This window comes from Porites lutea, chromosome 13 (genome assembly GCF_958299795.1).
Source record: "Porites lutea chromosome 13, jaPorLute2.1, whole genome shotgun sequence".
Lineage (NCBI taxonomy): Eukaryota > Metazoa > Cnidaria > Anthozoa > Scleractinia > Poritidae > Porites > Porites lutea.
This window is the reverse complement of record NC_133213.1, coordinates 7,481,840-7,549,339: the sequence shown is the minus strand read 5'-3', so window position 1 is coordinate 7,549,339 and position 67,500 is coordinate 7,481,840. Positions and strand designations below refer to the sequence as shown.

Sequence of the window (67,500 nt, the reverse complement as noted above, 5' to 3'; positions counted from 1 at the left end):
TTCTTTTTATTGACTGTGTGTCTTGGTTTGTTGTATTTGCTCAGGGGGTACGCTTGACGTCACTGTTCATGAAATTGACGACGACGGTAGCATAAAAGAGATTTACCAGGTGACAGGAGGTCCTTATGGGGGAATAAAAGTAAACGAGCAGTTTGAAAGTCTCTTGAATGAGTTGTTCGGCGTAGAAAAGCTCAAGCAATACCGAGAGCAGTTCCCCAGTGATTGGTTGTCTTTGATGAGCGAGTTTGAAGGGAAAAAGCGTGGAAAACGTATCTTGGACAGTAGCTTGATGACAAATATCCGACTCCCGCGCAGTTTTGTGTCATTGGTAACTCAGTCCCGAAGTTCTGCAATGGAGCGTTATGGGAGTAAGGAAATAAAGTTGAAAAACAACGAATACCTTTCTCTCAGTTCAGGAATAATGAAGAAATTGTTCACTCCTGTAGTGGATCGAATTAAAGAACATCTCAAATCTTTACTAGGAAAGCCACAGCTCGCAAAAGTGCTAACCATGATCCTTGTTGGAGGTTTCGCCGATTCTGCATTCTTACAAGAAGAAATCAAAAAAGAATTTTCAAGAAATTGCACAGTCCTTATTCCTCACAACGCCAACGCTGTAGTTGTTCAGGGTGCCGTGACGTTTGGCAAAAAGCCGGCAAAGATAGCGCAGAGAGTAATGAGTACAACTTACGGTGCTGATTGCACAAAAGATTTCATCGAGGGCTTTCACCCAGAGGAGAAAAAGTTTCTCGTCGATGGCATTGAAAAGTGCCGTGGTGCATTTAGATGCTTTGTGAAGGAGAATAAAGTCGTTAAAGTTGGCGAAAGAATAACGAAAAAGTACCACCCATTAAGACCGGACAGGAACACGTTGTCTTTTGGTTTTTACGCCACTAGCGATCCTCATACTCAGTTCATTACTGATCCTGGTGTAACTAAGATTGGAAAACTGAAAGTTAAGTCCCCTGATACATGGAGAGGCAAAGATAGAGTTATCGAGGTCAGTATGTACTTTGGTGGAACGGAGATAACCGCCACAGCCTGGGATGTTTCGAGTGGTAACAAAGTGCAAACAACGTTGGACTTTTTATGTCGATCGTAAAGACCAATATAATTCACAGAGGCCAATATAATTCAGAAATATACAGTGAGGAATGAGGTAAAATTTAGACTTAGGGTCTCGCAGACCCTCGTGAAACTCGGTGTTACCCCTGTTCAGACCTGGGAAGCACCTCACTAAAAATTAATTTGAGTATCTTAAAAACCGTTCAAGCTATGGCCACCAAACTTTTCAACTCTTTTATAAAATTTATGTGGGAACATTTTATCTTGGCGTGACGTTTACGTTAACATTGACGTTACCATGGCAACCGAGTTTTGAAAGCTATGTTTTACAAAATCTGTTTTTTTCTGTGAAAAAGGTTTCATTTGTATTCTTACTAGTTGAATTATTATATCACACTTAATTTAGCATTATTTTACCAAATGTATCATAACTGTTAATGAAATCCAGGCTTTTGAAGGGACTAAAATGAAGACATGACAGATGCTGCGTTCAATTTTCAACAGTGTTCATTTAATTTCTCTCGGAATTCATAACATTTTATTTTTTTTGTGCTCCCGAAGAATCCTTTTATTCACAGATTAAACATTCTATCACGATTACCTCGATTTATACGGGTTTCAAGTAACATAGGATACATTTAGAATATTGTAGAATGTTGAAAATGGAAAGCATTGGCGTTTGAAGGCAATGGACTATCGGATTTCTTTTAAAGTAAACGTGATCTCACCTTAAGTATACCAGTTTCATTACCTGTTAAATAATTGAGTAAATGAAATCATTAAATTGCGACGTTCACACCTCCACAAAATGGAGCTTAAGCAACTACGACGACGACGACGACGACGACGACGACAACGACAGCGTCAAAAAATATGAGCAAAACAAGTGCTCTGCACGTGCATCACGGTTTTAAGTACATTTCTTTAACGTCCACTGCACGACCACGGCGTGAAACCTCCCGATGTATCGTTTTATGGAGAACGTGGACATACGACGACAGATTTTACATCTCTATTTTTAAATGGATAAAGCCCTCCATGGAACTCCCGGAAAAGCCGCCTACATTTGACGAATTGAGCGGTTTCAAATAGACGCTATAAAGTTTGAAAGGACTCAGATTCATTTTTAGTGATGTTTTCACTGCCGTTGTCGTCGTTGTTGCGTAAGCTCCCTATTAACGTCATTTACTTGACGTGTTATAGTCACCTTTTAAAAAAGTTGTCGAACCTTCAGCTTTAAGGTGGCTGAACACAGTTTTGCGGGCGGTCAGCGGTAATTCGCGTGACGGCGACTGTTTTAACTTAGACAAACAAACATGGCGGCGAAAAAGCAATGGTAAACAGAAGACGATTTCTCAAAATCTACTCATTAAAATTTTGTGATATTTGGAGGAATTTTTACTTTTTCTGTATTTTAGATAATGAGAACTTTAAAATAGAAGTTGAACAGACGATTTTTGTGACACATTTAATAATTACAGTACAATTATATTATTGATTATCTAAAAACCCCTCTGTTAAAATTTAGTCAAGTAAGTTTCAAATGGTAATGATTAATTATAGTTAGCTATATGTAAGTTTATAGGAAAATCTAATGAGTGAGTTTTTTGTAAACTGAGCAAAAGTGAAATTTTAAGGTTGTATTCAATCGTTTATGTTGCCATGGAAACTACGAAAATGTCAACTTTTACCTGTCAATCAAAATCTTTCATCAGTGTATTTTTCACTTGCCAAGTTTCAGCTTGTGAGCTGCAACCCTTCTCTTGCCATGATTTTGCAAATGACATATACTCACAAACTGCCAAAACTGTGTTCAGCCACCTTAAACACTAGTCTTAAGGGGGTGGGGCTAATCCAAAACAACCAAAATTTTACCAGTAGAAACAGTTTGGCTGGAACGGTTGTGTTAAATCCACGAATGAAAGAATAATTGACCAAACATGTAACCAGTGGAAACGGCATTTACTTGTAAGAGCGTTTCCAAAAAATAGGCTCCCCTTTCAAATAAGACCGTTCGTACAGAGAAGTCCAAAAATTGATAAGCGCCGCGCAATACTCTGCTTTCTTTGATCGAAATATAGCACCGAATTTCCCAGCAACGCTGCAGCGCCTTTTATTTTTGGTTGCTTTTCAAATTTCAATGCTGATTATCATTGCTGGTGCCTGGAGGGAAATATAAACCTTAAAAAGCGTACCACAGGAATTCGCAAATAGTAAGTTTAAATAAGCGCTCAACTGACAATGAAACTGCAATCCTTTTCAAGAACCGCTCTTAAACCACCCTTGGAGACCCTGGGACCTGGGTGGATTGGCATGCAAAAATGGCGCGACGAAAGTTTTCAAGCACGGGCGGGTGTAGGAGCTAGCTCGTCAAGATGGTCTCCAGTAGCAAATCAGAACACTAGATTCGCCCTATCGTTCCTGCTCGCGGAGTCAGCCATATCAAAGTTCAACCTTTTTTTTTTTTTTCATTTTAAAGTAACCCCAAGGTGTAGCAGTACCTTCAATATTCAATTACCTTCAATAGGTTTAATTTTTTTTTTGCAGAGTCAAAAAACAAGCCATCTACGGAGAATAAGATTTGATAAGATTTTTTTCCATAAGTGACTGATTTTATAATTCATTTAATACCATATGATACTCTTCAAAAGAACTGAAAAACTCAAAGCAAAACACCTTTCAAACATCAGTATACTTCATGCGCTTAGAGCAAGTATGGCTAAATATTATTAGCAATAATTACAATCAGCATTTGAAAGGTTGAAAAACAAAATAAAAATTAACAAGGGTTGCAGGGTTGCAATATAATGCAGTGCTCTTTCAATTACTAAAATGGGTCGAACTATTGTATTTACTCGAAAGAGCGCCTCATTAAGTTAACGACTTTATTTGCGGACGGTTCTCACTCGAATAACTGCGTATTTTATCGAGTTTGAGGCCTTATTACAATTGTGGTTAATCCCCTGTGTTACATGAAGATTTTAATGCATTTGTGGTCAATTTTTATTCTATTTGAGGAATTCGTTTATTGTCAATTTTTAAATTAGTAGCCTCGAACCGTCCGTGAATGGACTACTTTAGCGATCACATTAGCGACCTCTTTAGCGCAGACAGAACGACATTGTCTGAATTTTATCCTTTCGATTGGAGGCTGTACAAGTTTCCTTTATCAATTCATTTTTCTTTTCAACGTCAGCAAACAATATACACCTGGTGAAAACCCTAATCATATACCTCGTACCGAATACCTTTTAAATTTCGGCCACCTGCAAGCACTGTGAGGCCAAAAAATTGTTGCAAGAAGTTTCCAACTTACATTCTTGCAGATTACATTCAGTGCTCCTATAGCCTGGGCGCAAGGACACAAAAATGGTATTGTTTTCCCTCTAAAGTGTCAAGTGAAATACGTGTCAGTTCTGAGTTCTGACTTTGTATTGTAAGGATGGAGTGGGCAACTTGTTTCAGCCGACGTTTTGTCCTACATTTTAGATAAATCGACTTTGAATTCCGAGAAAAAAAGAACTTTATAACATGTTTAAACTGTCAATGTGAATTTCGTACTTATATTGTCATGATAAATATAAGGGAAGGCAAAAATCTAATCTACTAATAAAACAGTTAATATAGACTGGGAAAAAATTGAGTTCTGCAAATCGTGGATTAATTTCTACGTTTTGTTGTGCTTGTTTTTTTTTTTCTTTTTTTTGTTGTTATTTATTAAATTTTTTAAGGGGGATAGATATCCATTATCCATTTTGATAGTCTTCCTAGCTGGTTAAAATTCACAGCTGTGAAATTATAACATAAATGGTCATTTAATTGCTTTACAATTTTTTAGCCTGACAGTCCTCCATTATTAGAGTTACAGAACAAAATTTGACCGAAGTTTAAAGAAATTATAGCCTAGAAAGCTACGAAATTTGTTCTGAAATATTTCGGCTGAATCGCTCAGCTTCGTGTTGCATACATGGTTGCACAAAAATCATGTATTGCAGATGTTCGGTATATATTTTTCACGTTTACAGTATAACATTTCTTTAAACACGGGACGAAATAATGGATTTACCGAGCGTCAAAGGCACAGTCAAACGAGCGATTAATTAAGACCACCTTTGTACACCGTTGACGCGCGACAAATAGGGACCTTAAAATCCGAAGACGGCGACGGCAACGAGAACGACAAAAAAGCAACAGGTTTAATAACCAAAACAACAATTTTGCATGACGCATGACGCATGACGCATGACGCTTTTTGTACATTTATTTGCCGTCACTGCACGAATACGACGTAAAAATGCCTAAATTCAAGCTTTACAGAGAAAGCACAAAAGCGACGACGACAAAATTTCCTCTCTCTTTCTGTACGTGGATATGGTTCTTAGGAATTCAACTTTAAGAAGGTTCACCTACATTTAACAATTTTGAAAGTTACTTGATGGCGTAACCTCGATTAAGATTGAAAGAATTAACGCGAATTCAGCGACGTTTTCGCTGCCGTCGCCGTCCTCGGATCTTAAGGTCCCTAATATCGGTCTTTGACGACGGCTTCCGGCGGGTCTTCAGGCGATAAGGACCGTTTATGTCACGCCTTCAAGCCTCACCTTTGACGCGCGTCAAAGGTTTTATTTGATAAGCATTTGTACTCCTATCAAAGGCGTCGTCAGATATGTCTGATTTTCAAGTAAGAGGCTCGCTAAACGTACAATGTCGTCAATTGTGTCCGCCTGAGACTCAGGTCAAAGGTGCGGCAAAGGTGTCGTGAAATGTGTCTGAGGTTCAGGTCAAAAGTTTAATTTGACAAAGGTGTTTCCAAATATGTGTAGTTCTCAAAGGCTTGATACAGGAGTGGTCACGCCACCATTCAGGTAATGTAAATTGGAAAAACCACAACAACCTGCATTTGCTGAATTTATCTTGTTTGTTTAAACTTGGGTGAAACATCCAAGACATTCAAAAGTCCCGTCTGTTTTATCTGTTGAATTGAAACTTGCGTTATGCTAAACAATCCTTCCTCTTTGAGGCAGTAGCCTGCGAGCAAGCTCTCCTGAGCGCTCTAACGACGACGGGGCAAATTCGAGGCAAAAAAAGTCTCAAGTAAGATCAGTCAGCTTGTTTAACCCATTGATTATATTGAAACCAGACCTCTCGGTCGGGGGTCTGTATCTGATTTTGATTTCAGCTACGCAGCTGAGGCCAAAAGCAGACTACGTTCTGTTGGTTACAAGAGACCTGAGCGTCGATCGTTATAAAAGTACATGTATACAGTCAAGAAACACAGGTGAACATTAAAGCGGTCCCAGTTTGTTCCAAAATACAGGTTTGAAGCGGATCAACGAAAAACCCTCGAATTTCACGACTTGAAATATTTGTATCTGATGTATAGCGTTTCCATGGTAACCACTGTTTAAATAATATGTTTAAAGCTTATTCCGACATCTCTAGGAGAAAGATATATTTTACTGACCATAGAAAACTAACGAAATAATCTAGAAGAGTATGGGAATTCGCTCTTACAGATAATTCTCTCTTTGGTTTTAATCATGTCACACAATTCCGCAGCGTAGCTAATCGAACGTTCGTTATATCGAACTTAATCGAACTCCAATCGTTCGTTTGACTTCGATTAGCAACGACGATGTCGACGGCAACAAGAAAGGCAAAAAAGCAATAGGTTTAGATTTTAGCAAAGCAACAACTTTGCACGTGCATCACCCTTTTTTGTACATTTCTTAGCCGTCTTTGCACGCGCCCGCTTTGTGAAGTAGGTAAACACAACACAAAAATTTTCTTTTCCTTTTTCTAAACTTAGATACCGTCCTTTGGGAATCACCCAGAAATTTCGCCAACATTTGAAAAATTAAATGAAATCGATGAAGTTTGAAACAGTGCGAATTCAGTTTTTAAGTGACGTTTTCGGTTTGTTGTCATCCACAAATTTTGCTACCATGGCAACGTCACGTACGACTTGGTACCCGACTTCTCCTCTTTTTGTCACGTGCAGTCACGGAACAGATTGTCACGCAGAGTCACCGGTGGCTGGTAAAGTCACTGTTTAATGGCTAAAATTGACCCAATTTGACCTTTTTACCTCACTATTTGATTGGAAAAGCAATTTTGCAATGTGGACACATACAAGAATTACGAAAAACGAGCCTTTACGATTCAACTATCTACTTTTTGGAAGTGCTTTTTTAATACACAAATTCTGGGACACAAATACCGCGGGCCTACCATGACAATTCCGTGGGTGCACGCTAAGAAACTGAGCTAGCGCGGTAAAATTTAGGCAAATTCAACAAATCTCCTCTCCTGACGGTAAAATACACCGATGAAATGCACAGATGAAAAGTGGAAGTTGAAGAAAATACTAAGCTGTCGTTTTGAAGGAAAAAAGACAAAAAATCAAGCGACAAATTTGCCCTGGATGAATGAATCACTGTTTTCCTCGCGGCTAGAATCTGCGGAAGGAAAATCGAGCGAGCGAAGATTTAAGGTACATTTTGTGTGTTTTTTATAGAAGAGAAAGTCTGTTTGGAAAGGAAAATTATCAATTAGCATTGTGTTATTGACTTTTTGGTCAAGCTGATGCTAAATTCAAGCAAATATTTTAGGAAACACGCTCAAATTCGAGACAGCTTTGTTGTGAAGTTTTCATCGCATCGATTAAAAATTTTAGTTGAGTTTAAACGGGCACATAACGCTGGAATAAGCGAATTTCATTTGAGTACAGAAACATTTGGGTTTTCAAATAAATTTTTCAAAAAATAACTTCTGTGTGTATTATTTTGTTCTTCAGTGTTCATTCATAACAGTCGTTCGGAGAACGGTCGAAAAACAACAGCTTCAGCGCCAGCTGTGTGTCGGCGAATTTCAGTTTCAACTTTCACTTTCATAGCTGGATTTCCCCAGACAGATTTCGATACAAAGCTAGTTAATTTCTTTTTAAAATTAGTGTTACCTGTTATTCTAAAGGAATTACAGTCAAATTTTCTCATTTCTACTTTGCGTTTATTTCAAAAATTGTCACATAAATAAGCTTGATAATTATTTCATTTATTTAGTTTTAGCTTATTTTTTAGAGTCCTTTTAGTTGGTGTTTATAGTTGCAACTATAGTTTTCCCTCGAAGTTTTTACCCTAATATTAAGAGCAAGTAGACAGATGCCATTCAGAATAACAACGAAAAACGTTTTGCAATTTACCTGAGGACGGAGAACGGTTGATTCAGCGAAAGAAAAACTCAAAGCCAAGTTTTTGAAAAACATAGAACATGTTTTGTTTACGCGCGGGCAGATGTCACCATACATGAACTCGGACCGATGACTCAACCGAAGGCAAATGGAAAATAATGTTTTTCTCTTTTGATTATGTTATAAAAGAAATGGTAAACGTTGCAGCGTGCAACCATGGAGTTATGGATGCACGCGGGAGGTTTGCTAAGCACTCAAGAAGCTAGAGTCGCACGAGGCGACTCTTACGCTTCTTTCGTGCTTAGCAACCTCCCGCGTGCATCCATAACTCCATGGTTGCACGCTGCACGTTTACCATTTCTTAATTTTTCAAGGACAATTTCCATAACAAAGCAAAGGAGGTTTGTATCAAAGCAAGGTCACCGTCAGCCTCACATTCACTCAAAGGCTAGGGTACTAAGTCCACAACTGTAAAATGGTCTATTTTGAGACTCCCACATCGAAAAGTGACCTGAATTTTCTCACAAACAAAATAAATGCTTTTGGCGGGAACAATCAACATCAAGCCTCTTATCTACCTAAAAGTTATCTATGGATAGAAAATGAAAGAAACTGATTTTTCAACTCCTTCCACGAAATTAAGATATTGCTCAATTTTTCCAGACAGTCGCTCTTAATGTTCTAATTTTAATATTGTCGATAAATTAATATTATTCGATAAACACTGTTGGTCACTGATGGAAACCACCAGAATAGTTCGAAACACTTCTGCCACAAAGCCAGTGTTAAAATAAGAAACATCCTTGATGTTATCTTTGCGATAATTTTCTTTCCAGTGCTTTAGATTCCTGGGTGAAGGTCTTCCCCAAGTTTTCTTCATGTCACAGGTACTTATAGTCGATGACGAAACCCCTTAAATGCATGTATCTAAGTTTAGTACATCCAACTAGTGGTCTATTATCAATGCTGCATCCTGATTGGTTTAGCTACTACTAGGCTATATATTATAGCCCATTAGTAGCGAAAAGCGCCTGCTTTGAAAACCAAAACAATGGCGGCTGAATTGCGTTTTTGTAGCTAAAGTTGTTTTGTCTCGATCTTTTTGACCAACTAGTTGGATTTTACCAAAACAATTATTCCTTTTCGCCCTTATGGCCTCTGAGTCAATAGCCCATTCGACCTTCGGTCTCCTGGGCTGTTGACTGTCAGAGCCCATTCGAGCTTGAGGTATAATATGTTATTGTTATTTAATATCTTCCTCTGTGATGTCATGTGGTTCTTTCCACTGGAGACTTCTCAATTCAGCTGTGGAATAATAATTTTTAGTAATAGAATTAATCTATAAATTTGATGTAAAAAATTCAGTCATTACGTTTATTTTGGCCCCCCTCCCTTTTTACTTTCACCCCTTTTATGCAGCCGAAGATCCCTTCTTTTTCTTTCCCTTTATCAAAACTTAAAGACCCGGATAAAACTTTAAACTTAAAATGTGAAGCGAACCTAAGGCTGAAAAGTGGGAATTAAGAATTTCTTCATGCTTAGCGTGCGTATATCGAGTTATGGATGCACGCGGGAAGTTTAGAGAGCACGAAAGATACGTAAGAGTTGCACGAGGCGATAGCCGAGTACAACTCTAGCTTCTTGAGTGCTCTCCAAACTTCCCAAGTGCATCCATAACTCGATATACGCACAGCTAAAAGCATGAGCAAATTCTTTTATAACATAGCTGACAAAAGTGATTGCTTTTTGATTAACTGCAAAATTCTCGTAACGCGCGACACAATAACAAACGGTTCTATTGGCTGTTTACGAACACGACACAATCGTCTAGTTTGAATGAAAATATTCTTTCTGTAAAAGTGAGAAAGAAAATTTGCTTCTTTATTCGTCAACGACCAATGGAAACTAAGCAGAAACAAAGGCAAAAGAGTCTTAAAGTTCACCTGAAGTTAAAACACTAACATGTTCGTAAGAAGTCGTGGAGTATGGTTTGGATTTGCTGAAAAGATGTTTACGTTTCAGACGTTTTGCCCGGCGAAAATCCAGAAAACATGTTTTAAGCGAAGACGACTGTCATCGTTCTTTAAACTCATATTCATTTACGAACATTAGCTGGTAATTACGGCTTCTTGAGAAGACCTGGCAGCAGTTGTTTTTGTGAGTAATAAATTTATGTCTTCTCGTGTAATTTGTGTTGTTATTGCAAGACAAATTTTCCTGCTTCAGTCGGATTGTCCGGAGATAACAAAGTGCAGAACAAATTTAAAAACAACAATAAAAACGGAAATTTTGCCTTTAAATGTTGTTCATGACCAGTTGGTGTCTGTTCTGTTCCCAGTGAATGTCTTTCGGCCAAAGTTTGCTGCAGCTGGTCTTCGACAAATTTGCGAAACGCGCTACTTGCGAGTTTTTTTTAATTCGGCTTTATTTTTGCTGCTTGTTGGATCAGGACCTAAAAGGTCAATGCCGATAGAAAAATTGGGCAGTTCTTCGCTGGTTTCTTCCATATTTTAAAGAGAAGGAAAAGTGCACTGCAGCTTAAAAGACGACAACTTTGCAGCCAGGTAAAAAAAATGCTCACGTCATCTTATTTACGCACGGGCGTGCGTAAATAAAGATTTTGTTCATAGTGGCTCAATAGGACTTATATAGGGCAAGCACGCGCGCTATGTTATAACATTAGATTTCGCACATTAGCATTACATTAGGTTCGTCACATGTGGAATTTGACGTTTGAATTGGGCCTTATTATCAATTAATAATGTCCACAAAATTTAACTCAAAATGTCCCCCTATTTCCAAAGCTTAAAATCAAACTAAAGAAACACTTAACATTATACCTAGCCTGAGTAGCAAGTGTTTCAAATCAAGTTATTGCGCGATTTCCCCTCCCCGCCCTTTAACCTTAAAAGTGACTTCCTAAGATCTCTATTATTGTCCAATGACATTAAAGAAGGGGCAGCTCGGTATATTTGAAGAATTATAATTATCAATGTTGAAACTTACCCAGCTGCCACTATGGTCTAAGGGCACAATTAAATTCATTGAATAATTATACAGCCTCGGTTCCATTACATGGAACCCAGAAAAATCAATAAAGAGAGATACTCAAGTCCGTATTAAAACATCCTTAGTCTTAAAATAACCACACTTTTAACTGGGCGGGCCAAAGGCTGAGGTGGGGGGGGGGGGGGGGTACTTCCTAGCAGTTCGTGGTAGGGATGTGCCATCTGAGTTTCCAGATCTGTACCCTAGACTCTCTTTTAGACCAATACCTATAAGGCAAATATAATGAAGTACTCACCGTTATTTTTTGGTTCACAAAGTGAAGGCTATCTAGTATCAATTACTAACTGAGCAATCCGGGGGCATATTCCTTGGAAATCTTTGTGGGGTGTGTTGTTTGGCTTTCCAAGTCCTTACTCTAGATCTTATTTCAGGTCAATAACTATAAGGCAAATGTAAGGGAGTACTCCCCCGGGGATTTTTGTGGTCATGAAGATAAACACGATTGTTATAACTTGATAATGATGAAGCATGTTAAGCGAAGGTAGCCATTAAATGACGATGCCTTTTAGAGTTTTTCTTTACTTTTAGTTGAAGTTTAAACTATTTGGTGAGTTTCTTCCCTTCCAAAATGTGATTGCAAATCTCGCTATGTGTGTAGCTACAATCTTGGACAAAACTGTTGAGAAAATTGTATACTTGGACAGCATTTTTCTAAACATCGTAGCTGAACCGGTTCTTCCCTCTCCCCCTTCCCCTGAAAGCAATGTTGTTGTGTATTCAAAAGAAAGCCTGATCCCTGGGCGTTTGTGGGAAGCAACATTGCATTGGGGGAAGGGGTTTTCTTTCCGCAAAGGCGTCGTTTTGGAAATAGCCTTGTTGCGTAGGAAAGTGGACATGATGGGGAAAACTTTCTCAAGTAGTTTTGTCCGGGATTGTATTTGACCGGGAAAGGCGATTTGCAGCCTTTAACGCAGCCAAATAAGCCTGTTCTTTATAAATGTAGTACATTTCAAAGAAAAGTAGATAATTAATGCAAAATGAGTGAAAACAGAGGCGTTTATGACAAGAAAACTAATTGGTATGTCTTACCTGATTGGAGTGGTCAGTCAAGAACGTTTGCGAAATTCATTTTCCATGCGTGGTTTTTACGTGCGCTTTGAGTGAAGAGTAGCGGGAATACATTGCGCTTTTCGAGGACGAAAAGGACGTTTCCGTCCAGCAGATTAGCCAGAAAACGGGAATTTCACCCACTACGATTCGATCAACAAATAACACATGAAACTTTTGCTGAATTTTCAGAGCGCGTGACCCGACAACTTTGAACAATTTTCCCATCGCCGAAATAGTCAATGGGCAAGCACTTGCAATGAATAAAAGCATCAAATGGAGAGAGGATGAAATATTTACAAAAGCTGCATTTTTACTTTTCACACTTGAATGCTTACCTTTGAAATTGTAGCGATATCCAGTCCAAAAAAACACACTATGAAATCTCGAAATGTCACGCGCGATAACGTGACAAGATGTACTATCGCGTGACCTGTAAAAGTGCACGTTTTGTCTTCTGGTTACATATGACTGGAAAAAATTATGACCTAAATTGATAATTTGTAAACCAAGGCATGATAAAAGTTGCCATAGTTGACTTGTAATCTTTTTCTCTCCACAATATCTGCAAGTCGGAACGATTAACAGGACATTTTTGAGCGGCTGCGAAGGTTAGCAACGGTTAACAACGATTAACAGGGAAGTTTAATAAAAATCAGAAGGTCATTCTCTATTGAAAACGAAATGGTGTTAACCGTTTCAATGCTTTGTTAATCGTAATATTATTCTATCAATGGAATTATCATAAAAAGTTAACCGACTTTTAACAAACAAAGTTTCTGTAACACCCACAGTTTAACCAATTATAGCTCTGAGAAGCAATTTCCACGTGACGGGAAACGGTTCCATATCGGATTGACTAATATGTCCCTAAATAAACACTACGAACTCCTTTTCTTCGAAGAGAACCGTCATACAAGTCTTGTTCAGACTCTTCTGAAAAAGATAAATTACTTTTCACATTTTCCGAGCCTTCCATTCCGGAACTACAGGAAAATATGTAACAATTAGCACGCGTTGTACGGCTATTGCGAAATCTGACTGTTTTAAAGAGGGTGCTGCAAAAAACGTATATGAGGTCGTGCTTTTCTATGAGAAGATGGTCTGGCGTGAGACTTTGTGCTCAAAACGGCTTCTGTAAAGTGCTTTTTATTAGTATGTTTTTGTTTTGTCCTTGCAAATATTCTTGCCAGAAAACGCGAATCACCTTGTACACAATCTTGGACAAAACTGTTGAGAAAATTGTATACTTGGACAGCATTTTTCTAAACATCGTAGCTGAACCGGTTCTTCCCTCTCCCCCTTCCCCTGAAAGCAATGTTGTTGTGTATTCAAAAGAAAGCCTGATCCCTGGGCGTTTGTGGGAAGCAACATTGCATTGGGGGAAGGGGTTTTCTTTCCGCAAAGGCGTCGTTTTGGAAATAGCCTTGTTGCGTAGGAAAGTGGACATGATGGGGAAAACTTTCTCAAGTAGTTTTGTCCGGGATTGTAGCTAGCTGTGTGTGTGTACATCCATTGTCTTTCAAGCAATCATTGGCTTTTTTTTCAGTGCCTTTTTCAAAAGATGGTAGGATGGGTCACTGTTGAGGTTTCTCTTCGCTTTATGTTAAAGTTTAAACTGATTAAAATGTGACGGGCAATGTCTCTTTTTATCTCATTGCAATTCTTGCTGTGTGTGTGAAAAGTCATTCCTTACAGGAGAATAATTTCCTGGGGAATGTGCTCGTTGTAGACCACCACGTCAAAATTTATATTCACTAGGACAATAGGAAGGCTTTAAACGTTATATCAGACAAAAACAAAACTCAAACTCCATTTGCTTTGTTAGTTTTAAGAACCGGAATTGAGAAATATACTGCTTGTTTACGGCGTTTTAACCCCCCGTAAAAAGACAATAATTTCTGGAATTTTCGGTTAGGTCAAAATAATTAGTCATGTTATACTGTAACACTATATTTTGGGGGGGCAGAGGGATTGGGGGAGGGGTGCGTGAAAATAACGCTTATCGTCGCTTATTTTTATCCACAATGGTGGGATTATAAATGTTACCATACAACCCCGACCTTAAAAATGGTACTCATTTTTCTTGTTATAATTACGAAAGTCTTCCAAAAGCTGACAATGTTCAAATGAGCTTTTGTTTCACTCTCATATGAGATGCTGTGTCACGCAATAGTCAGCGACAAGGTTATGTGGTGGCCTGAGTGTGTACAGCCCCCTCCTCCCCCCCCCCAACACTCCCCCGCTTCCCCCCTGGAAAATCGCTCTTGGCAGCCCAGTTAAAATCGCCTTTCGGCGATTCTTGTTTCAGATGAACTGCACTGGATCCTAGTCAAGGTACAGGCATTTTTATTGACTTCCTTAAACTCTGTCTCAGAAAAAAAAAAAAAAAATCATTACCTAAGTAGTTCTTGCAGTCATGCAGGTATAAACTGGTAAAAAAATGATTTGTTAAGCGTGATGTAGGTTCTCGCATGGAGGTTTGACTTGAATCACATTGTGAAATAAAGTAAGCTTATCTGTTACGAGCTCGGGGCTGTGTTAGGTTCCAAAAATTGCGAGCCATCACTTTTGCAGTAAGTGGTACTAGCCCTGTTAAAAGGAATTGAAATAATGAAAACTCTACTGTTAAGAAATAGAAAGGTGTTGGATTAAAAGCCCGATTTAATAGTCAGCATAGCTCCCAAGCACGACATAAGCGCCTGTTCACAGTTGGTTTCTGTAAGCTTTAAAATATCAAAACAACCATGAAGAGCAACTATTGCATGCGGGCAAAGAAAAGATTGTCACTTTCCTTTTGAACAAGTTTGTGGTCTAAACTGCATCAAAGATAAGGGTGAAAATATTTGTTATTAAACGAAAGCTGAATTGCTTCGTTCAGAAAAAAAAAGGACTTTTTCTCCTCACAACACATCTACCTTGTTTGTTTGTTTGCACGGGCGAAGACAGTCTGCAACCGCGAAAATTTCGCGCCAAAAACATGGTGTCCCGGTTGGGTCCAGTCTTCCATCGTCCGATTGTGCGGTGCTAGTTCAGTTTTGTGTCACTATCATCGTATATTGATCGATCAAAAGGAAAAGATAAGACAAAAAGAAAAGTTTTCACTTCGAAAAAGTACATTTTCCAGAACATTTTAAAAAATAATTATAAAACAGCAGTTACCGTGATTACCAGCCATGTTCGGTATTGTAGCTTAAATCTCCTTAAAACAGTATTACAGCTATTTAATTTCCTTTTATCAGATTCGACATGAGTGTTAAAACCGTAGAGATAATTCACTGCATACATGTATTTGCAGTCACCTTTGACACCATTCAAAAGTGTGGAAAAAGTGTAGTGTTCGTATTTGACTTCATCTTTAACGAGCATCAAAAAGTGTGGTCACAGCCACTACACCTCTGACTTCATCTTTGACGTGCGTCAAAGGTGAAGTCAAAGTTACCGGCATATTTGAGAACGCCTTTGACGAGCGTTAAAGGAATAGAAAGCTTTGACGCATTTGACTTCATCTTTGACGCGCTTCAAAGTTGAAGTCAGAGTTGTTACGTGACTTCCCCTTTTACAAGGTCGAAGAAGTAAGCAAAGGGGTTATTATATTTGGCGGCATATTTGACGCGCGTCAAAGTTGAAGTCTAAGCCGATACCATATTTGACTTAACCTTTGACGCGCGTCAAAAGTGCAGTAAATCCAATTTTGCGTCCCTTGAAAATTATAAATGAGCTTCTACGTTTCTAAAACATGACTTGTTTCACAACATTTTGAGTTGATGTTATTATCTTTATGACTTACGCTGTTATAACGTTAGGCAGCTTATCCCCTTCCATCTTTGCAAATCAAACCTTAATTAGACACGAGCTACGAAACGTAAATTACTGTACGACTTTGGTAGATGAAATTATAGCTGATCGAAAAATCGATGAAAAGATAAGATATTAGGCATTGCCTGGTAATAAACTTGTACATGTACGTTATAGCGCAAGTTCAGTCATCGACATTGAAAATATAGACAAAAAAACGTTAATGGCCTTCACAGTAAAGGAACAGTTAAGTTGTTGTTCCCTTGTCAGCAAAAACATGAAACAAGTAATTCAATCACTCTTTCGTGGCTAAGAAGTCAAGGTAAGCGGTACACTGCTTATTACTTGTTGGATTAACAACTGTCACTTTTATTTCTGTTCCTCCAAAGCTCAAATTTATTTCGATATCTTTTGTTTTCCAAGCTTCTGGTGTCTGAAGTACCAATCCTTGTCCGGGAACCTTTTGTACGCCGCAATCTGTGACAAACTCCGCATCAGCGAGTTCCGACTGGTAGAAATCGATTTTGATTTGCTTCTGGTCTCCTGTCAAAGGCGCGAAGCCAGGAAAGCGACGATTTTCGCCGACTCTTACCACTTCATTCACCTTTACAAACTTGAAAAAGATATCTTTACATCTGGGGATCCCATTGATGACAATTTTTTTGGACTCGGGATGAAGACCATCGAGAAATAGCCTGTGCACTCGGATGCCGTACGAAGTTGTCATGACTCTAGACTGGAACACTTCAGGGTTTTGGCCAAACATTACGGCTCCTTGGACAACTGCAAGTGAAGCGTACTGAGGAACCATGATGCGATAGCTGTGGCCGAAATGCGTTTTTATTCTCTCTTGTAGTAGTGCTGACTCGGCAAACCCTCCGACTAGAAAGACGTAATTAACTCCACTCAATTTCTCCTTGGCAAAAAGGTTTGAGAGATGTGTATTTATTTGATCCAAGACTGGGTCGAATAGTTCTCTCATCACTTTTGCTTCAAGACAGAGGTACTCATTCCGTTGCACCTTGATGTCTTCAAGACTGTAATGCTCTTGGATGAATGCGTTTATATCCCAGCCCTTTCCATGCGCGAATTTGCTCACAAAGCTGTTCGGCAAACGAATTCTCGTGGTTGCTCCTTGCGAGACTCGCTTTCCACGTTTTTTGACTTCAAAGTCATTCATTAAGTACAACCAATCGACGGGATGTTCACTGATATAATTTTCAATGATCCTTTTGCTAAATATTTTTTCCAGAAGTTCCATGAACTTAATATTTATATTTTGTCCACCAGCGGGACCGCCAGTAGCTTGATGGATCTCCTTTATTGCACCGTTTTCTTGGATCTCATGCACAGTCACGTCGAGAGTACCACCTAACAAGTCAAAGAAGGAACATTTAGAAATACTAAATACTAGAAATACTGAACAACGATGAACTGTCACCATTGCCGTTGATCGGCGAAAGCTTGGATTCTCCGCTTACTTCATTTATTATTAATCTTTATTTTTTGTTTATTTTATTTTACTTTTTTTCATGTAAATAGAAAAGAAGGTACTGGGTTTTTGTTTCGTTTGTTTCTTTTTTGTAAGTATGTAATTGTGTGTTAGTCTGCGATGTATAACGTTTAGTTTTCATTTCCGTTTTTTGTATTTTTCCCACGTGTTCATAAGTCAGTGTGTAAAAAAATGTAAAACATAACAAAACAAAAATTCATTAAAATACAAAAAAAAAAAAAAAAAGAAAGCTTGGATTTTTATTTAAAAAAATAAACGGACAGCAGTTTAAGGCCTCATTTGAACAATTTATTTTTGTTATTCTTTTATCATGCTGCTGAAGCACAACTTTAACAGGTTACCTCAACATTAGGATTTGTAATGATAATGATAATGATGATGATAATGATGATGTGGATGATGATGATGATGATGTAAATAAGGATTTGGATACGAACGAGAAAGAGGATGAAGATGATGATGATGAGGATGAGAAGGAGAAGAAAGATGATGATGATGAGGACGATGATGCTAAGGATGAAAATGAGGATGATGATGATAGTGATGATTATCATGTTATTGAAGAGACCGCCAAGAACTGTCACTATTGCAATAAGCATTTAGATAAAGTTTTTTTTTACTTAAGGCGTTTTACAATCTGTGACCTATATAATTTGGAAACTAAGACTTCATTCGTTGACCAACTCTGGATTACAAACTTAAAACTATTTAGATCTGTAAAATAAGCAAATCCGCGTTTGCTTTGTAGAGAATCTCGTTATTTCGTTTTTCGTACCTCCGATGTCGACCACCACGTACTGCATATTTGGATAAGACAGAGTGTCGCTCAATGAAGACTCATCACTCCCCCTCTCATTGATAAACTCCCACACTTTACGCTCTCTGCAATATACTGAAGCAGCCTCAGGCTCCAATGCAATAAGAACCTGCTCTGGATTGGATGGTGATGCTAAGCCCGCCTAAGATAACAGGGAAGCAATTTAAAATGATTCATTATATGACGCATATTGCATGTAATTCTAAACGCGACTGTCTTCGGCAAGCAGCTTTATTATTGTTATTTTCTCATTATCAAGGTCGTTATTATTATCATTATTGTTATTATTATCATTAATATTATTAGTATCATTATTATCGTCATTATTATTATTGTTATTATTATTATTATTATTATTATTATTATTGTTATTATTATCATTATTATCATCATGCATCATTATTGACTGTAGCATCTCAAGCTTAAAGTGTTTGCATTGCTTGGTCACTAACTCTTGGAGGAAGCAAAACAACGAAGATGATGTCCAGCCTTCTAGCTCCAATCATCCTATGGCAATATACATCGAAGTCTTACAGAACTTTAAAATCCACATTTTCTACCTTTCGCTCTGTGGTATGTTGTTACCACTGATCTGCTCGTTCCAGTTCGACCTTCCCACTCAGTTGCAAATGCACATACAGCACCACAAACATTATTATTATTGTTATCCTTATCCTTATCCTTTTCATTATCTCTGTTACTAACAATTATTGAATTCGGCTTTCGAATTTCGAATTATGGAGATCGAGGAGGGTTTTGTGCGCCAAGGCCGTACACCCTCCGAGATCTCCATAATTCTTCAGATGATACGAAAGCTGAATTCAATAACGGTTTTATTATTCAGTCATTTAAAATAATTCCTAGTCTAAAAACAAGCTAAAATATGCTTACCTCCATCGACTTTAAGTTTATCTTTGATAGTGCATGTTTATCGGCAAGTTTACGAGATAAAGGGTCGTTCAGTGCTGCAAATATTCTCCAAATAGAAGATTTCGTCCATCAAATTGCCGTCTTGCTATTCTTGCTGTTTTAGCCAATAGTTCGCCTATTTCTTCCTCTTGAAAGGAGTTAAATCTTCTGCCATTTTACTTACTACCAAAGCAACTCAACCTCGTCCCCAGGTCTTCTCGGTTAACTTTCAATTTAACCGAACAATTTTGCCAGTCTCTTGGCCGTCTGTTATATCGAGGTTCCACCGTATCAAAAATAAATTGTCATTTGTTGCCACCATACGTGTCCTATGTAATTAGTGAGGCGACATAGTCGAAGAGTCAATTAATTAGATTCATCTTGTGTGTTAATGTCTCTTTTTTTAAGCATGAAGGAAATTAATGCTATTCACACTGAAGAAGAGAAACAACATTACTATGTATGCCAATAACACATCAAAATGATAACTATTTTTAAATGTCTTACTTTATATGCTGCTTCTCTCATGAATTGCTTAGCTGCTGGCTTCCAGATTGCCGGCACAGTCAACACCCACTGCACATCACCAGAGCCGAAGTTTTCATCACCAGTTCTCTCCCGGATAACTTCAACAGCTTTCGTGTGGATATAATATATTGAATATGTGAATATGGTCAGAGCTTCCACATCTCTCCCATTACTTGCCTTCAAAGTAGTTTTTCTGTTCAAGTTCTAATGGAAAAAAATAGCAAAACACTTTAAATAATGTCAACAGCTCAGGAGCATTAACCAACATGTTATATATTCAGAGAGAATTGGGGTGGTGGGCTGGGTTGCGTTGTAAATTCCCCTAAGATTTCAGCATCAAATCTGCGTTATAATACTACTACTTTGACCAATTGAAAACCCATAAAAAAATTGGACCTTTATATATGTATTACCTCATCTTTGTGAAGAACCATTTTAAATTTTTCAAAGAAATAATATTCTCTGGCCTCCTCCTCCTCCAGTTCCGCAAATCTATCTTGTGCTTCATATCCAAACGAATTGAAACTCTTGTTAGGGTTAAGCAGCAGGCAGGTGGGAGCCTTCATTGTGGCGTAGCCTTGATCTGTCCCCCATTCTTTGTTCATATGAATACCTTTTTCTCCATCTTTGTGGTTGAAGGCAAAGGCAAAACCACTAAAGGTTGTGCCAAAATCGATGGCAACCACAGCAATATAGGTTGCACCAGAAGTGACTAAAAGCTCATCCCCCTCTTCTTTACAGATAACAATCAAGAAATAAACAAGTTAATAAATAGAGACATAAATAAATACGTAAACAAGTAAATATAGTTGAAATATCGATACATTTTTTCTCCGAAAATGCGCCAGAGAAAGGAGTTGTACAAATAATATTTCTAATTTCACTACTTAACAAGATGCATAGTTTTGGAATACTAGTCTAACTTCGATTCACCAGTGCGTAGAAGGCCACTCACAAAATCAATTACAAATTGCCACAGTTCTTTACATAACCTATCTAGAAAACTCTGTCTCACAATAGCCAAATTCGCAATTGGCCAACTGCATGCAGCCTAGACATCAGACTATGTACAACCGCCAGTGACAGATATCGCTATACGGATGGTGTCTTTCATGTTATGTCAGTATTAACGGAAGACATAAGATAAAGTGAGTCATAAAAAATTGTCTATTCTAAAATCACTTAAATAATAATTGAAAGGCAAGAGACTCCAAATTTCGCACTTAAAGTACTGATAGTCTTGGGTTTGGAATTGCGCACATACTGGAAAGACCTTAAACTTCTTCCATTGCTCGGGTTAGTACTACGTGATAAGAGTGTTTAAATAACGAAATAGCGGGACGAAAGACGAAAAGCGGGTTCCAACCAATTTTACGTACGGAAGAAGAAACAGTTTATTATCCTCTTCCGAGAAACATGAAAGGTAGCATTATAATATAAACAGCAGACTTACAACCAAACGGATGACAACACTGCGACTAAACATTGACCTTTCATCATGAATTTTCCGATGATCGGACAAATCAAGTCGGGGGAAGTATATCTGATCGATTTTGGCTGCATGTGGAAATTACTCCGTGAATGAATAATAAAACTTAGTCGAATTCGGCTTTCGAATCGAGAGGAACTCCGAGATAACGAAATTTTCTGTTATTTTAAAACCTAGCTGATTTATGTATAGTGTATGATATGTATTATCTCACTGCTTACAACTCAACTTCACAGTTCAGAACTATGCAATGCCAAATTATTTGCAAAAACTATGTAGCATGATTTTCGAGTTGTCGACCAAATATTAACGAAATTGCGAGCATGAGAGCCCTTTTGACAATTACGCAGCAAGAGGAAACGAGCACTTGCCTAAATCAGTTTTCCTACAAAATGAAGCGAAGGTCCATTTTTTCCGGAACTTTGAAATTTTAATGCGCTATTTGGTACCCCTATCAGAGGCTAATACCTTTCCTTATAAATTATACCTATTATGCATGGCCAGAAAAGACGTTTCAAAACCCAAGACATTCGAAGTGCGTTAAATTCACCGTTTTGGCAAGCGAAGCAAAGATCTCTTTGGTATTATATATTGCTGTCAGTGTTTTTAAATAAACTATTTGTATGGATTATCGCTCACCTTCGAGAAACTGATGCATATCGTCTGTATAACAGGAATGAACAGTTTACTTTGGTGGCAGAACGCAGAACTTCAAGGATGTGATAGTATGACAAATGGTGCATTCGTGGGAAAAATTCCCTTCTTCATTAAATTGGATTTTATGTCATCGTTTCCTAGAAATGGAAAGGGCAAAAAAACGTTTATTAAGGGGCCGGGGGTAGGGAGGTTGGCAACTTTTTCTTGGAAAGATGACGTCATAAATCAAACACATCTCAACCCTAATTTTAAACAAAAAAATAAATAAATTTCTGAGCGACTGTAGTGGGAGTTTATTCATACCAATGGTTTATCCGCTTACAACTTGCTAGGCAATTGGATTCTTAAGGATTAACTCCTTACTGACAACCACGAAACTAATAATTAGTCACGAAAATCAGTTCCTGTAGTTCGCAGAATTTCATCGAGATTCTGAATGACCCCTTTTGTTTGCGTTAATAGAGAGACAAAGTTGCATCAAAAATATGGTTATGGCTAAAATATGGCTAAGAATCGCTAAGCTTCTTGATAGTATACCTTTACTGTAAGAGCAGAGCAAGATGCAAGTATTAAATTTGTAAATTTGCATGTGATTATTACCGCCTAAGAAGTATCCAAGCAAATCATTTCCGTTCTTTCCTAGAATTCTGAAAACAATAGAAAACAATAACAGATCATTTGAACTTTCTTCAGAGTCCATGTACTGGCTAGTGCTTGTAACGAATCAATTCAAATTTTGCAGAGATTCGAGCCATGGCAGACGAACATTCTATGGTTGCAGAGGATGTTACTATGCAGGTCCCTCATATCCAATTCTTCAAGACCATAATAAACGCGTGCAAAGAAAATCGGGAGCTATTGCCAATGCTACCTGAAACGCTCGAATGTCTTCTTGAGAGCGGTTCAACAAAGCTGATTCAAATTGATCAATTTGAAGAATACAGGTACGAAGGACTTTCTATATTATATGACCCGGCTTTTGTTTGTAATGTTTTGCACAAGCATGTCCGTAAATGCTATCGTGAACGGCGGGAAGCACGGGGTGTAAGACTAATATGTGAAACTGCAGACCAGGGAGCCTCGGAACCTGTGGAAACGGCGGAACCTACCGAACCCAAAGAAATGACTGTTTTATTACAACTCCCTTTGGCTGACGCGATGAAATAATTAGTTTCAATTACGTTTTTACAATGACTGAGCGATTTCTCGCACGTGGATTGCTCGACAGCTATTGTCGACAACAGTACAGACCACTGAACACCGTTTTCAATTTCCGAAACAAGAAGTCCACCAATCGTGGACTTCCGGCTTGTTAGTGGTCGTCGGAAGGAAACGAGAGGAATTAAGTTTTAAACACAGTCGGATGAGAGAACGATGAGGGTATTATTGGCGCCTGCCGTCACTTCTCGTGACCGCTCCACATCCACCATAGACACAGAATCTTTGCGACCTCCTCAAACTCATTCTAGCTAGAAACGTATTATTCCATCTCTTACCTTAATGCAGTTCATCTCACTATCAAATTTAAACTGCTTATTCAAATCTTTCTCCTTTCCCTACGTCAAGGTGTCCCTCATTGATGGTATCGATCATTGAAATTGTTCTTTATACTAAACCTACAGATGAACATCAATACCTTTTACGCTCATTATGTAACCCCTTACACACTAAATTAGCTTTTCCATTCAGCCTTGCCCTGAGAATACGATGTATCTGTTCCTCTAACGAGACGTTCAAACTGCGTTGTGACGAATCAACACAAGCACAATACCTTAAAAGACGTGGATACAATCTCGGTCTCCTCAGCCAGGAGATACAAAGTGTTCATACTATCACACACAAGCGACTCACCCACACGTATTCCTCTAGTTGTCGGATACCACCCAGCCACTTGCTCAATATCTTCTATTTTTCACAAACACATGTACAATTTCTCATCCTCCCAACTTTGTGCTACTATGTTTAAATATATACTTCTCATTACCTTCCTACATTCTAACAAGCAAGAAATCTACTAGTGGACTTCTTGTTTGGAACCAGACCTCTCGGTTAATGTTATGGTGTTATACACTATAGTCCCCAATGTTCCTCAAGATTGTCGAGAACGAGCACTACAGGCGGCCATCTTGACCGGGTCTAGCTTTAACAACTTAAAGGGCGGCGGGGGAGGGGGGGGGGGGACGCTATGGGAAACCCGAGGCCCGCCCTCTTGGTACATTTGAATCCAATTACAAAATGACTGCCAGTGAAGGTGAACGCTCGATCTCGACGATCTTAAGGAAAAATAGGGGACTGTGAACAGTCTATCAATGTTATAATTGATTGTAACCAATTATTTTATCACGTTAGCCAAAGGGAGTTGTAATAACACAGCCATTTCTTTAGGTTCCGCCGGTTCCGCCGGTTCCGCCGGTTCCGCAGGTTCCACGGTTCCGCGGTCTGCAGTTCCTTAGATTAGTCTTACCCAAGCACGGGAGAGAATGATGTTTAAAAAGGCAGATTAATCGCTTTAGAGGAAAATAGTGGAAAAAAAAGAAATAAGACGGTCCTGAAACTTCATGAGATTTTGAGTGATAAACTTTCTGTATTTTAGAATTAGAATTATTTACTGTTGCATTGCATAAGACCTTCCTTGCTACAACCAGTTGCAAAAGTACTTGAGACACTGTACCGTATTTTGGCATAAATGGCCTGTCCATGATCTTGTGCTTGTGATCCCCCCTCCACCCCTTATTAAAGTTGCTAGCAATACAAGACCATACTCAAAACTTGGAGGAACAACTTTGAATGGAAGGGAGGAGGGAGGTCAGTATTACATTTTACAGACCTATGACCAGGAGCGATTTGAAGCAAGAAAGGTCGTTTTTCCGTGGCAGTGTTTCAACATTTTTGCAACTGGTTGTAGCTTGACATTTAAATTATTGATCGCCATTGTAACATGCACCATCCGAAAAATAACCTAGTTGTTATTTAATTATTTATTTAATATTTATTGGTTTATTTATTAATTCATTTATTAATTCGATGTCTACCTATCTATTGTGAGCTTTACGGTTCCACCAGAGAGATTAAGATTTACGTTTACGGCATACGGCAAACGGCAAACGTCAGTTGAGAATTTCTCAGAATAGAAAATAAGCAGATAAAAGCAGCCCAGAAAACTTCGTCACGTGGTACAAATTCACGTTTGCCGTTTGGCGTAAACGTGAATCTTAATCTCTCTATTGTCTTTCTAGAAATACGTAACTCGCACAACCCTCGTGAAACTCGGTTTAATAGCGGCACTCAAGTTAGGAATTGGATTGATGACCCACGGCGAATATCGTCATGAAGGTCCATACCTTGTTCTTTATTTTCTTCTTCTTTTTTGCGTATTGTGAGTTTTTAAAACTCTATATAAAAGCTTAATTAGTATTATTTCGGCCGCCGGATTTAGAAAAAAAAACAACAAAACAAACACAAACTCGACAGTGCATTTTGCATAAGTTATTATAAGCCTTACTTCGTGTCGTAATACAGAGCTGAAACTTTGATCTATATATCGGCGGGGAAGCCGGCAACCTAACAAATTTGGGTTTTCCACAGTGTAAAAAGAATTCCAAACTAGACTTCAAGGGGAAGAAAAGACAAGATTTCGACGGTAACTAAAAAGCCAAGCTGAAACGCACTTCGGAGAAACATCGCGCGACATATTAAAAAGCAAACTTGTCTGCGAAGTGAGACGCACTGAAAATTGCTCTTGTACCTTGATTTTTCCTCTTTTTTGAAAAAAAGAAAAAAAAAATGGCTCAAATTGCTTCAATGTTCCACCATTGTTGCGTTTGCTCTTCTTTTTCGTTAGCTCGGGTCGGTCGCGATTCACTGGTAGAAAACATTTTTTCACGGACGATGATTTACACATCAGCTTTTCATGAATAAAACATGAAAGCGCACTGTTTGTCATCGATAACAAACCGATTCTAACCTGTGGAACTGTTGCCTGGAAACCCCAAAATGCTCCTTCATGTCAAACTGGTGACGTCAATTGGAACGCCGTCACAACTTTGTTGCTCGGCAACTGCGGATTTTTAACCGATAAAAAGAAAGATTTACGACAGCAAAATCGCAGCCAGCCTTGTTCCAGGGTTCTCTCTCTTCTCGAACCAAGAGAGAGAACCCTGGGAACGAGGTTGAATGGCAACCTGCTTATATACGATAACGTCGACATGCCATTGACATCAATTGGGACACCGTCGTGACTTTGTTGCTAGTCAACTGCGGATACCAAACCGATAGAAAAAAAGATCTATGACCAAAGCCGAATCGCACTCTGCTTACAATCCTCGCGCGTTGCGCGCGCGCGACAAAATTATAAATTCGCTTTCGCGAAGTGCCTCGCACCTTGTTTCGCTCGGAATAATGTGTATCTTCGTTTATTACCTTACTATCCTTCGCTAATAGGAACAAATACCTCAATAGTATTGGTATAATATGTTTAGCAGTAACAAAGGTTATTAACAGGATGTAAATTAAGCGCCATCTTTGTCATTGTGGCTTAACTGGACTTCCACTTCTCTTCTGTAAGCAAAACTGGGACATTCAAAGTACCGAAAAACGGGCAGCAAAAAACGTGCAAGTTGTTTTGCAACATTGCTGCAAAACGAGTTGAATTGCGATGTTGCGCGTTTTACTACCTACGTTCAAACCTGTTATCAACCTGATTTGTAGCAAGACAGGTTTTATTTGTTGGTGGTAAAAGATGCAACATCTTTATACAATTCGCTTTGCAACAATGTTGCAAGACAAGCTGCACGTTTTTTGTTGCCCGTTTTTCTGAACCTTTAATTTATAGCAAGGAGTCCAAAAGCGCGATCTCCTTTAATTAACTCACATTCTTTCATGCAGGCATTAACCAATCAGAAGTCGAGGACAGTCTTCAGCTGGCTTCTGATTGGATTAAATCTGTACGAAAGAATGTGAATGAATCAAAAGCGGTCACAGTTTTGGGCTCCCTGCTGTAAAATGTAAATGACGGGAAGTAGACACGGAAAAAGGATGAAAAACCTCCATTTCATCTCTTCTTCCCTGGAGCTAAAAAATATGCTGTGCAAACTTTCAGCCCTTGATTTTACGATGTCTTTAAAATAAAAAAGGCCTTGCTTGTTGTTTTTTTCGGGGGCGATAGTTAACGGCAATTATAAAACGAAAAACATTTAAGTACTGAAGAAATCATAAAAGACCGTCTTTTATTTCTTTAAAGGAGGGAGAAGGAAGGGGAAATAATGGCCAAAGATAAGAGTCTTGAACAAATGACTGAGTATGTGAAAGGCATAGAAGAAAAGTAAGTACCAAGTTAAAAAAATAAGTAGTCGTTAATTTAATATTCCTCGTAAAGCCTTAGGGTGGATTTCCACTGTGGCGTAAATTTTCCTTGTTAACGCTCGTAACTTTTACGCGCGTAAAGTTGAAACTCACTTAACTTTTACGTTTACGCGTGACCTTCCATACATTGCCTCTATTTCATATACGCGTTTAACATTTACGTGTGATTGCACAGAAAAATTCGCGACGGTGGAAATCAACCCTTAGCGTAGATAAAGTAATAGTATGAATACCAAGCTGCGCCGCATGAATTACTTACTCTGTTTTAAAAGTATACCGTTCACCGCTGATGAGTTGTTCATTACTTTTCCTTGAAATTTTCCAGTTATCAGCAGAGAGAACGTAAACTACAAGAAGTGGAAAGAGGTTTGGCTAAAAAAGAAGAGGATATGGCTAGAAAGGAAAAAGAATTTAATGAAACAGCGAAGCAGCTCGAGGAAAGGTCAGCCTCTTGTCTTAAAGCAAAGCAAGCAAACTAAACCATTATTCATTTGCAGGCAAGAAAACGCGACGGCCTTTCGGTCATTGCGCAACGCAATTTTAATCCGGTTGGCAACATTAATCAAACCATATTTTCTGTAATCAGTTGTTCATCACTTTTCATTTAACTTTTTTAGTTATCAGGAAAGGGAACGTAAACTACAAGACGTGGAAAGAGGTTTCGCTAAAAGAGAAGAGGATGTAGCTAGAAATGAAAAAGAAATTAATATCACAGCGAAGCAACTCGAGGAAAGGTCAGCCTCTTTTCTTATTACGACTATGTTTACGCTGGTCGGCAAGAAAAGGCGACAACCATTCGGTCTTTGCAAGTCAAAATTTTAATCGTTGGCAACAGTTATTAAAACCCCCTTTTCTGGTTCGATGGCATAATTTTTATCAACCGAAAAGTTAAAAAGGTATCTTTATTTCAATATTCTTCCTTTAAACATAGTCTTAAAAGAAAAGCGTTGGTGTAGGTTAAGTATGAATACAAAACTGCGCCGCGGGAATTACTTATGTAAAGCATATCGTTCAGCGCTGATCATATTTGTTCATCACTTTTCCTTAAAATTTTTCAGTTATCAGAGCAAAGCGAGCAAAGTAGAGCATTATCTATTTGTGAAAGGTTTGAACCCAGGAGTCATTTCAAAAGTAGGTTGAGTTTGATCGTCCGGGTAACGTAGTCCTGAATAGGACTGTTGTTGTTGACAGTGACTGACGTCTCGACAACCTATGAGGTAGTCATCTTCAGAGTCAAAGTGAGTTGTATCACGTCAGTTGATGGTATTATACTCTGGTTATTGATCTGATTGGTCAATTACGTCGCGATGTTATTGGTCGTCTGTCAGTTAAGCCGTGATGTTATTGGCTATGAAGACTCGTAATCAGTAATTGGTGCGTTTCGATCCGTCTATTGTCACAGTTAAACAGTCGTCTATTGTTAGTCAAAATTGTCAGTTCTCCAGTCATTCTCTCGTAGTTATTTTTGCTTGATCTCGTCAATAAGTCGTTTGTACGGTGCTGGTAACTGTTGGCTACGATTCAGTGGCCTTTGTTCTAAGTTAGTAAACCAGCTTTCTAAAGTAAGACGTTAATAGTAGTCTGTAGAATATGGTATACATGTCGCAGAGTCCCAGTCAATTTGATGTTTCGTCTTAAATGGTGCTCAGCAATGTGATTGTTGACGTCACCATTCCTCGTCGATCGTTTGTGTTTGGTCAGTCGTGTGCTTAGGTTTTCTGTAGCCTCCCCGCAGACGTCCTTTGGGGTTCGTTTGTCTCGCATTCATTTCTCCCCCAAGACATCTGCTAAACACAGCCGACATTTACGTTCACCAATCACAGGCCGTTTACGGATTTTTGTAAAACGTAATCCGAGCCGCTTCTTAAGATTCGGACGATCAGTGAGGCTTTTGATCGAGTGTGCGAGTAACTTGTAATTAATATAGAGTTAAACAAGTATCAGAGAGAAGCTATCCTGCAAATTTTATAACGAAGACCGATGAGTTCAAAAATTTGCCGACGGGATTTGGCAAATCCCTTATCTATCAAGCTTTGCTGCTTGTTTGCGACACAGTGCGTGGAACTACTGGACATTATTGGTGTTGTTGTTTCTCCCCTGGTAAATCTTGAAAGATCAATCTACAAAGCTGGAAAATATTGGTATTGCTGTTGTAACGCTCAGTGATATTAGCAAAGAGAATATGAGGGTTGTCGAGAGAGGGACTTTCTCTGTTGTTTACGAAAGCCCAGAAGCGGTGGAGGAAATGTTAGCGAGTGACTTGTACAGTTAGTATGTGGTCCTTGGTCGGCGACTTTCCCGAGCATGATTAAATATTTCGTCGAGAAATAAAATACAATGAACAATGAAAGGTTCAATGATTTATTGATTATAAGCATTCTTTGTTTCTTTAAAGGAACGAGAGTAAAGTTTGTTGACAGGTAGGTTAATTTGTCGTTCTAGTTTGAAGTTTGGACTTCGGCGGCACCGCGGTCATGTTTACTTAACTTGTGAATAAATAAAACGCAACGGCAGGACGTGCCTTTTTGCAGAACAAGTTTTCAGATAAACCTTTTTATGCCGTTGGAAGCACATTGCTGTAGACTTCGAATTTTTTGTTTTACCGACTCTTGAAAAAATGTAACCGAATTTTGCGTACTGGTTCTTGGTCCACGACCCATGACCTTGGTGGAGTTACATTTCGCAAAAAAGGAAACGGCCTTTGTTTTCGAAGAATGCTTTGAATATCTTCCCTATACACGTTTATAAGTTCTCTTTTCTTAATACTTCGAATATATGCAGAGTTAATAGTAATTATTGTTTTCGACCGCGCTGAAAACCGCTCCGCGCTCGTGTGGGAGACTGTTGTCTGACGTGTTTCAAAGAAAAGCAGATTATTTTATAGTCACAACTTCCGAAAAAAATATGCAGCTGACTGCAGCTTTATTGCATCGTTTCTGTGATTTTTTCAAAACATTTGAGTCGTTTCAGGTAGAAGATAGCGGTGCAAATAAATAATTCATTTGAGAATACAAAAACATCACTTATATCACAGCGCGTGATTGGCTGATCGTGACACAATAACTAACCGCTTATTGGCTTATTCAAACAATCCAGAACGTAAATGTCGGCTGTGTTTAGCAGACGTCCGTGGGGGAGAAATGAATGCGTGACAAAACGAACCCCAAAGGAGGTCTGCGGGCAGGCTAAGGTTTTCCGCCGGTTTCACCAATGTAAGAAGCCTGGCAGTCGCAGCATTGGATCTTGTATACTGCATTATCTATTTGTCGGCAAGAAAACGCGACGGCCTTTCGGTCATTGCGAGCCAAAAATGTTATCCGGTTGGCAACATTAATCAAACCACATTTTCTGTTTTCTGTACTGATCGGTTATTCATCACTTTTCATTTAACTTTTCAGTTATCAGGAAAGGGAACGTAAACTACAAGACGTGGAAAGAGGTTTCGCTAAAAGAGAAGAGGATATAGCTAGAAATGAAAAAGAAATTAATAAAACGGCGAAGCAACGCGAGGAAAGGTCAGTCTCTTTTCTCATTACGGCTATGTTTTAGCAAACTGTATTATTTGTCGTCAAGAAAAGCCGACGACCGTTCGGTCATTGCGCGCAAAAATTCTAATCGTTGGCAACAGGGAATTAGTTAAGAATTATCAGTTTTGTGCTCAATTATATCACTGTTTTTGCCTGGCTAGCCACCAGTCACCTCCACTTCGGTTAATAATTGTTAATTAGCGTTAATAGCGACATTCCCGGATGCAAAGCGTACCAATGGAGCTGGTACCATGAATTCGAAAATTCGGTGACCTTGAGAAAAATTTGTTGGACCGTCTTCAATAGACCGTATGCTCACTCCAACAAACTGGGATTTAGGGGAGAGGAGACACTGACAATTGCGGAGGCAAGCAACCTGCGTTTATTTGCGCTGCATTGGCCTCCCCCCCCCTTTCCCTTTCTTTAGTTGGAGACTTTTATGCTCTCTTGACACAATATCAATTTTATTATAGTGGGTGAAACAAAAAGATAACGTTTTATTTTACAAATGCGTAATATGTTACAGTTTCTTATGTAATGAGTTAAATTTGTACTGCATCTATAGGGCTTTCCAGAAGTTGCTCGGCAACTTTTTGGCAACTTTTTGTATTTAGAGCAGCCTTTTTTCGTTTCGAGCAACTTTTCGCATTCTGAGAAACTTCTCTAGTTGTTGTCTAATTCTGAGATATCGTAGTAGCTTCTGTTGCTTAAATTGGACTTTCTTCCATATTGCACAATGTTTTAGTAGACAATTTAAGAATTTCCTGTAGAAAAAGGAGCCAAATCCTCCCCCTGGGGCAGATCATGGGCGCTGGGCGCAGGATAAAAGTAGCCGGGCTGCTAGGTCAGCGGTTTTTAGAGAATTCAAAATAGTGGACGAAGACTTGAGTGTCTCGGGTGAAGGTCATTCAACAATAACTTTATTAGCTCATTTCATTTTTGGTATTAATAGAGGACAAAGTTATTTAGCAACGCTGATTACGCTGCAAAATTCACAAAAATGCTTAGAAATCTTTCTTTTGTTGTACAATTTGCGTGTTTTAGCATCAGACCAAATTTTATTTTTTTTGCTTTTTCGAGCGACTTTTGAGCAACTTTCGTTGCCAAAAGCAACTTTTGAGTGTCTTTTTTTAAGCGACTTTTGAGCAACTGTTGTAGAAATTACGGGTAACTTTTTGGAAAATCTGGAGCAACTTGTGGAAAGCCCTAACTGCATCACACTGAAGTGCCGCTATCAGTTTCCACCAACATAGCAAACTGATTGTTCAATCGATCCTAACAACTAAAATTAATTAATCGAATTAATTGCTTCTTATTTATAGTAAATGACGAATTATACGTCAGTGCATTAAAATTCTTAAATCGCGACATCGTACTTTTTTTTCTGTCTCTGAAATTAAATAATAGTACTGTGATCCGCTAAGAGAAGGAGTTCTTATTTCTTATACATATGCCAAACATATTTATATTGGAAATGTCTGTTGTTCTTTGAAACGATATTTTTCGTTGACATTAAAAGCTTTCAGAAAATGCAACGTGAAGTACAAGAAGCCAAGGACGAAATCGCAAAAAGAGAAGTGAGGGAAAAGGAAATAATGGCAGAAGAGAAAAAACGCGAAGAAGAGTAAGTTTCTGTCCTCTTGTGTACCTCGGTCGTCGTTGCTTATTGGGGATTTTATTAATAGAGAAAAAAAAAATCTGCAAATAATAGGAGGCAAAAAAGTATTATGGTAGAATAGATTAAGGTTAAAGATTCAAAATGATATCGTATCTTACAATATTACTGATACCTAATTGAAACTCAACCATCAATTAAAGAACATAAAAAGTCATAGAAGAAAAGATGAGTAAAAAGAAAAAGAAAGCAGAAAATGATGTTATTACAGTACGTGCAAATACACAGCTGCAAATATAGCCATTCATTCTCGCATTTGATCGTCGATTAAAAATCAAGCTTTTACCCTTTGACGTTGGCCATGGCATTTAGTTTATTAGCCAAGAAAAACCCCTCTTTTGACCAAACCTTTTGGCGAATCTATTTCGATCTTTTTTTCTCGCCCTATCCTCTTTCTTTTTGTACCCAGTTTTCCTACTCACTTTCTTGTCTTTCCTTCGCATGGAATTTTGGCTAGCTTTCATTCCAAGAAAGAGACAAATTCAATCTCCAAAAAGTAATGATAGTTAAATAGCAAAATTAACAGTGGATTTTCCCTAAAATTTTCTGTTTTTTCTGTCTGTTTCTACATGTACTAGTGGAAAGAACTATCCTCGCTGATTTTGGCAATTACCATGGAAATTAGCTAAATAGGTTCAGAAAGCTAGGATAATATACATTGGTCCCGAATATGGACCAAAAACGACCAAAGGTCTTAGGTAAAAGGTCTTTTTTCTGATATGATCTCGGAAACTGTTTAACGTTTGTTAAATGTAGACGTTGATCGCTTGAATCGAGTCTTGACTTGAGCAAAAATATGAACTTAGATGTAATTTCAAATGTTATCACATGTCAATGGACTGAAGCGAGAGACAAATCAGCTAGCATGCATCCAAAGCATCTTTGCTTGATTCAGCCGCCACTGTGTAAATGCTGTGTCACCAAAACTTGCTCCAAGACGCCATCATTTACACCGGTATACCGTTGTTATGTGAATGTCCAAAACAAAACGGACAAGATTATTCAAGAAGGTGGGATGGAGAGTACATTTTATTGATAAATATTTCGAAAACAGGCCAGGGTGGGGGTACAATTTCATATTAAAACCATTTTTAATGAGAGATATACAGGGTTTTCCCTCAAAATTTTCCTCCCGGAGTCCCTGAGACTCCTTTAACCAAAGGTTGAGGGTCCCAGAGGGAACAGTGGGAGTCCTAAGGTTAGCATTGTTTTAAATTCCAGGAAATCTCTGAAACATTTTCGGGTTTCTTTTATAAACAGAAACATCACTACAACCGTTCGCAGCCCCAAGTTTCATTATTGGAATAAAGTTATCAGCAGCAAAGTTGTTTTTAGTCATGATACACTGTTTTAAGCTGAACAATATGCGTCTTTGTAATCTCCTTGTAATTTCCAGGGTTTGATTGTCGATGTTTTTCTCTGCATTTGAAACTGTCGCTTGAAAGCGTTTTTTAAGCTTGATACGCGTTTTCTAAGCTGATACTCAAAATGTGCTCTTTAGATCTTTAATGCCTTTCCACATGTTTTCAGGGCGACTTTTGAAGATTGTTGCAGCCTGTAGTTGTGAAAGGGTTTTTCTCACCAGTTGACTTACAGATATCGCAACCATGTAAATTCTTTCAACCAAGCAGGCAGAAAACGCCTCATTTTCTTAACCGGCTCGCCGGGCTTTGATTCCGAATCCGCCATGTTTTTTCAACTCACTTTCTGTCCCAGAATGCCTCACAATGAAACATTAGTTCCCAAGCCTCTGCAAGGAGTTTCAATGTGGTTCCCCGATCGGAACATTAAAAAAGAAAGTTTGAGAACCATTCAATGTGAGTATGGCTCCTTTAAGTTTTAGAAAAAGCAGTCAGACAAAAGAACCATACTCAAAGGTCTTTATACTTTATTCTCAAAAAAGATATTTTGCAGATCTACGGAGTTCTAAACTAATTATTAGTAAACTATCGCTCTAGAACATGTGCGTCTGAAAGGGGCCGCTTCTCCTTGTTCTTTTACTTCTTATTGTTTTCTTTTTTCGGCTAAACAGTGCGTCTCTGACGCGTATTTGCGCGTAAGGGAAAACCCTGGAGGTATATTTTTGCTTCACAAAAATTTTCTCAAAAGCATTGTATTTTTTTATCATTACTATAATAATTATCATCATTATTAATTTATATTTTCGTTATTTTTGCAGTATCTCTAAGCTGAGTGATGAGCTGAAAAATGCACGTATGATGATGGGCAGCTACAAATCCAGGTAATTGAACTTCAAAACATACGTACAATCAAATGTATGGTCAATCTGGTTATTGCAAAAGTTGCAAGAGATGAAAACGCGGAAACGTACATGTAAGCGAGTTTGGCGGCGAAAATAAAAACGTTTTAATTCTAATTCTAATCAGTGTCCAACACGTTATGTGTCCTGTTTTTTTTTTTTGTTGTTGTTGTTGTAGTTGTTTTTTTGCACACTAGCTCATACCTCATCACAGGTGAAAAGAAACCTTTTCAAAGCGGACGAAAGGCTTAGAGTGTGAATCGGTATACCTGGTACCTGAAATTAATAGGGATATGATCCTAATATCTAATTGAAAGGTTGATAAATTTATAATACTTTCCATTTTAATGCATTTAGGTTGGCTTCCCTAAGTGAAAGGCATGTAAAAACAGACCAAAGCAGAGTCGAGAACACCCTTGCCTCAAACAGGCAGTCTGACTTGGAAAAAGACTTCTCCTCGTTTTTCGATCACGATAGGCTAGATGCATGCGATGTAATGCTCTCCATGTATCACGAAGAGGAAGAAAATTTTACATACATTTATTATCCAAGACTGGCCTGCATTATACTAGAGGTAATGATATGTGACTGTCAGAATATTAAATGAATAAGACTATTGAGCAAATCTGTTACAAAAAACTGTCGAGCATTAAAATCAAGATGAACAGGATAAATAGACTAAATGAAGCCCTATGCTTTGTCCTTCTTTTACAATTAAAATTACCTTGACTTTGCTTTCATCTGGAAACGGCAAAGCAATCCTTTAAAAAAACGAAATTCTTAAAAAGATTAAAAACCAGGGTATTTTAAGCCTTCCATTTAAAACAAAAACTAAACAGACATATCGAATAATAAATTTTCCCTCTCTGACTAAGACAGTTCTAAATTTAACGTGCATTTAGTTACTAAATATAGATTTCGTCAAGCTAGTCGATGAAAAATGGCAGAGCCAAATAAAAGCAATAAAAAGCAAAAGCAATAAGTATTTTCTCTTATTCAGGTAATGGGCTAATAAGGCGTGTACATGTAATTTCGGATTATAGACCGAGTGTAGCAAAATGTCGTGGGTCGTGGGTAGAAGTCGTGGGTCATGGGTGGGAGCCGTGGGTGTGGGTAAATGTCGTGGGTAAGAAAAGTATAGGAAAAAAAACTATGAAGTGAAGTAATTTAAAAAAAAATAATAAATAGAAAAAAAGTTGTAAAATATTTATGAAACGAAATCCTCCGACTCCTTGATTGCCCTTTTCACGGCTTCTTCTTCGTCCTCTCCTGACATTTCCTTAGCCAAGTGGGACTTGGGTCCCCTTTCACAACATCACTGTATAAAAGACCTGTTGCCAACGAAGATTTATCCATAGCTGATCAATCGCCGCGAAAATGAACGAAACAGACGTAAAATATGTCGAAACGTGCAATTTGGAGAAAGTATGGGACAGCTCTGACTCGCTTACTGTAATTAATCTTTATCCGATCTACAATTCTAGTGATCGGCGGAGTTTTTCAACACGATGGAATACGCTCACCGTGGGAAAGGAGAGGGGAAATGAGAAGGAAAAGGACAATTTTGACCTATTTCATATTTTTAACGAAGTTTTAGGTCTCTTAGCATACGAAGAAACCACCTTCATGTACAACCTTTCAAGTTGAGGCTGGACTGTATGTAAATTTTATTGCCGTACGGAAATATAATTTTTTGATTTGTTTTTGTTTTGTTTTGTGCACAAAATCTTTGCTGTAACGATTCTGAATTGGATTCCTTAAACTGAAAGGATGTTTTAGTCACGCGGAATGTTGACATCTTTGAGAAAAAACAGTTCAGACTGCAGTTTTTCTTTGGCCTACTTCAGGTTTAGATAGTCTACAGAGTTCCTTTATTTTTCGCCTAAAATGCCTTTTTAGTGTCCTTTTGTAGTAAAGGATTCGCTCAATATTTGCTTTGCTGACTGTGGGCAAGCGGAAAGACTCCTGGTATGTACGCGGAGATTTTCGTTTCATGAATTTTACGAGTTTTTGCCATTTAATTTTTTATTTGTATTTTTTCGGAAAAAAATATAGTTTCTTCATTTTCTTTAACGGTCACTTAAGATCACTTTTGAAAATTTATGTTGAATAGCATACGAAACGTCAAGTTAATAAAAATGCAAAAGCTCGCAATGTTTATCACCACTCTTTGTTTGTTTGTTTGTTGTTGTTGTTTTTTTTAGCGGAAAACTTGTTTTTTAACCACGACATTTACTCACACCCACACCAACGACCCACAACCTCTACCCACTACCCACGACCCACGACATTTAGCTACACTCAAGCGTACAAACATGCTTCCCTTCAAAACTGAATATCATTGATCTCGGAAGGGAAGTACAAATATTGAAAAAAAAAAAACAAAACAGTCAAATGTGCAGATCTGTTTCCCCCGACGTAGTTCACTGCCAGTTTTCCCGAACCACTAATTCATAATCGCAGCTTAAATTCGCTTAAATCGCATTTTATGCCAAAAAAAAAAAACGACAACAACAAAGAAATAAGCAAACAAACAAAACGAGCAATGACTAGCAGAAAAGGGGGAGTGTGTTCCTTTGAGGCACTTATAATTCGAACCAGTATCAGTGATAAGAGATCATTGGAGCATGTTCCTTTAAAACAACTGTGGATTTAGCGGTTCATTTTATGCATTCTGATACTAGTAACATCGTATCACCGATCCTGAGTCCAATCATACACGAACGAACGCGCCCTGAAAGTGAAACTAGCATTTTAGCCTAATATTGTCATTCTCCTGATCCAGACGACTTACGAGCAAGCAAAAGAGGCAAGAGACGCTTGTGTTGACTCGTTAAAGGCGGTAACACAAAAAATGGTTGACTTGGCACCTCAGATTGGATCACATGTCGTAGGAAAAAGAAAGGTAGGAAATCAATTTCATGTTTTCTTAATCAAAACATTCCAGCACTTGTTGTTCAAACAGCTTGAAGGGTACTACACAAAAACCATAAAGTACCGTACTTGAAAATCCAATTTATGTTCCCTAAGTTCATCATGACTGTTTTTTCAACTAATTACGGTAGTTTCATAGAAGGATCATGTTAAACGAAAATCGGAATGTTCACTTTTCAACCAAGAGAAGAAGGGGAAGAAATAAATTATAATCTGAGATAATTCTGACAAAATGTTGAAAAATGCTGATTGATGTGCGTGATATCTAGAGTTAGAACAACAAAATTGTGCTGTCGGGACCGAGAGAGGTGTCTGTTAGTTACCCTGCTAGCAGAGGTCTCTAAGTCCGTAATAGCGGGCGTTTGTTTTAGTCAAATGTCTGTAATTTTCGTCAGGAATGTGTTATTCCTTAGCTTCAAAGTGAGCACAAACTAGAACCCAACCGAACAGTTTTAATGGAAAACGAATCAACTTACAAGAACGTCACCAAAACGTCTTCCGAGTCTGCGGTATTACAGTACCTCATAATATCACACCTTCCTTCTCATAAGAAACTATGTATATTTACAGTAAAGCAATCAAATAATTTGTCAAACGATGACAGTTCAAAGTCCTAAGCAACGTAGCCTGAATTTCATCCGATTACTTCGAGTCGTTATCACTCCCTCAGTAACGTCTGAATCGACCTGCCGATAATGCCGTCCAGTGACCGCACTACTCCTTTCCTTTAATTCATGCAAAAAGTTTAAAAACACGATTTTCAAGTGGAAAACCAAGAAATATCGTTTGGAAATGTCTGCATCAGGCATGATACAGAATTGCTTTAATTTTTTCGATCGTAATTCACGTTTAACGTTCAAACTATCAACTGCATGCAGTACTCTCAACCGGTTGTAATTCCAAAATAAAACTCGGTCGCAATCACGCAATGAAATAAATACACACACGGAACACTTAGTTTCAAAACGCTACGATTTGCTTTAATTAAAAAGAAGCTATTTGGTCCTTAACGAAGAAAAAAGAATCAAAATCAAAATCAAAGCTAACAGAATCATAACAATTGACTAGCTAGAAGGTCGAATTACAACATTGGTCTCAGACAAAACTCTTCGCATAAACAAAATCAATGTCTTAACCAAGTGTCTTCTATTTCTCCTGGACGCTGTTCCTTGGAGATCTACCTCGTAGGAGCGAGGTGCAACTTGTTTGACTACCAGTCCCTTTCTCCACAACTTCTCATCGTCTTTTGGCAGCGGTATCATGTTCACTGTGTCTCCGGGTTGAGGCTCAGGTAGCTCTTTTCTTCCTTTGTTGTGAAACAGTGCTTGATTCTTCTTCCTTTCCTTGAGCTTTCTATCAGTCCCCTCCATGATCTTTGTCTGTAACAAAGTTCTTGCTGTAGGTAACAGTCTTCCAAACGATCTTTGGACTGGTGGTTATCCAATACTGGGTGTTGCGCCAGTCTAAAATGGCCAAGTATGGATCTTGTCCACTTGCATTTGGTTTGGCTAGCCACTTGTTGGCTGTCTTTACAGCATTCGATTGTGGATAGTGTGGTGTGGATGTTTGGTAGTCAAAGTGCCAGGCGGATGCAAATTCTTTGAACTCTCTGGAAGCAATCTGTAATCCGTTGTCAGAATATTTAGTATCAGGTATGCCAAGGCGTGCGAACTGGTTCAACTTGGATGCAGTGAAACCCCGTCTTACTGGCACCTCGGTAATACGGTCACCTCGTTATTGCAGCCACTTTTTTTGGCCGCCCGACAAAAACGACCATACATTTTCTTGCAAAGAAACCCTCTTTAATACGGTCACCTCGTTATTACGGCCAAACTTTTTTGGCCCATTGGTGACCATATTGACGGGGTTCTACTGTAATTGGTTCAGTTCAAAGTAATCTGACCAGTGGCCGACGATGATGAACCAATCTTTGTTGTCAAAACTGAAAAGGTCCGTTGCAACATGAGACCAAGGGCGTTTAGGTGGATCATGAGGTATGAGTGGCTCTTTCTGCTGGTTTGTCTTATAGGCGTTACATGTTTCACATTTAGAAACACAGTTCTTGATTTCGGCGGTCATGCCTACCCAAAACAGGACATCTGTTGCTTTATTTATATACACAGCTTTCAAAACCAAGGTGGCTTCAGTGTACTTATTTTTTCATGTGGGGCCTTTGGGCTACAGGTACAATTACACGATTTCCTTTAAAGAGGATACCATCTCGTACGCCGATCTCCTCTCTGAAGTCAAACTATCTCCTGATTCTGGTGGGATATCTTCTTTGTTTTCTGGCCAACCAATGTTGATAATGTGTTTTAACTGCTGAAGACATTCTTCCAGTTCAGTTTTTCTTCTAAGATCAACTAGTCGTTCAAATGAGATTGGCAGAAACTCGACCATGCTGATTTCTTCAATGGATTTGATTAGATACTCTTCACGCTTGACTGCTAACACCTTCGACTTCAACTCTTCTGTACTCGGTTTTTTGGGAAGTAGCTCGACTGAGGGTATAAGCAACGAACAGTTCCTATGGTTTGTACACCATATTCAAGCTATACTTCTGCAGCTCAGTGTAATAACATTTTTTGGAGCCTTTTGGGGGATGAAGGCAGGGATTTCATGAAAATGCTCTCTCGCGGCTTCTGATCTGTCTGTACTGAAAGTGGTCTACCATAAACGTACTGGTCAAAACGTGTGCACCCGTGAACTATGCTGGACTGCTCTTTCTCTATTTGAGCATAATTTCTTTCAGTCCTCGTAAGTGTTCTTGAAGTGAATGCTACACACTGGCTGACTCTTTTGCAATATGACAGCACCAAGTCCGGATTCCGATGCATCGCACTGCGGAGTTACTTCTTTACTGTGGTCGAAATACTTTATCACTGCTTCCGTTGTTAACAACTCTTTCACTTGCTTTCATGATTTCTCTTGTGTATCGTTGCAGTGCCATTCGGCACATCTTTGTCTAATAGGCGTCTCAGCGGTTCCGTCACATCAGACAGGTTAGGCAGAAATTTTGCAAGATACGTAATCATTCCAAGCAGCCTTTGCAGGGTCTTCTTGTTTGAAGGGGTAGGCATTGCTCCAATTGCCTTGACTTTATTTGGATCCGGCTTAAGGCCACCAGGGGTTTGTACATGACCAGTGTAGGACACTTCTTGCTTTCTCAACTGAAACTTCTTTGGATTGAACTTGATGTTCCTCTCACGACATCTCTCAAGGAGTACAATTAGCTTTCTGTCATGATCCCTAACCGCACCTTCATTGTTGCTACCCCCCGCCAGAGTATGTCATCTACAATGTCTTCTATACCTTTGAGATCGTACGTGTAGGTTCTCATAGATTCTTCGCTGGTTCTCTTCTGGTGCTGTTTTGATTCCGATTGGTGAGCGAAGCCAACGTACGATACAGGGCAAAAGGTGTATTGAACGTAGTGATGAGTGACGACGTTTTGTCTAGCTGAACTTGCCAGAATCCATTCTTTGCATCCAAAAATGAGAGGACTTTAGCCTTACATAGCCTGGTGGGGAGAGGATAATGGGCTCTCAGGAGGGCTCTGTTTAAATCTGTCCGTACTATCGGGGTATCCGTAATAGCGAGGTGTCCGCTAAGCGAGAATTGACTGTATTTAGAAGAAAATCGTCGTTGGGTGCCCCTGACCAGAAGTGAAAACTAGAAATGCGCCACCCACCGGAAATGTGATAAAAGTTGACCAGGTGATAAGAGTCACGCGTCACGCCCGTGCACTAGTTCTGAAGCAACATAATAGCAAGGGTAGTGTAGGAGCTGCTCGTAAGGTCTCTCCTAATTGGTTGCAGGAAACGACACTGCGACTTTATTGCTTAAAGTTGCCGTTTAATCTGTGCGTATTTTTATTTTTCATTATAATTATTATTATTCAATCATTGCTATGACCATTATTATTTTTAAATACTTTAACTCGAAGTCTAACTCAAAGTTTAACTCGAAGTTAAACTCAAAGTCCAACTCGAACTCGAACTCGAATCCACACTCGATGTTTGGAGATTTTCTTCCCAAAGATGTCTACATACGTTCTTTAAATTTCTTTCTCCCGCGCTCACCGATGTTTTCGAAAAGAACGAAATGAAAAATAAAACAACGTCTGCTATGCAACATTTTAACCATGCCTATACTATAGGCTGTTCTGCTACCCAAGACTGCGGCCCCCAAGTCAATCCAGTTACATTTCCTTAAAAGTAGGCTCGTCAATACCCAAGGAGGGATATAACAGACTCTCTCTTTTGACGCCTAGAGTCGGTCCCTGCCTTTCTTTTCCCCCTTTTTTTCACTTTCTATAACACGAACATCTCTCGAAGATGGACACTTAGTGTTGGTCTTAAAGGTGTCAGTCTTAAACAGACTTGACGGGAGGCTCCGCCCGAATGGGGTACATTTTCAGGCTTTATTTATATGGAAATGTATAGACTTTGTTGAAGTATATATATAAGAGCGCGAACAGCATGATTTCTTAGTTGTTAAGGACCCTTTTGTTTTCAATAGGTGACCAGAGAATTTCCTGCTGTGGTAATTTAATTAGTGTGTGTAATCAAATGGTGACGACTGAAAATAGAGAATAATTTCACGCGCGTTTTCTCCAAATCGGATTTGGAAAAAAAGCAAGTGAAGTTATTCCCTAAGTCACGAGTATACCATTTGATTACCTATCAATTTCATGGGTGACGAAATACGTTAGCAATCGTGAATTTTTGACCGCATGTTTATCCTGGATCGTATCGATCGAGAACTCCACTCTCTCAAATGTTTAGACCTTAAGATTGGCTTAAGTTCAGAATTTCGAACATTTTTTGACAAAAAACCTGTTACATCTAGAATCCTTGTTGATGAGCTCTTTCGTGTGTTCAGGTTTCCTAAAGCGTCTTTTTGTGCGCTGACATTTTCAATCACGGCATTCTAAAACTTCGTCGCCATCTTGACACTTAGACGTAAGGAAGGTTGCCATGGCAATTTTGTAAATTCACAGGTGAATTACAAATTAACGCTGAAATTTTGCGCCAAAATTAAGGAGTAATTCGTCACCTATGATATCTGGCCAAAAAACGCAATCCGATAAGGTCTCAACGTTGTCATAAGCTACTTTATAAAATAACTGAAATAGTACGCGCGCTCTGATTGGCCGAGACGTGTGTTTGCATGAGAGTATATAAACATGGTTGTGACGGCAAGTTGTTTTTCTCTTCGCGCGCTAATCACGCAGGCACGAATTTGAAAAAGTTGTTGAGTTGAAAACTCGACAAATTTACTTTATTTACTCAACTAGGGAAATCTTTATAAACATGCTGCGTCATTTCTTTTTTTCGCTTAAGCTGACATTTTAAACCCGAAAAACCCTTATTTTCGAAAGCACCTTTATTGCAAAACAACACGAACTGATTACGCGTACAAGCTTTGAGTACAAAACTTCGCAACTGGTAAGAATTTCTCTTTTAATCAGTAACCTAAACAAAGAGTTTTGCTTTTTTCTCAAGAGAGTTATTTTATAAAAGCAATGGAAAACGTTTTCCTGTGAATTCGCATAGCTTGATATATATAAACACTCGAGGGGTTGAAGGAATTCTCGACATTTATGCAAACCCTCGACCCGACTTCGTCTCGGGTTTGCATAACTGTCCCAACCCTTCTCGTGTTTATATCTGGTTATGCAATCACGGAAAACGTTTTCTACTGCTTAAACAGTAGATCCTTTTGAAAGCTGAGAACGTGATCAAGCTATAAAGTAAAAATTAAAATAAAGAAAGATCAAACAAATTTTGCTTATAGTAAAGTGTATGCCTTGCAAATTTCAAGTTTTTGAGTTCCAGATCACCTTAGATCAGGCAGACTCCTACGCAGGCGCTTTTTGGGGAGGTCGTTTTTCGTCCCTCCAAGATCCCCTAAAAACTCCTGTGGGCAAGGCTACGGATATACTTGTCTATGAAAATAAAATAGGCCATTTTCACTAAGAGGCAATGTGATATCGTTTTAATAAAATGAAAGTTATATGATTTTGCCCTCCTAAAACGATTAGTGGGTCATATGTTAAACAAAATGATAGTGATTTGGTTTTTCAAACCCGCACTTCCTCCTTAAAGTAAGTAAGTTCGTAGCTGGTCACGTGACCAAAATGTGATTTTTAAAATTATGAATTACCTCGTTCTGAACACAAACTTTGTACTTAAACTTCAAGGAAAATGTTGAAAAGATGATGTGGTAACGTTTATAGCACATCTGAGCGTAACTATCAAACGTTTAGCAAGATATAAGCAAAAAGTAGTTTTGGCCGCCATGTTGGAGGGCAAGAGTATGCCCTCCAACATGGCGGCCAATACAAATCATACCACTATGTTGAAAAATCAAAGTGCCATAAAATATCTTAAAAGCGTTTCCACTCAAATTTCAGGTGTAAGATAATTTTCTTGTGCTCTGTCAATTTTTGGCATCAGCAAGATTCCAACTCTTTGTTTAAAGGAAGCATTGGTCACTTGACCTCTTAGTGCAAGTGGTCTATTGTTATGTGAGACGATGCAAGATTTCACGGATCAATCAGGAGCCGATTACTTCATCAATAGATTGTTCTGGGCAACCGACCTCGGATCAAAAACTGCCCTCGGTTTGAGTTACATAATTAGTTTACCGAGCTCGGTTTCTTCAGTTTGTAGGAAACCGTCTTCGGGTCAAAAACCGTCCTCGGTTTGACAGAGATGGTAGAGGGTGCACCTCCTCTAACTAGGACTTCAACTTAGTGTGCATATGACAGATCCCACTTGTTCCCTTTGCTGTTGTTAATTTGCATCCCCCCTAGTGGATTCAGCGAAAGTTGAGTTAGCACTATCTGGCCTTGATAGACACAAAGCCACTATAGATATCCCTAACTATCTAATCAAGACTGTCTACAATCTGCTCTCCACTCCCCTCACAAACTTATTTAATGAATCAATTGAATCAGGTATTGTCCCTGATATTTTCAAGATCTCAAAGGTTACGCCAGTCTTCAAGACTGGTGCAGTGACAGACCCTAGCAATTACCGTCCCATTTCTGTCCTCTCTCCGTTTGCTAAAATCCTTGAAAGACTGGTGTACAATCAGCTAAATTATTTCCTAGAAAAGGAAGACACTCTATTTAAACACCAATTTGTCAAGACAAGTTCACTTGAATGTTTCATTTTTTTCAATCAGCTGTAGAAATGAGACTTTATTTGTGGCCAAAAAAGGTTTACAAGCCAACAAAAGCTGGCAAGTAGTGGTATTGAGACTGTTTGTTGCTTTGTAATGGCTAGTTGCTACGAAGAAAGCAACAATTTTTCTGCAGTAGTCCCTTTCAAGTTTGAAAATGAAAAAAGTCACAAAAAAAATTGGATTAATACATGTCTATTTACAGGTTAGTTCATTTGATAGGCTGTTTTGCGCTGATTATTTTGATACATAGGCTATGGTGGTTAGGAATTGAAACAAAGAAGTTGGAGTCAAAACACGAGCATAACCGCAGAAATAAAATTCCTGTCAGGAAATTTGCCGATTAAAGAGATAAGGAATTTATCCTGGGTGCCAGAGACTTTTCATGCCCGCGCCGGCTGTTTTCGGACAAAGCTTTTTAGTGAAACCAGTAAAGGTCGAGACGCCCTCGTTTTATAGCAGTTCGCGGCTCCTCCGCCTGTTTGCATGGTCTATGCGTTGGGACAAATAATAGACTGCTCGCAGTTTATAGTCGTTTAGGCAACAAATACATTTCTCTTGTAACAAAAAGGCCTTCCATGAAAATGATATATGTGAACTGCGGGGTGAAGAATTACATGAAAGTAGGTCATTGCAGAGGCAACTTTTGCATTTCTTCACTCCGCCTTCACATATTTCAACGACCTGCTCCCAGTTGACTTGTTAGCTCAATTGGTAGAGCCCTGCACCGGTATCGCAGAGGCCAAGGGTTCGAATCCCGTACAAGCCTGAATTTTTTCACGCTTTCTTTTTGCAGCTGCAAAAGCTGCGTCTATAACTGCAATGATCTACTTTCATATAAATAGGCCTTCCGTTGGCAAAATAATTATTCTACCAAAAAAAATTTGCATAAACCTTCTCAAACTTACTAAAGAAATAAATGTAACATTTGTTTTTGGAATAATTGTTAAGACGAACAGGAGGGCATTTTGTATGCGCATGCGCCAATATAGTCTGTTGAGGTGCCACACACGAACCACAGAGGCATTTTCTGTGAATCATTTACGTTCCGCTACAAGCATTTGCAGGCTGTTTTTTGGAGCTGGATGACGCACCGCAAAATTCCGAAAATAAGCCCCGGGGCTTATATTTTTGAAAGGCCCTTTTTGAGGGGCTTATTTTTGGAAGGGCTTATATTCGGAGGGGCTTATCTATGGAGGGAAATTTGCGTCTCAAAATCGATTGGGCTAGCCTTTTCGTTGGAAGTAAATTTACCGTTTGTGCTTTGCTTTACTCTGCGTTTGAGGGCAATTTTCTAAGTACAAGCCCCCGGGGGGCTTATATTTGGAGGGGCAATTTAACGGAGGGTTTTTTGCGTTACCGGTTTAGGGGGCTTATATTTGGAGGGACTTATTTTCGGGAATTTTACGGTATATTGGGAGCTACGTTCCACAAACGTGTTCTTTAAGGTATCGAGGTATTTCTCCGATGAAAGTGAGTTTATTGTAGCCTCGCTGTCGCCCATGAGAGGACAGTCTTTCCTTTCGAAAAACAGTTCATAGACGACAAGATAGAGGCTGAATTTTGTTACGACCTAACATTTCGCGCAAATTTTTTGAGCAGCAGGAAAAGGTCAGTATGATAATTGTTCTTTAAACAATCATGCTATAGATATTTAATTCGTCTCAACAGTGTACCTCTAAAATCGAACTTAATCGTTTCAGGAATACAGTGGTAAATCAATTGTCCATTTTGCCGTGAAATTGCTTTTCACCCTTTCACTGGCTTCTTTATTCCGAAATCTTGCCTTTCTCCCCAAATTAAGTTAATGATTAATAAAACTAAGCTAAGAATACTTCCGCGAATGAATGGTGCTTTGATGAAGGCTGTGAAAAATCGCCTTCTGCAATATTAAATTTTAACTTTCTTCACCGGTACGTCTTCGTTGAGAAATAAAATACACGCATTTCAACTATATATCTAATTCAATGTAATGACGCTGGTAAGATTATGTTTTGAAAATAAGAAAATCCTATTATCTAGTTATACAAAGGAAAAAAAATTGCAGAATTCGGTTTGAATTCTGATTTTTTCCACCTTATTTTAATGGTACACTGTTTGTTTACATTTTATTATGCAAATAAATGTAACATTTCGGAGTTTTAAAGAAAATCTAGCCTAAACTCCCCAAGCCCAAAATAGCACGAAATAAAACGTTATCAATACACCTTTTAAATAAATCCTGGTTTCTGTTGCAAAAAAATTGCATTTATTCCTAAATGATACCATTTTGTGGACACTACATTTGTTGATATGCTAATTTGTGAAACATTTCATTCACATTCTCTCCTGTATTGAACCACATTCTTGTTTAATGCATCAGTATCTTCTTGATTATCCTTCCGATAGGGTTCTATGTGCAACTTACATAAGGGGTTCATCTGGACACAGTAGAAAGCTCTGATCAAAAACACTAATAACAGACAAATTCATCCCCATCCATTTGCGTGATGTTTGTTGTCGCATCCCAACTCATTTGGGTCCCTTAGCAGTGGTATTTCTTTTTTGAGGAACTAGCATAATATGCACCCCTCTAACAAACTTCCTGCATTATGTTTTAACAGGCTTTGAAGGTGAACAAACATCATCAGTTAGATTTATGGAGTGATGGGCATTCTCTGTTCTGAATGAATCAAAATATAAATTAAAAGTAAGAAATCGATTGCGGAACAGAGGAGCTGTTACTCAAGAGTCGCTTCGAAATAGTAGCTTAGGAAAAATCTCTGTTTTTTTTTTAGAGTTAAAGAAAAATAAAAGTATTGCTCCTTTTTCGGTGTATGTGAATTTGTTTTGTCAGCAAGTGAGCTTATGAAATGCTTAATTTACTACATAATCACATGTGATTGTTACTGTCTCAGACTCAATCCATTCCTCACTTCCTGTGGATATTTTATATATTTTTCAGCGAAAACTTTCAAAAAACTGTAAAAAAAAACCCTTAGATTTCATGTTTTTTGTGGCATATATGAACGCGTGTCTCCACGATCAGTTTAACATGATACATCGCGCTAATAAATAAACCTCAGGTAGTAAACAATTTTTTCGCTTTTCTTGAAGCAACTGATGAACATTGCTTCGATGCATTTATTCCTAGATATAAAGTAAAACCATGAGTTTGGAAATCAAACCATAGAAATGCATTGCTTTGTTGGTGAAAATCAGACTTATACAGGAACAGTGATTTTTGGCGTTGAGTCTCGAAAGTCTTTTATTAAAAGGTCAAGAAAACCAAATACTGAAAAATCCCGCTTTGAAAACGTCCGATTTTTATCATTGAGAACATTTTTTGTAGGAAAGTACAGTATTTAAGGTGATTCCCTGGTTTTGCACTGTGCATCTCTTACTGCGCATAACAAGATGGCCGCCGTAAAAAAGAGCATGTGATGCAACATTATAAAAATAAAGTTGACTAAAGAGAAACGCCATTGGAATTTTTGCTTGCGGTTGTTTCTTGCCGAGGAGAGACTCAATATGTTGGGAATGTGCATAACGTAAGGAGTACGCTTGTTGCTAAGTTAGACTTCCTCAAGGAGAACCTCGTTAACTTGTGCTTACTCACTTTGATTTTCATTTAAACGCTTCACATTGTGTCCTAAATGTGATATCTCGATGTAAATTCTGTAAAAACGGATTTTTTAATACTTTCTTCCCCCTTTCACATACATTCTATTTTGAAACTCGTCCCAGTCCTCTCTCAAAAATCGGAGAAAATGCATTTGGTGGGTACTTTCTGCAGCTCTACCGCAAAATCGAGTGCGGTGACCCCCATTTTTTATTTCATGATTTAAATAAGGACAGTGCTTCCTTTCGATGAGAAAAATATTGGCACAAATCTATGTTCAGTTTTTGGTAATTTTACTAAATTGTATGGATTGAGCTATCACAGGTCGAATAGCGCATGCCCAATTTAATGCTACTTGAGAGCGTAAAGTAAAAACAAGGGCATTAAAAGGCATTTTTCTTGTACGTAAGTGGATAAACAATACATTTAAGTCAAATTCTGTGCGATAACACATGCATCATCGAAAAAATCTCTCCTTTTTGTCTAGTTTTGGGCTAGCCGTGGTTTTTGCCAAAGGGTCCTGAATAGCCGTATTTGTCAGCATTGTGACGTCAAAACAAGCACGGTGACCCCCACTTTTTTATTACTTTTTTATCATTTTCTTGACTTGTTACATCAGTGTACCAAGTTTCACCTACAATCTATGTTACGTTCTTTTACTAAGGAATCACCTTAAAGCACCAACGAGATAGCTTTTAAAAGGACTGTAACTTTTGCGTTCTTTTTGCGTTGATTCCCCAGAGACACTTACGCATCTTTTTTGGCACTGTAGATCAACTCAGACTTTTTGGAATAATGTTTCGCAATGGACCCTCGAAGAGCTTGACTTGACCAACTCGAACATTACCCCCTTTTCGCCAGCTCTTTGCTTCGGCTTAATTGACAACATATTTAATCTTCTCCTACACCACTTCCTCCTCATTGCTAGACATTATATATATAGTTGCAAACTACGAAATACTATTCCTATGGTACAAGTGTACACTCAGTTGGTCATACGCTCCATGGAAATTGAGAAACAGATTCCGTTTGATAATAATAACTTAGCCTCTTTTAGGAAGAAATGGGCTACTTTCAAACAATGCCCCTCAGGATATAATTTGACCAATGCAGTTAATTAAAGTGCAAGTGACAAACGGGCAGATGGGTGATGGAAGACCGTAAGGCAGACAGCCTTTTCTTAATTGTTAGTATATAAACTATATATAGTATTTTTGTGGACTTTGTCTTTCTTTGTCTTTTTATTTCTTTTTGTAAACGATAACTTTACCTGTAATGAATTGTAAATGTAATGTATTGTAATTGTTTGTGCGTGCAAAAACACAATAAAAATAATAATAAAAGCTTTACGCGAGTTTTCTATTTCCCGCCATCAGATTTGATGCGCCCACGCTATTGTCGTTCAATGAATGAACGCATGCGCATGCAAAATCCCCTCCTGTTGTTAAGACGTACATTTACATTCCTTGCCTTTAGCCAAAGATTACACACACACACAAATTGTTCTTTAACTCGGCATTTGCCGCTCACACAACTTGTTTGCATGCGTTTTACTCGCAGTTTGTCGCGGTTTGCTTTGAGAGGTCCAGCAAGTTTTGTTTTTTTTTATCTGTGTTTACATTGAGTACAATGAATCAAATTTCTAATCAGTTTGGTTAAGCTCTCAAGTGATGACTTGTGATTAAAATGAAACATTCAGTCGAGGTGATTTTGAGAGGATGGTTTTCTATGAGTTGCCAACACGTCTGTTTTACATTGCGCGATCGGTCTTCGCCGATCTCTAAGTCTTGAGGACCCTACTTCAACCGATCCATTTTCCGCTGCATCGAAAACCCTTGCATTAGGTAATTTATTCAAGTTTGAAAGTTTTGCCATCACATTCGCATGGGCATTTTGCCGTTGGGGATAATGAAAAGAATAAGACGATTGTTATATTTTCTTCATCTTTATCCCCAAGTAGCAAACTTCCCGTGCAAATGTGATGTCAAGCCTAAAAACCTTGAATAAATTACCTGCAGGCACAAGGGCTTTCAATGCAGCTGAAAAATGGACGGTTAAAAGTACTGGAGTTGGTGGCTTTATTTCTTCTCAAAACGGAAACCTGCGACGCTAAAGACTCTTGAGAGTTTTTCGTAGATAATATAATTTGCCTTGTTAAGTAAGGTTTCGAAAAGAGAGGGACAAATACGAAGTAAGTTTGATAAATAGAAATTCTTTTATCTAGCCCGGCATTCAGCATAAAGTTGTTCTTCTTGTATTTTGAACTGTATTCGCCGTATGTTTCTGATTACTCAGTTTCTTGCAAATAAAGCTTTGGGCAAGAATGCCCTTACAGATAGGAGAAAGTCCGCCGGCAGTTTTCCTCTATTCTTGCGTCAACTTTTACAAACGTGTTAGCGATGCATTTTAGCGTTAAATTTGACCAGTCATTTGTGCAGCGAGTTCTACGATCAGGATTGACTTCAAACTTGCAGATATAAAACTAGAGAGCTCTTAGGCTTATTTGCCGAAGTTAGAGAAAAATCTGTCTTAGGGTTTTGAAATTATTGACATTATTTTTTTTAAAGTTCGACCATTTTTTATTAAGGATGCCAAAAATCATAGAAATTGGTTAAATCATTCCTGCCCAAAAACGCGATTCAAAAACATAACCAACGCGCATATAGATACAACCCTGGTCAAAACTCTTGGGACACTAACGCAATAGCTGGTCAAATTGAGGCATCTTCCCTCCCCCCTTCCCCCTCGGTGCAGTGTTGACGTTATGTATTCAAGTTTTAATTCAACACTGCTTTGGGGAGAGGGGGACAGCATAAATAGCCCCTTATAGCAACATCCCCAAGCTTTTTTAAGAGGTAGAATATGAGTTAATTTAGCAAAGTGAGTCTTTGTGCCTAATTTCCTCAAGTGTCCCAAGACGTTTTGACCAGGGTTGTAGGTTGGGGTCACCTTAAAAGGCATGGAAAGCCCTAAACTAGGTATACATGAAAGGGGTACGATTTGTCAATAGCAACTATATGAAAGGGATACCTTTTGCGTCAAAAATTGTATAGGAGAGGCTAAGGGGTTTGAGTTCCGGGCGGAGCTTCCCTGCGCGTTAATCATGTATGAAAACAGTTTATCTAGATCTACGTAAGAGTTAGTTTTTGCAATAAGTGGTTTAAGAAATCTTCCGTCACTAACTTATGACAACTAAAAATGTGTTGCTGCTGTATTTCGCCAGTTTTCTCAGTGCTTTTTATCCTTTCAATCTTTTATGCAGGGTAAACATCGTGGAGATCCTGTAAAATTTAGATTTGACGCTTTCGTGATGAAAGAGCCATCAGCGTTTCCAAAGGATGCCGTGGACGGAATGTTGCTTTCATTGAAAGAGACTGCAGAATACTGTAACCTCGATAACCTCATGGAGGTTTGTTTGATCTTTGCTTTAGACGAAAGCTTTTTTAATGATACTTTGCTTTAAAGTTCTTTTCTAATATGTAATTAGCCTTGGAGAATTCCCTTCAGTAATATGACAGATGTTCAGGTTTGTAGCAGGGGGAGGTTCAATCTCATCCCCAGTGCCTCCTTACTTTTGTCCAGTGGATGGGGCAACAGACGCTGTGGAAGAATCCAAAACGGGAACCACAAAATCCTGGTTCAGGTTTAATTGTGCCTGCGTGATATTGTTTGCCGATTTGACCAAGAGGAGTCCTCAAGGGAAATTTTCTTGCTCGCACATTGTTACAATTTATTATTTCCAAAGCAGTTTTTCTTTCTGTGACCTTAGATCCATGTATTAAGTGAAGCGAGACATATAACATGGAAGGATTGTTTAAGGAGACCGAAAATGTATATTTATTTAAACGCCGCGAATAAACATTTGTTAATCCCGACGACACGTTCTTTCGTGCTTAGAATGAGCGTAGCAGCATGCAAATTCGAAAGGTTCAGTAGCATAAAAGTATAACATCTCATTAAAAAAAGCATTGAAATAACTTTCAAAACTTAGAAAAAGGAAATTTTTGAACAAAATGTCATTGTAGCGGAGGAGGAGGAGGAGTTCACGGTCATGCGCATACGCGCCGTGACAGCTTCCAGAATAACTCATACCGGCCAACACTAAATTCGAAGAAGACATCAACTGCAAATCCAAAGGAATCTGTCTTTATATTCGCTAATCCGTAGCTCTACGTAAACAAAGTGAAGTCAGCTATTTCCAAAGTACTCGTGAGTGTTGTTTTGTTTTCGGAGAAAGGCGTTTAGGAAACGAAAATCAATTCGTGGAATCGACCTCGCGGGCGACCGGCAACAAGACGTTCTCAAGAGTCGTTGGAGATAGAGAAGCTTGGCCGATCGATCTGTTATGGTTCTAGGAGTCGTGTGTGGATTACGAAGAGAACACACCACACTTGGAAAGTGGTAAAAGGCATGAGTTTGTTCAACTCTAATTTGATTTTAATATTTTTGACTTCACAATTTGCAAATTTAGGGGGATCACTTGATTTTTGGGAGAACAAAAAGGGGGATCAGTCGTAACTGAGAACCCAAAAGGGGGGTCACTGAAAACTTTGGAAGGATTCAGAGGGGGTATCACTCAAATTCGCTTGAAAAATGAGGGCATGGGGGTGGATCGCGAAAGTTATCGAATGTTATTAGGGGGGATCACTTCAGTGAAGTAACATTCAAAGGGGGAATCGGCTAAATTTCACCTTGCTTAGCCCAAAATCCTCCGTCCCCGTCCGGGCGTTAAATAATGATCGGTCCCTTATAGGTTACATCGTTTTTGCCGGGAGAGGACATCAGAAGATTATAGAAGTTATAATGCTGATAAAAATTACAGGAGAAAGTGTGAAATTTATCGGTAGTAAGTAGATTCAAGAGAGCCTTATAAATATGAGCTTACAGTTAATTGTACATATCATGTCTAAATTAACATTCACAATTCATGACATTTCACTTCGTTTATTACGATCAAAACCGTTGATCTATGGTTTTTGACGTAATGCGCATGATCAGTACACAAATCCGCCTGCAAGACCCTTGCTGATCACTTTGCAAGTTGTGAGAACATCGTTTGGATTTCATTTAGGAGAATGTATGGGAAGTAGCTCTCCCAACCCCCCCCCCCCCCCCCCCCCCCCGCTGCTCCGACCTTAGTTATACCGGGAAATACGCAACAGGCCGCGCGATTTTCACCGATCTGGTACACTTGAAATGTTCCTTGTATCTTTGCTGTATGATCGTATATGTTTAAGAATTGATGTTTTTAAAATGAATTATTCCTTGAGTATTCTGTTTATAATCTGGCTTTTTTATGTGTTCTACTCGATAAAATTTGTTTTGGGGAAAACTCACCCGACGCGACATGTATAAATTTGTTCACCTCCTGATAAGTAATTGAAATTTATGCTCAATTAAGGATAGCCTCTATACTTATACGCTGTGTGTTCTTGTCACCGCTCAGGCACTATTTGCAGGTATTTTTAGGGTTTACATAAGCCGAACAGATGGATTAGAAAAAAAGCTAAGGGTTGTTTACAAATTTTGTTTGCCGATCGGAGACTGTTTTGTTAGCGTGGGTACGTAAAAGACCTCGTAAAAATACACGTAGGTAAATGTTTGCTTCAAAGCAGGACGGGGTTATAAATCTCATTCTTATCAGCTGCAACATTTATCTGAGGAATGGCAGAGAATAAATATGAATTATGGGGATATATAAAATCAAACCAAATGTCCGGAGATACTACCGCGTTGCGAAAAATGAATTTGAATTATGTAAATTTCCTCGCGTGCATGTAACTCGGTTCTGATTGGTTTAAAAACAATCAGCTACTATCAGAAGTCATACATGCCCAGTATCGTGACACTGTCCCTTCAAGAGAGGTGTTGGGCAGATAGAGTTCCCCAGGGTTCTGAAGGATGAGCGATAATAATAGGAAACTTGGACAATGGACCGAAGAACTAAGGATTACGGCTAAAATTGGAGTGCTACAGAAAACTATGCTATTAGGAACAGCCAGGATTCCGAGGAGGGTGCCTGACTTCTAAGTACAAGGAGAGTGTCCCAAAGGACCGCTGGTAATCGGTTATTCCACTATCCCTTGGTATGTATGTCGACATGAGAAAAACCAGAGCTCGGAGTCAAATGGATAGTAATAGTAAATAAATAAAAATAACGATAGTAATACATACACACTTTATTATACTCCATCCCTTATCAGGGCATTTCGGAAGGACATACAAGGATACACTAAGTTAACATTAAATATCAATGTTATTGGAATATACATAACCTTTTTTTAGCTAATCTCTATTACTATATCCAGATGAATTATAATAACTATAATTCTGAAATAGCATAAAATGGCCGAAAATATTTAGCAATTAATGAATTCGGCTTTCGTAGTATATGAAGAATTAAGCGGATCGAGGAAGGTGTTATCCACCGAGGCCGTAGGCCGAGATGGATAACACCCTTCCGAGATCCGCTTAATTCTTCATATCCTATGAAAGCCGAATTCATTAATTGCTTTATTATTTATCAAAATATTTTCAAACACTTAAAGGAGAAAATGAGCTTTATTTTCACAAATTTCACACCCTCCAGCAATATACTGAGAGCTAAAGTTCTTTGCACTCCGTAAATTTTGATGAAATGTATAAATAAAATCTCTCCGTCAGAAATTTCAACAGACATCGAGGTTTAAAAAAAATAAACCTGTTTACGATAGTTTAATGCAATGTTTACAGAAATGTTACTGTACAGTTGTAGAAATTAAACTGCTTTGTGCTTTGGTTGCAATGGTTGTGAGTTTGAACGTTCAGATCTCGTAAAATGAATTCTTCTTGGGAATTTGTTAGCAGTCCAAGTTCCTCACTTCGATCATTTTCGCCTGCTTCAGAAGCCACGACATTGTTTTTGTTGTTGTCAATTACAGCCATAAGGCTGCCCGCCATGTTTGTTTTTGTGTTTGTATCGGTTTTGCTGTAGGTTTTTATGCTGCTTTCGTTTCTGTGTCCGCTTACCGACATGATGTGTCGCGCTTCAAGTCCACTTCTGTCGATTATAGTTATGGTCGTCGCTCTGATTGAATGATTTGTGTATATTGTTGACAACTCCGCTTTGTGTAAGATGACTTTCATCTTCTTGCCGAGAGTGTTCTCGCCGACAAACATGTTGTCATACCAAATTTCTCCTTCACCAGCTGACTTTTTTGGTCGCTGAAAAAGGTATTCATTCATTGCATTCAAGACACTCAAATATTTTTCAAAGGACGAGACCGGGCAAAAAGGACCATCGTTTGCTATCATCATTGCTCCTTCTTCAGCTTGAACGTCGTGTGCTCTGTGATTTTTTGTTAGTTCATCAGTTGTTTTCACAACACAGCGTTTTCCTTGCGAGTTGACTTTTATTTCGACGTCAGTCTTTTTAAGCTGGCGAAGATTTTGCCGACCACGCCGACAGAAAAATAACATTATTTCAAAGAAAACCTTGTTTCGAAGAGTGGTAGGGTTTTCAGTATTGAAGACACCGCATCGATACAATTTCTTTATGTCTTCGTCAGCAATCGGAGGTTTGTGTTCAGTTTTCGCTAGTCCTTGCTTCTTTAGCTCTACGCACTGTGCTTCATAAATTCGGTTGGCTTCGTTAAATTCCGTATCCTTTATAATGTCTATATTTAGTTCTTGTTTGAAGTGTCTACACAAAGCAAATCTGATGGAACAGAGGGAGTTCTTTGAGTACATCTGTCCATCTTTCTTTCTCGCCTCGGCGTAAAACTTTCGTAAAACCGCCGCTAACTCCACTGCAGTTGAAGGATTTCTGATGTTTTTCTCCTTGAGGTACGACTCAAAAATTAAGCGATGATGTTTCGTCAACTTTTTAGTATTCTCACTGTCTTTATCATTAAGTAACTGGGTGATATTTTCTTCGCTCAAACTTGTAAACCTACTCGCAGCCATTTCTGATGTTTGTCTGCCAAAAATAACACAAGCTCGTCCCCAGGTCTTCTCGGTTAACGGTGCCTTAACCTGCGAAAACGCTGCATTTTTGACGTCATTTCCTCGTTAAAGTCAAAATTCTTCCAAATTTGGTCATCAGTAACTGGTTTTGGTGAATCAAACGTGTGCTTTTAGCCAATCAGAATCGGGGAAATATTTTGAATGAATAATAAATCATGTTAATTACTAAGAAACTCTCCAAGCAACCTTTTTCGCATTGTAAACAAAGTGCTAACGTTTTATTTGTAAAGTTTGAGCCTATCGCTTAACGCGTTCCAAATTTTAACCCCCTTGGTAATAAAATGAGCGTTGACCAGAAGTTGTTTAGAGGAATGGAATGTCCAGTAACTGATAACTCCTAGTTTGGCGGTGTAAAATGCGAGATCGTTTTACAAACATTATCCGCTTCTCTAAGATATAGCAGTTTTCTCATAGGTTACAACTAAAATGCATTTTTTCAACTCAGAAATTTCAAAGTAATGTCCTTTTTTTTTTCTTAATTCGTATTTTTTTTTATTTGTTGTAATTATCTGATTAAGATATAAAAGCACTAGCCCTTCAGTTCCACTGTTATGTGTTACCTTGACTCTTACATAAAAATATTAACTTACAAAAACAACGAGGGCACTTCTACCTTGAATGGGAAGGAATCAGCTGCTTAGCAATTATTGCAAACTATGAAACCTGTTAATTAATTGGTCAAGTCCTCGTCGCGATCATATCCATATTGCATCTTGAAGCCCATATCACCACAAGAGAGAGTGCCACAGAGATGCCCAGCAAAACATTGAGCGGAAAGAAATCAGCAACGAGAACAACTTCGACGGGCGTTTTAGAGAACGGTTGCTTTGACTTGGCAAAACTGCTCGTCTCCCTTGTTTTTTGTTTTTTTTTTTTTCAGCCGGCTTGCCACGGACCTGAATAGATTTGGAGATAAATGACTTAATTCATTCCTGCCGCATCTCTTTCGCTCTTTTATATATTCTTTTGAGCAAGATTTAGAACGTGTGCCGGGTTGAATACGTTCACTTGCTTATTTTGGTTTCTACTATCTATATACTGTTTAAGAAACACGTCGACTTTACAGCATAAATGTGCCCAGAGTATAAACAAAGAAAGCCTCCTGACTTTCATCTCTACATTTACTTTATAGGGCCTTATCGATAGAGTCTACATGAAATGGGAAAAGTGGTGCGAAGAGGATAAATCTTGCTCGTTTACTCCATCACGCCAATTGTTAAAGGGTCTCGATAAATATGTCCAAGCATGCTTACGTTTATCTTGGCGTATGGTTACTCAGGTCCCACCAATGGAACTCGAGTATCAGACCCTTAAATTCAATACAATTATCCATACAGACAGGATATACTATGATGGTTACAAAATGCGAGAAAAGACAGTTTCACCACCTCAAGAGACTCAGGAGGAGGATATTGCGTGCTATCTATGGCCCGCCCTTCGAGATGGTGGAGGAAGAATAATAAAGGGAGGAGAGGTTGTATGCTTCATTCAAGAAGAGAAATAGAGGTAAGTTTAGAAACACAAAGGTTGGGGGCCTGATCTCATTTTTTGAACGGCCTTCTCCATTCAGTTAAACACGGCCAAGGAAACAGCGGCTTAAGAGCTCATTAACGTATCTCGTTGCCAGGTGAGTAGGTTCACTATCCAAATGGCAATTTAATTCTGGTTTTCGTTTTTCGCGCTTTTTTAGGCTGCTGGCCTGTCCAAAACTGCCAAAAAATTGTTTTAAATCAAGCCCTAGGCTACCTTAAGTTGATAATGGTAAATTACAACTTCCAAAGTCTTTGCATCTATTCGGGTTCTTAATGCCGCGTGGTAATGTTGCTAAGTATCTACATGTACGTAAAAGGCCACCCGAAATTTCACCGGTTTAAGATGGCTTGTTCAGATTCCATATTCTTTTGACGCCTTTAACTTGAAAACAAAAGAACAAAAAAGCGAGCCGAAGGCCATCGTAGCAATTTTGTGGAGTTGGATGATACAATAAGAGCTTGACTTAATTATTTTGTTTGTTTGTTTATTGTTCTTTTTTTTTTTCCAGACGTAATCGTCCTCAGAGAAAGCAATTATAACAATCAAAGAATCACGATGGAAGAATAGTAATGACTAAGAGAAAAGAGTAATAAAAGTGAAACCAGTATTCTTCATTGATCGATAACAGGAGAGGAAAAACACACTACCATGCCCCTAGGTGTGTTATACGACGTATTTCTTCTTACATCTTCATTGGAAGCCAGCGGTGTCTTAATTAATCTTGAGTTATATTTGTTCAGACATGGCATGCATCTTCTTTCAGAGCGAAACAGACAGATAGGTCTCAAGGTTTTGGCTAAAACCAAATGCAACTTCAACTTTCATCTCTTAGTCAATGTATGTAAGTTCGCCTAACCCTGCCCCCCTTCAGTTTAAAGCTGAATAGCTGCAAAACCATTGAAAGTATCTGCAAACATTTAAAAATTGTCGTGACATGAACGCTAACAACGACGTTACCGTGGTAACCGAGTTTGACAGCTTGCTTTCTTCAAATTTGCATTTTTTTTTCTATAAAGAAGGTTTTATTATTAAATGGTTATATTACACTAATTGAGCATTTTTCTTATCAAATTTATTGTAACTATTATTGTAATCTAAGCTTTTTAGTAAGTAATTTTAGATAACCCTAATTTAAACTAATTAAATTAATTAAGTAGTAATAGCTATCGCTAAGAGCCAACGAGCAAAGATTTCAGGTGCAGCGGTAGCCACAGACAGCTTTTTCGCCCTTACTGGGGCTTACCAGCGTGGCACAGCTGTTGGGTTAATGAACGGAGAAAACCCGCGTCTCAAAAACCCCTTACTTTCGACGAGGCGAGTGCAAAGCAGTCTATCAAGCGCCAGCTCCACACAACATGAGCTGTTGGCTGGGAACCGCGCAGCAGTTTCACCACGACATGCGCGGGCAAGGTGGATCACGAATTACCAGTAAATCAAAGCAAGGGGCACACAAACACCAACCCACGGCCTAGTCATTACCTCACGCATGCGCACAGCCATATCACGCGGGCATAGCCGTGGTTCAGTGACCGGGGAAAACCCTTGTTTACTGAGACCCTTACCCGCAGAGGCGAGTCCTTTAAGTGCCAGTTCCACACATCACATGTGGGGGCGGTTGGCTGGGAACCGCGTGGCCGCTCTCCCACGAAATGCGCGGGGAAGGCGGATCATGGGTTTGGTTTACGTGTGCCCCTTGCTTTAATTTGTCTTTTGAAAAAAGTGAACTTAACTGTTGTACTGCATAAAGAATTTGAAATCCCGACTTTACGCAGCAAATTTTTCGAGATATTGAAGTTCGTGATTTTGTCCGAAGTTGCGGACAAGTCATTTTGCGTAAAATTTAGTGGTCTTACAGGCAAACTTAAAATCCTCGAAAAATCATATTAAAAGTCCACGAATATTCAACGTAGAGACTTATATTTGATCTCTTTTAAAACTAACAAAATAATGGTGCGCCAATGAAGCCTTCCGAATTATTTTACTTCAAAGACACAAAAAATTTTGCTGCGTTATTATTTTTCTTAGCGACATGCAATAAAAAATTCCAGCGGGCAAATGCGACAGAAATCGCGTAGGATGAAAATGATCCACCCGACGATTGGTTGAAGACAGGATGAGCACGGGACTGACAAACACGCACACGGCTCGTAGATTGTCTGATCTGTATCACGTCTTCGCTCGAAAACAATGCATTCTCTGTCCTGCATTACGTCATGGTTGCCTTACATCGATTCGAGATTTTTTCTGCCCTTGGAACAATAGCGTAAGGCTATATTAGCTGCCGCCTTGCAGCCGCGCGAAGACGCGAGGCTGCTCGTCGGCAATAATATTTAATTAAGGTGACTCGACCCAGTTTTTTTGGGGGGGTACCATCCTACTTTGAAGCTCTCTGGTATCCCCACCTTTACTTTTATCGTAAGTCTAACACATAGAATGGATAACATATAGATCAATCTACAATATAACATAAAAATTTTGGCGATCGGAGTAAATGTCACGTGGTTATAATGTCACGCCCCTTTGAGGTCTGAGTCGAAAATCTGCTGTTGCCGGCATTTTTTCGTGAAAATCTCTCGGCTACACATAGTGCGCATTAGTGCCTTGCGCTGAACAGAGTTTCACCAAAATCGCAAAGACCCAATTCGAGAAATTCAGCGGTTTCCAAATTTAGGTCATAATTTATGCGAAAATGATAAGCAAACTTTACACGGATTATATCTAATAAACTATGAGATTCATCTCTTTATTTTGGGCATCGTTATAACAGATGGGTCCTTGCAAGTCAGCAAAACGCTTTAGGGCCTTGTAAATGCGCGCGATTTCGAGCAAAGCAAACATATAGAAATTATAGTTTTCGCTATTTGTTGACGTTTGTCAGCGTTTAAGAGTCCTTCTCACGAAAAAAGCATTTTCTTAAAAATTCGTAGTTTTTTTTCCTTCAAATTTTTTCAGGGCCACAATTGATTAACTAACTACCCAGACTCTGAATTTCATGGTCATTGAAAAACTGTGACATTATCTTCTTTAAGCCCAAACTTGAGTAAACATTGAAGATTTTTAGCGTTTTGGCTGAGTTTGTGCTTTGGGAGTTGTCTATTATTTCTAGTCTGTCATTATACAGCATTCTTGTTCAGCACGCGTGCAATGACCGCGCTTGGCTGACTTCCGAATGCTCACCGAGATATAATAATTCTGGTACAGTGAGACAGGCCATCGCGTGATACATAGAGGTTTAAGTCACAATTTTTAATCAATTCTCGTGCTTCTTGTGCCTTTGCAAAAAAAATCAAGAAGTGCTACACACTAAATCTACTAACTATTAAAAAAATATCATTTTTTCATAGGTTAAATGCAAGCCAATAATTAAACCAACTCGTGACGGGAATATCCCGGTGAGCATTCGGAAGTCAGCCAAGCGTGGTCATTGCACGCGTGCTGAACAAGAATGCTGTATAATGACAGACTAGAAACAATAGACAACTCCCAAAGCACAAACTCAGCCAAAACGCTAAAAATCTTCAATGTTTACTCAAGTTTGGGCTTATAGAAGATAATGTCACAGTTTTTCAATGACCATGAAATTCAGAGTCCGGGTAGTTAGTTAATCAATTGTGGCCCTGAAAAAATTTGAAGGAAAAAAAAACTACGAATTTTTAAGAAAATGCTTTTTTCGTGAGAAGGACTCTTAAACGCTGACAAACGTCAACAAATAGCGAAAACTATAATTTCTATATGTTTGCTTTGCTCGAAATCGCGCGCATTTACAAGGCCCTAAAGCGTTTTGCTGACTTGCAAGGACCCATCTGTTATAACGATGCCCAAAATAAAGAGATGAATCTCATAGTTTATTAGATATAATCCGTGTAAAGTTTGCTTATCATTTTCGCATAAATTATGACCTAAATTTGGAAACCGCTGAATTTCTCGAATTGGGTCTTTGCGATTTTGGTGAAACTCTGTTCAGCGCAAGGCACTAATGCGCACTATGTGTAGCCGAGAGATTTTCACAAAAAAATGCCGGCAACAGCAGATTTTCGACTCAGACCTCAAAGGGGCGTGGCATTATAACCACGTGACATTTACTCCGATCGCCAAAATTTTTATGTTATATTGTAGATTGATCTATATGTTATCCATTCTATGTGTTAGACTTACGATAAAAGTAAAGGTGGGGATACCAGAGAGCTTCAAAGTAGGATGGTACCCCCCCAAAAAAACTGGGTCGAGTCACCTTAAAGACGAATACTTTTTACTTTATGCAAAATGGCAGATTCAAGATGGCGGATGTTCCTTCTATAATATTTGACGTCATAATGACATCACTGCTATATTTGAGGATATGATGGGTTGGCCAACTAAATGATTTTATCAGACACCTTACTCTTAAGATATTTTTCCCTCAATGGCTGATTGAAGGAAAAGTGATAAAGTTTGGGTTCTGCCACAGATAACCCAGGCTCTGTCATAGTACAACAGTACGGTTCCAGTAAAATTAGAGTGTCTGTATGGGGTAAAAATATCATCCTTAAATTTCTAGGAAATACTAAATAAAGATCAATGAAACTTACTCTGCAGTTAACTGTTGTTGTCCTTATTGCTCCAACGAAGTTTCGTGATAATTTGCAGTAATTTGTTCAAATTCACTCTATATACAATAATAATATACAAGGTAGGAAACACGAGATGCCATTTTCGCCGACATGCTCTCATTCAACACAACTTTTTCCTTTTTCCTTTTTCCAACTTTTTCGAACTCCAACGGAAAATAAACATGCCAGGATGGTAGAAATAGGATAGTAGCAGATATAGAAACCAATGAAGCTTTCCCAGATAGAGAAACGAATCCCACAGACTTTTACAAACTCGAAGGATATAATCCAAACAGACCGAGAATATGCTCGCCGAAGCAGCCGGGCCAGATCAACGCGCGGCCAAGAAAATGAAGCCTGCGCACTGTACAAAAAAATTCCATCCTGGGAGTCCTGAGGTGACCTTCTGGGGACCGATACATCATTTGCCCAAAACCACCCTCCCCTGCTGAAAAAATACTTGATAGAAGGCAATTGTTCTTCCTAGCCATACCACCCTGGCCTGTTATAGAGGTGTTATTATTATTGTATATAGAGTGAATTTGAACAAATTACTGCAAATTATTACGAAACTTCGTTGGAGCAATAAGGACAACAACAATTAACTGCAGAGTAAGTTTCATGGATCTTTATTTAGTATTTCCTAGAAATTTTAGGATGGTATCTTTACCCCATACAAACACTGTAATTTTACTGGAACCGTACTGTGGTACTATCACAGAGCCTGGGTTACCTGTGGTTCTGCCCATAAATTCAACAATATGACTTAGTAATGACGTCAATTTGTTTTTACATTTGCTTCTATCGCGTCACCCTCTTTCAAAATTACCCCTTTGTTACACCATTAGTTGAAACAACTTTTTTGTCAATTCTGTGACGTCATTTCACGCTAGAAACCTGTTAAAATAAAAATAATAATAATTGTTATAACAACAATTGTTTGAAATGCAGAATTCTACCATTCCACAAAAACTGCGAAAGTAGTTCCTAGGAAGGCGTTTTAGGCTTCCTATATGCCCATCATGTAATGTTTTACTATTCCATTTGAGGGCTACATTGGTACGCCTCCAAGCCTCCAAAAACATCGGTACCGGTATAAAACCAGTTGTTTACAAATAATAGGAAATCCATAAATTACAAACTAGTTGCAATTTTAATATTTTAAGAATTGATCTCTACTACATAGATTTACGTCGTTTAGGTATATAGTCAACCTCCTTGATACGAATACAAAGCTTCTAAGGAAATACAATAAGGCTTTCTTCGCGACTTTTCTTGATTTCAATTTTTGATTATTTTATTTTACAATTATTTGTTGATGTGTTCTTTCTTTTACTTTTTATGCTAAAAATTAAACAAAACACTTCAAAAAGGGTATAGTGTAAGTTATTTTATCCTCGAACTTAGATGGAGATTACTTTCAACTTCATTGGCAGACCTCAAAAAACTGCTCTGGAACATGCGCAGTAAAATCGACCTAATAAAACTATTTTCTCATCATGACAACCCAGGGTACAGCTGATGTCACTCTGCAAGGCTCCTGATTCGGTATGCAAGGACTCTGACAGATCTTGGTTCTTTTGCTCGCACGGCTGGGTCTAGGTCTAAATCTTGCAATTCTATAAGGGATGATGGCAGTCTGCAGGTATCTGCGGTTTCTACAAATCACTCTGTAAGGTGTCTGGATGACATATGACCAGGGAGTAGGGCTTCTCGGCTTCTAGCTCGAATCTCGCTCTGTCTTTCTCAGACTTCTTCCTTCCTTTCTGCTGATCTAAGTTTACACGAACCGAGTCACCTGGCTGTAGGTCGGGAAAGGGTCGCACTACTTGTCTTTGTCCAAGTGTAACGGACGGTATGCAGTTTAGAATTCCACATCCTTTCTGGTAACTGCTTCATGGCTTAGTAGAACCGGCCTCACGCTGGATTTCAATGTAGGTGGGGAAGGGGGGAAGGAGACTGCGGATTTCGCTTCCCGTCATCAAAGGCAAGGGCTTACACCTTTGGATGTATTTGCTGTAGTTTAGTACTGTGCAAGAAAAGGATCACGCGCTTTGTATCTTCGTGGCCATGTGGACTCCATGCCAATTTCTTGTATCAACGAATTACGACCAAATACAAGTCAAGCAAATTATTTTGAAGGATCTTGGAGGATAACTAGCGAATTAACACGAAAATCGAGGTAAGAAAACAGTAAGAATCTTTGGGTGCCGATCGCCGATTCGTCTGTTTGCAAGCACATGTTATGGAAGCGCAATGAATTCCTTCCCGCTTGGCCTTCGCTTAGCTTTTTGCCTTCAAACCCTTGCTTATTTTGATGAATTCTATCAGAAATTCATGTTTGCTTGTCTTTAACTCGATATTTCGATGGAAACCTAAAAAAACAATGTCTTTGTAAAGTAAACACTGAGCACGAGGTGACGTTAAAATATAGAATTTCATTATGCTAATTATGCTAATCCAATAAGCATAATCTTACAGCGTCACAAAATAAATTTGTATAAAATTCCCATCCACTCTATATATTCGAACGGTTTTTGGATTGTTTTGCTTAGATATTGAAAAAATATACATATTTATTGCTACCACATTACACAAAATAGACAATTTTCCAGGCAAAATGACATTCTTTACAAATTTGAAAAATTATTATGCAGATATATGATCTGTTAATTTTTTTCGCGGAATATTATAGGTTTCCGGAGACCGGAATATATACATTTTTTGAAAGGGTGTTATTTTCCTTTTCCAATGAGGTATAGCTTTATATGGAACTGTAAACAACAGCAGAGATATGATTTTTTAAAGTTACATGGTCAATTTACTTTTAAAAAAAGTTTTTATAGTTTAGAAAAGACATTTTTCTTTCTGGAACACACTAACACACATTTTCCTACATAACTTGACAAAAAATGAAACGATGAAAAAGTTTCAAATTTATGGCCAAAACCATAGACTATCCTAAAACATATTTTATTTTTCTAATTTCCCCAAAATAAAACGATGAAAAAGGTTCAGATAATAAAAACTATGGGCTAACCCCTTTGTAAAAATGCAAATTGTTCGACGTTTTTAAATCAACGTTTAATAATGTAAAAAACCATTTTTCTTCCCCTGTAAAAAATCCTAAAACACATTTTCTTTCCTTAATTTTTCCATAATAAAACAATGAGAAAATGGCAAATTTTTTACCAAAACCATTGACTAGCCCCCGGCGAGTAGTAAAGCTTCACCAAACTTAACCGGATTAAGGGATAGGTAAGGATAGTTTAGGGATAGTCTATGACGTCACCAATTTTTATAACCTAGAAAAAATGTACTTTCCTCCATACTAATTAAGTGCCTTCCTCCTTATGTAATGAAGTGGATAGGTTTACTAACGAGAGTCTCATAGGCACAATGGGCTTTCCTAGACTTGCCCAGTAAGTAAGCCCGGTTTAAACGTCTATTAAAAGAGAAACAATAATAAACGGCTTACTATATCTTATTTAGCGCTAAAAAAATCGGATACATAAACAAAACACATACACTAAGTGGAGCTGAAAACTCTTTATTTCAAGTTTGTTTGACTAATACAAAACCGTTTTCTCCTATCTATCTCGAGGGAATGAAAAACTATTAAAGTCTCAGCGTTTCACGCACCGTTAGTTCATTATGCGAGTTCGCAAGCCCAAAGTTGAATACAAATTCGTCTCTACAGGAAAAACCCAGGGGAGCATCTTGACGTATTATTATATAAAAAATTTTAAATAACTTAACAAGGATCAATTGAAACACGCGACTAATAATTGCTAGCAATAGAGCCAGACAAGAGATACCGTTTTAAAAACTTTATTAATTATAACAAAACAGTGACAAAAAGAGTCAAATACACAACCATTTGGAGATGGAGATTAATCTTCATCTTCTTCGCCCATGGAGTACTTGTAAGGTTTGAATCTCTTATGCCGATGTTTCCTCAGCTGTTTGGCATGAGCTTTATGATCATCCAAATAATGTACAAATTGAATCCGACGTCTTTTGCACTTCGGGCCTTGTTGTGATGGGGTTTCCACGGTGGGAGGAGGGGTGAGCAAAGCAGGATTTAAGGGTGGTGGTGGGGTGAGGCTTTAATTTCTTTGTCAGGTTTTTGAGAGATTGTGTTAGTTCAGGTATTACGTTGATGGGGTTGAGAGGAGTTGAGAATGCTGTCGTTGCTGTCGAAGAATCTTGTGTCCTTGATGTTAATTCTGGAACAGTGCTGATTATTTCTCCCAGTCGTGTTCTTGTATTTAATTGTTCTTTAAAAGCCAGGTATCTGTTTTGCAACTGAAAGAATCGCTTCGAGAAAGCACGTCATTTATGTTGCCTTGTATTTCTTGCATAGCTGGATTAAGCGAGACAGGCGAAAGAGGTTGCTGCTTCAGATATTTTAGAAGCTCTTGAGGGATATTTTCTTGAAACCCTGCTTGGTTAAAGCCTTTTTCACTGGGCATCGTTTGTTCGCAGCCGACGATTATCTTGGGTAGTAGTTTTCAGATCAATCAACAGATAACGAAAAGGTCTTTTTACAGCCTTTTCGTACTGACTTAAAACGAAATCAGTTTGTCCGGGATACATTTGCTAGGCCAGAGTCAAGATTTGCAATTTGTCTCGGAAATTCTTGAACACCAAATAATGACTGTTAAGGCTTATACTGCGACTACCTTTCCCCTGATGGAATAGATTCTGCACGATATAAATCACGCTTAGATTACGATGATTA

At 38.6% G+C, this 67,500-nt stretch overlaps 3 protein-coding genes across 3 annotated transcripts in view; 2 read left to right on the top strand and 1 right to left on the bottom strand.

Moving 5' to 3' along the window:
• LOC140922811 (heat shock 70 kDa protein 12A-like) overlaps positions 1-2,892 on the top strand; it is a 13,295-nt gene extending 10,403 nt beyond the window's left edge. Inside the window, exon 5 of the mRNA XM_073372836.1 lies at positions 45-2,892. Within this exon, the coding sequence (XP_073228937.1) occupies positions 45-1,102 (1,058 nt within the window). The 3' untranslated portion in view covers positions 1,103-2,892. The remainder of the gene's footprint in view (positions 1-44) is intronic.
• Positions 2,893-16,047: 13,155 nt separating this feature from the next.
• LOC140923253 (heat shock 70 kDa protein 12A-like) lies at positions 16,048-22,156 on the bottom strand. Its single transcript, XM_073373339.1, has 5 exons — positions 22,064-22,156; positions 20,349-20,668; positions 19,915-20,139; positions 18,457-18,640; positions 16,048-17,539 (listed from the first exon to the last, which is right to left on the bottom strand). The coding sequence occupies exons 1-5, from the start codon at positions 22,080-22,082 to the stop codon at positions 16,464-16,466; spliced, it is 1,824 nt and encodes a 607-aa protein (XP_073229440.1). The 5' UTR covers positions 22,083-22,156; the 3' UTR covers positions 16,048-16,463.
• A 532-nt stretch (positions 22,157-22,688) lies between these two features.
• Positions 22,689-59,213, top strand: LOC140923254 (uncharacterized). The gene is made up of 12 exons (XM_073373340.1): positions 22,689-23,025; positions 27,321-27,401; positions 27,768-27,884; positions 28,060-28,176; positions 30,841-30,957; positions 32,489-32,593; positions 34,824-34,886; positions 35,262-35,478; positions 37,690-37,809; positions 51,893-52,039; positions 57,767-58,140; positions 58,676-59,213. Exons 1-11 carry the CDS (start codon positions 22,835-22,837, stop codon positions 58,136-58,138), a joined length of 1,647 nt encoding a protein of 548 aa, XP_073229441.1. The 5' UTR covers positions 22,689-22,834; the 3' UTR covers positions 58,139-58,140; positions 58,676-59,213.
• Positions 59,214-67,500: the final 8,287 nt, after the last annotated feature.

Coding starts and splice junctions, on each gene's coding strand:
- LOC140923253 (XM_073373339.1), bottom strand. Junction 20,140..20,348: donor TGGTTCTTCACAAAGATGAG/GTAATACATATA, acceptor TTTTTCCATTAG/AACTTGAACAGAAAAACTAC. Junction 18,641..19,914: donor TGAGAGAAGCAGCATATAAA/GTAAGACATTTA, acceptor CTGTTATCTTAG/GCGGGCTTAGCATCACCATC.
- LOC140923254 (XM_073373340.1), top strand. CDS start 22,835: ATGGCAGACGAACATTCTATGGTTGCAGAGGATGTTACTATGCAGGTC. Junction 34,887..35,261: donor ATGGGCAGCTACAAATCCAG/GTAATTGAACTT, acceptor TAATGCATTTAG/GTTGGCTTCCCTAAGTGAAA. Junction 52,040..57,766: donor ACCTCGATAACCTCATGGAG/GTTTGTTTGATC, acceptor TTTACTTTATAG/GGCCTTATCGATAGAGTCTA.